This window comes from Hemiscyllium ocellatum, chromosome 32 (assembly GCF_020745735.1).
Source record: "Hemiscyllium ocellatum isolate sHemOce1 chromosome 32, sHemOce1.pat.X.cur, whole genome shotgun sequence".
Classification (NCBI taxonomy): Eukaryota; Metazoa; Chordata; class Chondrichthyes; order Orectolobiformes; family Hemiscylliidae; genus Hemiscyllium; species Hemiscyllium ocellatum.
The window spans coordinates 49739897-49800844 of record NC_083432.1 but is presented as its reverse complement, the minus strand read 5'-3'; the positions used below and the strand labels follow the sequence as shown (position 1 = coordinate 49800844).

At 44.3% G+C, this 60948-nt stretch overlaps 1 protein-coding gene across 2 annotated transcripts; it reads right to left on the bottom strand.

Moving 5' to 3' along the window:
- Positions 1 to 20613: 20613 nt before the first annotated feature.
- krt222 (keratin 222) lies at positions 20614 to 56685 on the bottom strand. 2 transcript variants are annotated; one of them, XM_060848492.1, is made up of 6 exons: positions 56589 to 56685; positions 56278 to 56406; positions 48887 to 49107; positions 36892 to 36968; positions 31439 to 31547; positions 20614 to 21184 (listed from the first exon to the last, which is right to left on the bottom strand). In XM_060848492.1, the coding sequence occupies exons 1-6, from the start codon at positions 56616 to 56618 to the stop codon at positions 20971 to 20973; spliced, it is 780 nt and encodes a 259-aa protein (XP_060704475.1). In that variant the 5' UTR covers positions 56619 to 56685; the 3' UTR covers positions 20614 to 20970. The 2 variants fall into 2 exon arrangements, with proteins under 2 accessions (XP_060704475.1, XP_060704476.1); XM_060848493.1 differs by having other exon boundaries at positions 48887 to 49104.
- Positions 56686 to 60948: the final 4263 nt, after the last annotated feature.

Here is a 60948-nt window from a genome sequence, read left to right as displayed (position 1 = left end):
ATCCTGAGATAATAATCATTGACATCCACTTTGTTAGTTTTATGCTTAAGGTTCCCGGAAGTTTTCAAACAATACCTCCTGCTTACTGCTCCATAAGATCTTAGTTCCAACACAGGTCACAAACATAGATCACAGCTACTGTAACCCCCCCCTCCTCCCCCTCCAATACTCATAAGACCAGAAGATATAGGAGTAGAAATCAGTCATTCGGCCCATCAAATCTGCTCCATTGTTTGATCATAGCTGACCGTTTGACAATCACCTGATGAAGGAGCGATGCTCTGAAAGCTAGTTGTGTGAAGAATGTGAAAACCTGTTGGACTATAACCTGGTGTTGTGTGATTTTTAACTTTGTACACCCCAGTCCAACACCGGCATCTTCAAATCATGATCATAGCTGATATGTTTCTCAATCCCATTCTTCTGTCTTCTCCTCATAACCCTTAAACTCCTCACAAATCAAGACTTTAACTATCTCTCTTAAATACGCTGAATGACTTGGCCTCCACCGTCTTCTATGCATTGAGTTTCACAGATTAACCACCCACTGGCTGAAGAAATTCCCCGACATTTCAGTTCTAAAGCGTTGCCCCCTCATTCTGAGGATGTGTCCTTGGATCCTAGCAAGTGGAAACGTGTTTTCCATGTCCACTCTATCCAGGCCTGTCAGTATTCTACAATTTTCAATCAGATACCCCCCTCATCTAAACTCCATTGAGTACTGACCCGTAGTCCTCAACTGCTGCCCATATGACAAGCCTTTCATTCCTGACATCATTCTTGTAAATCTCCTCTGAACTCTTTCCAAGGCCAGCACTTATTTAGATACAGGGCCCTGGACTGCTCACAGTGTTGCAAATGCAGTCTGCACACACTATTAGGAGAAAATGAGGATTGCAGATTCTGGAGATCAGAGTTGAGAGTGTAGTGCTGGAAAAGCACGGCAGGTCAGGGTTGATGAAGGGCTTATGCCCAAAACGCCGATTCTCCTGGTTCTTGGACGCTGCCTGACCTGCTGTGCTGTTCCAGCACCACACTCTTGCCCATAATACTATTCAGTCTCAACAGTAGATCCCTGCTGTTATATTCTGGTTCTATCAAAATGAATTCTAGCATTGCATTTGTCTTCCTAACTGCCATCTAAAACAGTATGTTAACCTTAAGAGAATCCTGAACTCAGACTCTTAAGTCCCTTTGAGGTACAGATTTCCAAAGGGTTTCCCATTAAAAATAAGTCTTCTATTCTTCCTACAAAAGTGCATAACCTCACACTTACATACACCATATTCTTTGCTTCCTAGCCTACTCTCCTAACTTATCCAAGTCTTTCTGCAGCCTTCCCTTTTCCTCAGGATTACCTCAACCTATCTTTGTGTCATCTGTAAATTTGACAACAATGCCCTCAGTTCCTTTATCCAGATCATTAATGTATAACAAGGGTAGTTGTGTGCCTAACACTGACCATGTGGAACTCCACTGGTCAGCAGCTGCCATCCTGAAAATGATGCCTTTATCCCCACTCTCTACCTTCTGCCAGTCAGCCAGTCCCCTATCCATACCAGTACCTTGCCCCTAACACCATGGAATCTTATCTTATTTAGCAGGCTTCTGTGTGGCATATTTCTAAGGTCTTCTGAAAATCCAATTAAATCACATGCACTGACTCTGCTTTATCAAACTTGTTTGTTACCTCTTCAAAAATTCTGACTGATTTGCAAGACATGTGTTCCCCTTGATGAAGTTGTGCTGACTCAGCCCTATTTTACCACGCACTTCCTCCAAGTACTCCGCAGTCTCATCCTTAATAATGGACTCTAAAATTGTACCAATGACTGAGGTCAATATAATCAGCCTGTAGTTTCATGTCTTCTGCTTCCCTCCCTTCTTAAATAGAAGTGTTACTTTAGCCATTTTCCGGTGCCCTGGCATCCTTCCTGACTACAGTGATTCCTGAAAACTCACCACCAATGCCTCCACAATCTCCTCGCTTATTTCCTTCAGAACTTTGGGGTGTAGTCCATTTGGTCCAGGTGTTCTAACCGCCTTCAGACTTTTCAGCTTCCCCAGCATCTTCTCCTTCATGTTGGCCACTACACTCTGCCCCAACTCTCTTGAAGTTCTGATATGTTGCTGGTGTTTGCCATTGTGAAAACTAATACAAAGTACCTATTCAGTTCCTCTGCCATTTCTTTGTTCCCCATTACTACTTCCCCAGCCTCATTTTCCAGTGGTCCTATACGCGTTGCCTCTCCCTTACCTTTAACATATCTAAAAAAAACTCTTGTAATTGTCTTTTATATTACAAGCTAACTTACCCTCATATTTCATCTTCTCCCCCTTATTGCCTTTTGTAGTTACCCTGTGGTGGTTTTTAAAGGCTTCCCATTATTCTTCACCACATTTGTGTTTGTTTTCTTTTGCTTTTATGCTGTCCTGACTTCTCCTGTCAGTCATGTTGCCTCATTTTCCCATTCTTTCTTGGGATAACTTTCTGCTGTGCCTCCCAAATTACCCCCAGAAAGTTTTGCCATTGCTGCTTCATCATCCTCCCTGCTAGGCTTCATTTCCAATCAGCTCAGGCCAGCTCTTCCCACATGTTTTTGTCGTGACCTTTACTCAATCGTAATGCTGTTACATCTGATTCCAGGTTCTCCCTCTTAAACTGCAGTGTGAATTCAGTCATATTATGCTCATTGCCCCCTGGGGCATTAACTTGTTGGGTTGGATGGCCTGTTTTGTGCTCCAAATTCTCCTGACTCCAGCTGGGAATAAGCTGTCATTAATGGCTTGGAACCTCAGAGGGCCAGTCTATCTAAAAAAGATTCCAAGGGTAGATTGGATTTTGGCAGGCTTACACTGATAAATTACTGACAATTAAAGTCTGCCTCATAATTATACAAGACTTTTGTTCGATTGTTTTGCAGATGTTAAATCTGTTGTGAAAGAATCATTGGCGCATATATTCATTATGTTACCAAAGCCTCTTTAATAATAGTTTTTAAAATTGCCATTTATTAATTTACTGTGTTGCTGCCGTGGCAATTTAGTTTGAAGTCGTTTTCTGTGTCTACAGTTCCTATCATATGTACCTCTGTGGGGTCACAGCAATCATGTCATTTTACGTTGAATAAAAACCAAAAGAATTGCGGACACTGGAAATTAGAAAATAAAAACAGAAATTGCTCAACATGTGTGACAGCACCTGAGAAGTGAAATCAGAGTTAACGTTTCATTTCCAATGACTCTTCCTCAGAACAATTGTTGATGTAGTTTGAATAAATCAACTTTCTCCAGTCTTCTCTTACAAAATAACTCTCTGAGCAGTAATACTCTCTGTTATACTGATAACTGGGGAGTTGATTCGGGATTTGCTGAAGAAGGCAAATTTAAGAAGTTTCCAGATTTGAGCAGCAGCTATCAGCACTACGTTACTGAACTCATCTGGAAAAAAAGGTGAAGTGAGAAGGACTGCCTTTGACATCAGACTGCTGCATCAAGGAGTAAAGGAGCCCTAGCAAAACTGGAGAGAATGGGAAGCAGTGTGAAAAATCTCTGCTAGTTGGACTCATAGCTGAAACAAAAGAAGATGGTTATAGTTGCTTGGGGTCAGTCATTTCAGCTCCAGAACATCTCTGTAGGCATTCATCAGGATGGTGTCCTAAGCCCAATTGCTTCATCAGTGTCCTTCCCTCCTTCATAACGTCAGAAGTAGGGGTGTTCACCGATGATTATACAATGTTCAGCACCATTTGTGACTCCTCAGATAGTGAAGCAGCCCATCTCCAACTGCACAAACATCCGAACAATATCCAGGTTTGGGCTGATAAGTAGCAAGTAACATGCCACACAAGTGCCTGACAGTAACCTTTTCCAATCAGAGAGTATGTAGCCACCTCCCCTTTAAATTCAAAGGCATTACCATTTCTGAACTCCCCACTGTCGACAGTCTGGGATTACCATTGACCAACAACTGTACTGGACTAGCCATATAAATATAGTGGTTACAAGAGCAGGTCAGAGACTGGGAATTCTATGCTAAGAAACTCACTTTAAAATCCACAACCAGTTCTATCTAGAAAAGCAAGGACAGCACATACATAGGAACACCACCATCTGCAACTTCCACTTCAAGTCACTCACCGTACTGACTCAGAAATATATCAATGTTCCTTCAGTTTCACTGGGTCAAAACCCTGGAATTTTCTTCCTGATGTTACGTGAGCATACTTAAACCACCCATGATACAGCATGTACTGGTTCAACGCAGTTCACCACCACATGCTCAAGGGCAACTAGAAATAGGGAACAAGCATTAGCCCCACCTTTGACACTCAAGTCTCGTGAACCAACAGACAGTCCTGACATCTATCATCTAGCTTGCACCTCATCCCATTCTTTCATCCATCCTGTGGTCGCACACTCTGTCCATCCATGTCATTGTCCTTCCTACCACAACAATGTCCGTGAATCCCGCACCCCCTGACATTTCTCCAGTCCAGCACATCCTTGTTTTGAGTTGTTCCGCCATTGGCAGCCATGGCTTCAGCTGCCTGGGTGCTAAGCTCTGGAATTCCTTCCCCAGGCTCTCGGGCTCTCTACTTCTTTTGCCTCCTTTAAGACACTGCTTAAAAACCTACTTCTTTCAAAAAGCCTTTGATCACCTACTAATACCTCCTTACGTGGCGCATTGGCAAATTTAGTTGGATATTGCTTCTGTGAAGTTTCCCAGGGTGGAAAGTAGTGTATAAATGTAACCTGTTGTTAGCTGCAAGATTAACAGATTGAAGCTATGCAGCAGGAAAGTTGTACAAGAATCTTCAACATGCTCAGGTTCAATGAGGACTGTTTGTCTGTATACTGAAACTAAAAATCTGATGCTTTTTTAAAGGGCATTGTTTGTGAAGAATGTGAAAAGCAATGCCTGAGCATGTTGGCAGTACAGCTCGAATTAATCGAGTTGCATTTTGCCAGATTCCACCCACGGAAACACACCTTACTTTCCCATCAGGAGTTTGATTACAGTATTGTGTTTGTCTCTCATTTCTTCACCTGCAGCATTAACACCTGCAGTGACAGACCTCACCCCAATCATCCATCTCCATAGTTAACCTGGGCACTGAGTGCAATAGGCGAGCGAACTGTGGGATCGATCACCGAATAAGCCCCCAACGCATCTCATCCATGCTTTCCAGTAGAATAGCAACAGGAACACTGAGCACGATGGGGCTAGAGCGGATAGACAATTTGACATTTCTTTTGTACAAATGTAATAGTGTTAAATTTTATCCTTTTAAATGGTGGGTCAGCATTTATTACTCCAATCTACATTCAGTACAGAAGGTCGTGGTGAGCTGCCTTCTTGAACTGCTGTAGCCATGTGCTGTAGGTACACCCACAATTCTCTTTAGGATGGAATTCCAATTTTTTGACCCAGTGATCCTGGAGGAACAGTGATATAGAACAGTACAGTTGTTTCAGCAGCAGGAAGTGTGGGTGTGTCGAGCAGGAAGTGTGGGTGTCGAGCAGGAAGTGTGGGAGTGTTGAGCAGGAGGCTGTCGAGAGACCATGAATTCACAGATTTGGGCAGTTGCTTTACCCGAAACACTACTCGGGTGGTGTCTCTCACCCATCCTCCTCCTCTAACTAAACAAAAGTTCTGTGCGTAGGTTGGTAAGTGATAAGTGTTTTCTTTCGTGTTTCATTTTTTAAGCGATCTATTTGGGAATTTAGAATAGTGAGAATATAAGTTAGGGCAGTTGAATGTGTGGGATGTAACGGTCAATTTACTGTCCCTGCTGACTTCATTTGTGGGAATTGCACCCAACTGTGTTAGGGATCTGGAGTTGGAGCTGGATGAACTTCGGATCATTCAGGAGGCAGACGGGGTTATTGAGAAGAGTTACATGGAGATAGTTACTCCACAGCCACATGAAGAAGGTAGATGGGTTACCGTTAGAGTTAGGAAAGGGAACTGGCAGACAGTGCAGGGATCTCCTGTGGTGGACCACAACTTGGTACTGCTCCCCCTGCCCCTCAAGGATCCCGAAAACACGATCACAGACATCACAAACCCTGCATCTGTAAGGCAACAAACCAATCAAGAGCGTCTCTCATTCCCACAAAACTTCCTATCTGTCCCCCTAACTATGGTGTCTCCAATGGCTAAAGCTCTGCAGAAAATACAGAGTTTTGGGATTGAACATGATTTAGTGGTTTGGGTCAGAAATTGGTGAGCTGAAAGAAGACAGCGGGTGGTGGTTGATGGGAAATGTTCATCCTGGAGTTCAGTTACTAGTGGTGTGCCACAAGGATTTGTTTTGGGGTCACTGCTGTTTGACATTTTTATAAATGATCTGGATGTGGGTGTAGAAGGATGGGTTAGTAAATTTGCGGATGAGACTAAGGTAGGCAGAATTGTGGATAGTGCCGAAGGATGTTGTAGGACATAGATAAGATGCAGAGCTGGGCTGAGAAGTGACAAATGGAGTGTAATGCAGAAAAATGTGAGGTAGTTCACTTCAAAAGAAATAACAGGAATGCAGACTACTGAGCTAATGGTAAAATTCTTGGCAGTGTAGATAAACAAAGAGATCTCTGTGTCCAGGTGCATAAATCCCTGAAAGTTGCCACCCAGGTTGATAGGTTGTTAAAAAGGCATACAGTGCGTTGGCGTTTATTGGTATGGGCATTGAGTTTAGGGGCCATCAGATCATGCTACAGCTGTACAAGTCATTGGTGAGGCCGCACCTGGAGTACTGCATGAAAATCTGGTCAACGCATTATAGGAAGGATGCAGAAGCTTTGGAAAGGGTACAGAGGAGATTTACTAGGATGTTGCCCGGTATGGAAGGAAGGTCTTACAAGAAAAGGCTGAGGGAACTAAGGCTGTTTTCGTTGGAGAGAAGAAGGTTGAGAGGTGACTTAATCAAGACATATAAGATAATCAGAGGGTTAGATAGGGCGGATAGTGAGAGCCTTTTTCCTCGGATGGTGAAGGCTAACACAAGGGGACATAGCTTTAAATTGAGGGTGATAGATTTAGGATAGATATTAGGGATAGTTTCTTCACACAGAGATTAGTAGGGTGTGGAACTGTCTGCCTGCAACCGTAGTAGACTCGCCGACATTAAGGGCATTTAATTGGGCATTGGACATACATATGGATAACAATGGAACGGTGTAGGTTAGATGGGCATCAGACTATTTTCACAGATCGGTGCAACATCGAGGGCTGAAGGGCCTGTACTGTGCTGTAACATGCTATCTTCTATGTTCTATCTCTCTTCAGCTATTGAGGGGTCTATAGAAAACACTGCACATATTTCCATGTATCTGCTCCATTGTCCTGCATGGCAGAGGCCGTGGGTTTGGAAAATGCTGTTAGAGGACCCTTACTTTCCCCTCAAAGCCACGTTCCATTCTACTTGGAAGTATATTGCCATTCCTTCAGTGTGTGGGGTCAAAATCCTGAGCATGTTGTGCGTCAACCCACAGCAGGTGGACTGCAGCAGTTCAAGAAGGCAGGTCACCACTTTAGAGATGGGCAATAAATCTGACCAGCCAGTAACATTCACATCCACAAATGAGTTGGTTCAGTGCATTAGTAGATGGTAAATGATGTAAATGTAAATGATAGCCATTGTATCATTGGCAAACGGAATGAAGATGGTAGACGGGACATCAGTCAAATGGCTGCTTTGTCCTGGGTGGTGTCAAGCTTCTCAAGTGTCGTTGAAACTGCATTCATCTGGGCAAGTGGGGAGTATTCCATCACACTCCTGACTATGCCTTGGAGGTGATGGATAGGCTTTAAGGAGTCCAGAGGTGAGTTACTTGCTGCACGATTCCTAGCCTCCGATCTCCTCTTGTGACCTAGTATTTATATGGCTAGTCCAGTTCCGTTTCTGCTCAATAGTAACCCCAGGATGAGTGGGGATTTAGTGATGGTAATGCCATTGAATGCGATTTTTGGAATCTGTCTTGTTGGAGAATGTCATTGCGTGGTGCTTAAGTGGTGTGAATGGTTTGGGAAAGGCTATGGCCACTGTCTTAGATCTTAGTTACAATCGGTATGTTAACTGTCTAGAGCTGAACCACCCTCTTTGTAAATAGGCTCATCTTTGACTCGGAGCTGAGATTGCAATCAGTTATCAACACGAACACTAAGATTGACCATCTAGGCATCAGGCTCATGAATGGCCTCAGGCTGCATCTGTGGGCTGCCCCATTGCTCTCTTCACACTCATTCACTCAGAGTCTGCCTAGCTGCTCACAGCATCCCTGCCTTGCCTTGCCTTGCTTTACTATACTTTGCCTTGTCTTTTAGTTTAGTCTTTGTCCCCTCAGCCATGCTTTAAAGGTCATGGTACTTCTGTCTTGCCTTTCCGGGGTTGTTGTAATGCTGCACCGTACTATGTCAGTCTCATATCCATAGTGTGTGCCAGCAAACACACTGCTTGTGCTTCAATCAAATGGCCATATCTCAAATCTGATGGGGATTAGCTCTCTGGGAGTGGAGGGGTGTTGTTGTCAGTCAGGGGCCTGGTACAATCAGCCAGGAGCAGTGAATGATCTCAGTCCAGGGACTTGAGCATAATCAGTCACTGCTGGGGCACTCAGGATCAGGGTTCAGTCTCACTACGATCCAGGGAGTGCGCCATAGTTAGGCCTGCAGCTCCAGTAAAAACAGTCAGAGATTCACAGTTCATCAATTAGGGATCTTCACAGAGAGTGGTTGGGTATCTGGTCAGTCATCACATGGGGCTGTCATCCATGTTGTTCATGGTTGGGGGTGAGGAGGGATTAGAGAATGGACAGTTCTGGGGATTAGCAGCATGACTACCATTGCAGGCTATCAGGAGACACTGCTGACTGTGATCTAATAAAACTAGTAAATGGTTCTTTATAATTTTTGAGTCATTTTTAGTGATTTTAAATCAGGTTTGCCTCTGGTGATGGATCGGGCCAGTCATAATAATGATGTTTCTGTGATAAGCTCATTTTCTGCTGTATTTTTAATTTGGATATTGGTGTCGCTGGCTAACTAGTATTCATTGCTCCATCCTTAAATATTCTTTTACACAAAGAATTAAAAACATGTATTACATTGCCCTAGCATTCATGAAGATTTTACACTGTTTGCAAATGAATTATATCAGAGAGTTCAACAATAAACTAACCAGCACAATATCAAACAAAGTTATGCAACTTATGCAGCTGTCTTGATTACATTCATTGTGGTAGTACTGTGCCCCTATGTCTCAGTTCTCTTGCTCGCTCTCAATTTCCCTCCAGGGAAACCAGTGTGAGAGAGTTAGCAAAAACACATTATTTCTTGGCTCTGACACTTAAACAAATGTAGTCACTAAACAAGTTCTAACCAAGACTGAGGCAAATGATGACTTTTAAAAGTTCAATGGCAATTGTCAATGCGAAAGCAGCTGTTTAAACTACTTCAGAGAGAGTGTTTTGTAAGGAAGGCTGGCATACTTAAATTAGGGAAACAAACAAAGTACTTCAATGTTTAGAATAAATGCTTAACATTAGCTTCAGATTCAAGATTAGAAAATTCAAAAACATAAAGCTATGTTAAAACTGAGGTGTAAATTTCATGTTAGTCACAATATCCTCCTGACCTGTGAACCATACGGCTATGACCATGTAATCTAGTTTGTCTTAATTTCCAGTAGAAGTAAACATTCCTGTGATGAAAGAAAAACTAGGGAGTTCTTCCCAGTGGCCTGACCAAACCTTATTCTTCAACCAGCAACACTTTAGGAACATCTCAATCTGGACATGATCTCGCTTCTGCTCGGAATTATGCTCAAACTTTCCTGTGTGTTTTCCATGCCTTTGAAAAGTAACAATGCTTCAAAAACATTTAAAGCCCTCTTAAAAACTTTATCCCCTAATGCAGCTTGTGAGAAAAGCAAATCCAATTCCACATGTGATTAATTTGATCACGGATATAATTCCCCAAGCAATAGCAATTTCCTGACCGTTCTTTGTGCCCACACCAGGTGTTGAGATGCTAATTCATAAAACATATTCTTCAAGCTTTGCCCCTTTGTCAATGGCTTTGGCACCTCCTTAGCTCCTTAAATGAACATAGCTGTCTATCACAAGATCTTGCAAGAGATTAATGTGACTCATAATAAAATGATATTTCATCCTGACTGTAATAACTGGAAAATCAGATTTCAAACAATGTTTTTCTGGAAGTCAATGTCATGGCTATCATGAGACTGTTTATTCTAAAGCTGCTGGACCTGCTGTGCTTTTCCAGCACCACTCTAATCTTGACTCTAATCTCCAGCATCTGCAGTACCCACTTCTACCTATTCTGTAAAGTTGACCATATGGAGCCTTTCTTTGCTGCAGGTGAATGCCTTCCATGAGATGTGACCAAGGCTAAAGAGGCACTTCCACCATTTACAGCAGGAGAGTGGGGAAGGAGCACCTAAACCTATCAGACTGAAGCTTAACCCCCACCCTGGATACCCCGATGGTGCCATCCTGCATTCATATGCAGCTGCTTGCTTTGCGCTCACAAGCTGTCTGAGCTCAGGGTTCAGACAGGGTTATGTTGGGATTGCCACCTCTGGCTCAGTGCTTACTCTGTCTGAACCAGGTAGCCATCCACATCAATGTTTATTTTCAAAACTATGTTCAAGTCTGCACTTGCCAGACTGACTGAAATGGAGTTTGAACCTTTCGCTTCCAGTCTAAGGCGTGAGAGCACCAGAACTGAGCCCAATCCTCAATTCAGGCATCGTGTTCAAAGAGTTTTGAGAAGATTTGTAGCTCAGGTTGAGGTTCTGGATGTAGGTTTGCTCGCTGAGCTGGAAGATTCATTTCCAGATGCTTCATCACCATACTGGGTAACATCAAAGGTGAGCCTCTGGATGAAACACTGGTGGTATGGCCCGTTATTTATTTATTTACACATAAATAAAAAGTGGGCCATACCACCAGTGCTTCATCCGGAGGCTCACTGAAGATGTTACCAAATATGGTGATGAAGCATCTGGAAATGAACTTTCTATCTCAGCAAGCAAACCTACATCCAGGACTGTCCTTAATTCCCACTGGAGGAGGATAAGAATCAGAAAAATGAGAGGAATGTTCACAGCCAATATTGTTCAATATTGTTGAATTGTCACAAGAAACCATAGAAACAATATAACTTTTATTTTGTAATTCAACATTATATTAATAAATATAGATTCCACATCTCAACAACTGTATTTCATTTCCATTGCAATAACAATAAGACATTACAATTGAACAATACAATAGAATTCAGATTTGCATTACATTATACCCATTGCAAGCAGGTGTGCAAGAAAAGCAAGGTGAGAATCTGGATGTCCGTTCCACCAGATGGACAATAATAGCACCCCAAAGATCGATCCTGGAGCTTCCAGTCACAGCCTTTCAGGATCTGTTCCCAGTGAGAGCACTCTGAGATTCACCCTGTGCTGATTGGGACCATGGGAAACAGGGTTTCAGTCCTGTTCATGACTCATTGAGAAATATTCACTTTTGTATTAGGAAGCACCTCTGAGTTTTCTCCAAAATGCACATTGATTGGCTGAGTCTGGCTCCTAAAGTAAAAATCTGGTTGTGTTTTATTCATCTCCATCTGGTGTTCGTTACAGTAAATTAAGCCACAAATGTCATCCTAGGACCATGTCAAATGCTCAGATTAGTTTGGCTTCACAGTAAATTTCTATATGATTCACCCTCAGACACGGCAAGGACAGGGATAGCAAAGAGTTAGATACAAAATGAAGGTCCCTCTGCAGTGTCCCCATCAAACATTCCCAAAACAGAGACAGCACAGGTTAGATACAGAGTAAAGCTCCCTCTACACTGTCCCCATCAAACACTCCCATGAAAGGGACAGCATGGGGTTTGATACAGAGTAAAGCTCCCTCTACACTGTCCCCATCAAACACTCCCATGAAAGGGACAGCATGGGGTTTGATACAGAGTAAAGCTCTCTGCACTGTCCCCATCAAACACTCCCAGGGACAGGGACAGCATGGATTGATACAGAGTAAAGCTCTGTCTATGCTATCCTATTAATCTTTTCTCTGTTTCATTTCCATTTACCCTGAACTTGTGATCCAGGCATGACACTGGACAGCTATTCTTACCTCAGTCCCTTGGACACAGAGAACAGAAAACAAAAAGGAAAATGTTAATTATAGACATGTTTTGCAATTGTTTCAACTGGGAAATGATTCTGACAATGATTAAATCTTGTTATATAATGAAATAAACTACAGCTAACAGTCTAACACAGTTTACTTACCCACATGCATAGTCCACACTAAAAACAAAAAAGGCTGGAGATCACAGCAGGTCAGGCAGCATTCACAGAGAGAGAGAGCAAGCTAATGTTTCGAGTCTAGATGACTCTTCACCAGAGCTCTGAAGAGTCATCTAGACTTGAAACGTTAAGCTTCCTTTCTCTCCGTGGATGCTGCCTGACCTGCTGTGACCCTCCAGCATTTTTTGTTTTGGGTACAGATTCCAACATCTGCAGTAATTTGCTCCTGCATAGTCCACGTCTTGGATTTGCATCAATTATCTCAATTCCTGAGTGACAACATGTGACAGGGAATGCTAACAGTCTGTGGAATCAAAAGCTTCACAGATCAAAATTCATCCTCTCGGTGCATCTGATTTACCAGCCAATTCTTATTCGTGTTTAAAACTCCCTCATGTTGGAAATGATGATTTGTGGCAATACCTCACTGGAGCCTGCTTTTACTTGGTCCTGAACCACAAAGCGATTTGTGTATTTGCCTTGCAGCCATGTTACTGTGTATACACTCCATTGTGTAGTCACTAACTTACACTAGGTAAAAATCAGGCTATTGCGATCTGCACAGAGCCTGGACACTGTCACAGAGCAATCATTTTTATTGTTCAATGGGAGATAAAATCTGGAAATCCCACGTTCAAAAAACTATTAAGTCTGGATATCAATCGGAAGTTTCAATAGAAGAGAGATTTGTAGGTATTTTAGGGGTAATAAATATTGTGGAACATAAGTGTGTGGATGAAATTAGGATTCACACCAGCCATGATCTGATTGGTTCATGAAAAGGGCTGAGTAGCCTCCTACTGTTGCTAGGAGAATTCAGTGAAGATGATTTAGCTCCAGACTTAGGTTCTCAGTTCTAATTGCTGCCAAGTGCTCTCCCTTCTAGAATTCTGCAGGTTTGAACAACAGAGGAAGGACAGTGCCAAGGATGCAATAGCTCTCATTGCCAAGTAGTCTGTTATTCTTCAATGTCCAGACTCTTGCAGGAACGACTGTCTTCTGCTGTAAACAGCAGGCAGTTGCAGTCTCCAATGGAGTTATGCCTAGGGAGGACCATGCATACTGCCATGGAGAGCTAATCAGCCTCTGATAGAGTCATAGAGTCCTACAGCGCAGAGACAGGCCCTTTGGCCCAAACCAGTCTATGCCAACCACAATGTCCATCCACACTAACCCCATTTCCCTGCACTTAGCCCCTTTCCTTCTAAAACTTTCCTGTCCATGTATTTGTCCAAATGTCTTTTAAATGTTGTTAATGTACCACTTCCGCTGGCTACTTATTCCAGATCCGTACCACCCACTGAGTAAAAACGTTGCCCCTTAGGTTCCCTTTTATTTTTTGCCCTCTAACCTTAAACTGATGCCCTCAAATCGACTATTCCCTGACCCTGGGAAAAAAGACTGAGTGCATTCACCATATCCATGCCTCTCATGATGTTAAACACTTCTATAAGATCCCCCTCTTAGTCTCCTGCTTGTCCAACCTCTCCTTATAATTCAGTCCCTTGAGCCCTGGCAACATGCTTATAAATTTCTTCTGCACCCTTTCCAGTTTAATAACATCCTTCCAATAGCAGCGTGACCAAAACAGAACACAGTACTCCAAGTGCAGCCTCACCAACGTCCTGTGCAGTTGCAACATAACTTCTCAACTTCTATGATCAATGCCCTGACTGATGAAGGCCAGTGTGCCAAAGCCTTCTTCACTGCCCTAATGTTATAATGAAAAAGAATTCACACTGACTGTCCATCTTGCACATAGAAACATGCCCTTACTGCTCAGTCCTATCCCCATACCACTACAACCACACTCATCACCCCACCCTCCCACCCACTCATTAGCACCCCTCCACCCCAACCCCCACAACCCCACCACTCCCTGAATTTAATTACCCCATGGTTTCATTATCTGCTGTCTGGAAGCAAAGGGTTTTGGGAGAAAGCAGCAACAGGGGACTGAGTTGGATGACCACCCATGATCGTATTGAATGGCAGGGTGAGCTCAAAGAGCCAACTGGCCTACTTCACCTATTTCTATGCTTCTGTAGTGGAACAAAGATTAGTCTGTGTATCAGGGAGAAGCAGCCAGGTCGGCAGTAAACAAATATCTTAGGGATGGGCAGGAAATTTGAACCAGTGTTGTCCACACCCCATGATCACTTTTATTTTTAAATCAGGTGATTTAAAGCTGTGGTGGTTTTGCAGCTATTTAATTAGCTGGAACGATTTCATTTTTGCCCACACTATGTAATTTCTCAGAAAAACCTTAAAATCTCTCACAGGCAGTGAATGTTGTTCTGAGGAACATATGGCAGCTGTTTAGTACACAGCAAGATCCCATATTCAGTACCAGATGAATAACCAGTTGATGTGCCTTTGGCAGTGATGGAGGCTGGAGCACCAGAAAATTTGGACTGTTCTTGAAATTGCATCAGATTAGTACAACAGGCTGTTAGGTTGCTCTGATGACTGTGCCCCAACGGAGCTAGACCCCGGCGCTCCCTTCTGCTGATGGTGATGTGCCGAGCTCATACAAAAGTATAAAATAATATTGGGAAACGAGTCAATCCAAAATGTGGGAATAGCTTACTTGGCCATCTACTCGGTTGAAAATGCAAGGAAGAGAAGAGAAGATGATGAATTAGAAATGAGTGAACCAGCAGGCAGCATGGTGGCTCAGTGGTTAGCACTGCTGCCTCACAGCACCAGAGACCGGGGTTCAATTCCTGCCTCGGGCAACTGTCAGTGTGGAGTTTGCACATTCTCTGCGTGGATTTTGTCCAGATGCTCTGGTTTCCTCCCACAATCCAAAGATGTTCAGGTCAGGTGGATTGGCCATGCTAAATTGTCCATAGTGTTAGGTGGAGGGGAATGGGTCTGGGTGGATTGCTGTTCAGAGGGTTGGTGTGGACTTGTTGGGCCGAAGGGCCTGTTTCCTCACTGTAAGTAATCTGGGAAGTCAAATAACAAGTGTTGCCCAAAATGTAAAGAATTTCTCCAGCAAACATAAGGTTTGTTTATAATAGTCCTTGTTGAATTGTTCTATATACTGATCTATGTAGGCAACCAATCCTCATTTTAGATGAATGAGGGAGATCTCATAGAGATCCATGAAATTCTAACAGGATGAGCCAAGATAATTGCAGGAAGGATGTTCCTGATGACCAGGGAGTACTGAGCCAGGGGTCACAGTCTAAGGATATGGGATAGGTCATTTAGCATTGAGGTGAGGTAAAATGTCTTTATCAAGAGAGTGATGAGCCTGTGAAATTCTATGCCACAGAAAGCAGTTGAGGCCAAAACATTGATTAAAGGTTTCAAATGATATGGGCAGAAAATGGGAATAGGCTATTGAGTTGGATGATCAACCACAATCATATTGAATGGTGGAGCAAGTTCGAAGGGCCGAATGGTCTACTTCAATTTTCTACGTCTCTAAGTTTCACTCAGTTCAGCAAGTAGTATCAATACTAATTCCCAACTCCCACTCATTGCAGAACCAAGAAGAGAGCAAGTCTCAAATTTGAACAACTTTGACAGGTACATGTTGCTGATCTCAGACCAAGGAGACCCTGTGCCAATTTGAAAATGGCAGTAGACACAAGTCAACTTGGTTTGGCATCAAAACTGCCAGAAAAGGCTCTATGATGCTGAAAATGAACCTGTCTGTACTTTGATAGTTTACTAAATTACAGGTTGAGACTCAGTGAGTAGTACACATGCCTCTGACTGAGCACTACATGTACCTCTGATTGAGTAGCTTGTGGGTGCAAGTCCTATTGGACAGTCCCTGTGCAGTATGAGGGAGTGCTGTTCTTTTTTTTGGATGTAACATTAAACTGAAGCTTGTCTGCTGTCAGTTGGACCTGAAAGATCCCATGGCTACTATTCCAATAAGGACAGGAGAATTCTTTCTCATGTTCTAGGTAATATTTAGCTGTACTTAACCACTTCCAGTAGAAAAGGTTATCTAGTCAGCATGGTATTGTACATAAAGTAGTTGTTTTGTATCTTACAGTAACCACATTTTGGAAGTACTTTCTGAGCAATAAAATGCTTCAAAGCATCTTGAAACATAAAGGTGGCAGTTAAAGTAATTCTTTCTTAGATTTGCAAACCTGAGTGATTTGGACACCATATCGGCTGATCATCACCATCTGTAGAAGACTCAAATCTCAAAACTGAAAATATATTTCTCTCAATGGTGCATTTTCCAATAATGAAATGACAAAGTTATTACAAACCTTTAAAATGGCAGGAACCCATAAACTGTCAGTAGCAGCAGACCAGTGTTTTATTGGTTTACTGTCTTCTGCAACTATAGATAGACAAAATCCTGATTATTATAATTTGATTCATTTTCTGCTGGAATAGGATTGAAGCAAAGTCCGTAAACATCCCCTGGGCTGATCAATATCATAAACAGAATCTCCAGGTAAAAATATTGATTCCACAGAAAATAAATCATTTGATATTTGATTCTATCAGTTTGCTATAGCCCTCCCTCCACCAGCCATTGCTAAGATGTAGAAACTCTGAACTGTTTTTAGTTTTAGTGCTTTAATGTGTAGGTAATTCCCATTTAAAGAAGGCTGACCAAAATCTGTGCAGATGCATTAATTATGATGTGGAGGTGCTGGTGTTGGACTGGGGTGGACAAAGTCTGAAATCACACAACACCAGGTAATAGTCCAACAGATTTATTTGAAATCACAAGCTTTCAGACCATGACACTTTACTCACACTGTATACTGCAAAATGGAGCACATCGCCCAACATGGGGCTCAAGGGTCACAAACTCTCCCGCCTAAGCTAGCCGTACTCACACTGTCTAAGAGCCTTAGTCATCTGCAGAGATTTATTCTTCAACACTCCACTCACAATTTGTACGATGTTTTGATCTCTCTGCTGATAAGTTCTGTGTTCTGTGGACTTCCCCCTCACTTCGCCTGAGGAAGGAAGGGGCTACACTCTAAAAGCTTGTGATTTCAAATAAACCTGTTGGACTATAACCTGGTGTCGGGTGACTTCTGAATTAATTATTGATCACTTTAGCTCTTTAAATACTACAATGGCTCTAACCACTTTAAAAAGCTTTACAGAAAAAGACATCTTTTTTGATTTCTGATTATTTTATGATCTATTGTGGGGTGTGGTTTTGGTGATGGATCACAGACTGTGCTGTACAAGCCTGGACAGGCTGTGGAACTGAATTAAATGCATCCTGTAGTTGTGTGCCAGAAAACACGACCGCAATAGCTGTAGTACAAACGGCCTACCCTGTTTCCTGATGTTCTTGGGAAAGGTATCTGCTGCCTTTATCAGACTGGTTTAAACCAACCCTTGCCTGCATGTGTTGCACTGCCTGAATCTTCAGTCATTGTTTTTACCTTAGGAAACTATACAACCAAGTTTCGCAGTGCAGCTGGGCTTGTCTTTAGCCCTGGTCTTGCTCTTCTGTTGAGAACAAGGTGTTGTTAAGGGGGCTAAGAAAAGCATGTTCCATTTGGTGCAACTGTTTTGACCATGGGGGACTATGTAACCCACCATGAGTGTGGAACATAAACTCTAATATGGGCCAGTTGGGTGAATGGCCTCCTACAGAGCTGCATTTAGTGTAATTCCATAAATCCCACATTACTGAAATCTATCTACTTCCTTCTTCCCATGAAGATTTCTCAATACAAATCTAGTGCATTTATTTTTATATTTTATAACAGTTTACACATTATAAATTTAATGAGCGATTTCTTTATATCCAAACTGTGAGGGGTTGGCAATGTTAGATGATCTACTTCAAGATGTTAAATTAAACCATAGAACTTTTAGCTGTAACTAACTGCAAAACCTTGTTGAAATATTTTGTTCTCTTTCTCTGTGCGTTAGCTTTATCTGGTGATGAGGTAACGGACAATTAGAAAGACACATTCAGAGGAATTACAGCTACATTGAGACCAACAATCTATCAATAACAACAACTTACATTTATATGGCACCTTGAACACAATAAAACGTACTGAAATACCTCCAGCTGCATCATCAAACAAAATTACATGACCAAATGTTTGAGTAAAGGGGTAGGTTTTAAGGAGCATCTAAAATGAAGGTGCAGAAGTTTAAGGAGGGATTCCCAGAGTCGTCACAGCTGGAAGCAGGGCTGACGATGGTGAAGTGATTTAACTCTGAAGTTAGACAAGAGGCTGGAATTAAAAGAATGCAGATATCTCAGAGGGTTGTGGGGCTGCAGGAGAGTAGAGAGATTGGGAGAGGATAAGGCCATGCAGAGGTATGAAAGCAAGGATGGGAATTTTAAAATTGAGGCGTTGCCAGACAGGGAGGCAGTGTGGGTCAGTGCAAACGCTGGAGGCGGGGGAGGGAGGTGGGTTGTGTGATGATGAACCAGGTTGGCTGGTGCTTTGATGTAGTTGGGCAACAATGTAATTAAACAGAACATTCTGGAATTGTGAGTTCATGTGCAGCTGAAAGAAAACAACAACACATGTTTTCCATCAAAATATTTTGTCATAATATAACCTCGCCCTGAATGTGCAGGAGAATTCTCTCAAATGTTCCACATTCTGCATATTTGCAGCAGTTTATGTTTTTTTCAAAATTTCTGATCTCTAGAATTGGCAGATTTGAAATATATTGACACAAAGATCTAGTTAACTCTGGTCTGCCTGACCTCCTACTGAAAGGAGAAAGTGAGAACGGCAGATGCGGGAGATCAGAGTCAAAAACTGTGGCGCTGGAAAAGCACAGCCGGTCAGGCAGCATCCGAGGAGCAGGAGAGTCGACGTTTTGAACATAAGCCCTTCATCATTCCCGATGAAGAGCTTACGCTCGAAACATCGACTCACCCCTTTCTCGGATGCTGCCTGACCGGCTGTGTTTTTCCAGCACCAGTTTTTGACTCTGATTTTCTACTGAATACAGTCATAGACTTTACAGGAACCAGAGCCTTTTGAGTGTTGTTATCAAGTTGTTGAAAATATTCAAATTGATACTTCTGATTAAGAGGTGACAGTGTGATATGGCAAGAGCTTCTCCCCAACATTCGGGCACGCTCCAGGGCTGACTTGGCTTTTGATTCCCCACGCTCAGAGAACACAACCTGATCACTTCTGATTACATTCAAAGAAATTGCTACTTGTATGGCTAACTTGCCTAATTTGAAAAGAGTTCCTCATCCTCTTTCTCAGTCTTTTTAGTTTATCTTTCATTACCTCATTGTTTCCATTTGCCTGCTTTTCATCCCTTTTAATTCCTTGCTATTGTTTCAGCCGGTAATGAGTGTAGGTACTGATGGTTTGGAAGCACTGCAGCAAATGGCTACAGACACAAACCAGGCTGAACAACCCAATCGGAATTATCCTGTAACTGAGGCAGACCGTAAACAACCTCTCAGCATCATCTTCTAGTTCTGTAAACCTGACAGGGTGCTCAAAACCATCTCTATATAAAACAATCTGTACAGTCCCATTCTCAGTTTGGCTTCAGACTTCTAATTTCTGTTTCTGTGTGTCTTTAAATGTTAAATGGTACATTCCACAGGTAAGGTGTTAACTTACCTGAGTACATTCACCATAGATCTGTGAGTATTATATCAAACTATCATTAAAACATTAAGCTATTTAAGGCTTTGCATATTGGTGTTGAATATATTACACATGTTGTTTTATTGTTCTTATCTCTCTTTTTCCCTTCAGTCAAGGTGGTGCTGATCATTGCTGCAGTTCCTGCTTACCAGCCCACACCCTGTCATCAACAGTACCATAATAAACTGTTGTGTTTTGCCTGGACGGTTACACACATGCAGTTATACAGGCATGGTCAGTGGATAAAGCTCATGAGCAGGGACCACAGCTGGTTATTAGCTCTCTCTCACAAATAAGGTGCCGTGGAAGTGTCCTCCTCCTGAAAATGAAGTTAACTTCGATAATAACTAGGATTGAACCTGGTGTCAGCTTGACTGAGTCACTCTTGGAGAAACCTCAGGTGACACTTGTCCTTAAACCCAATGTTCATTAAAAAGTCAACTCAATACCAAGTAATTTGTTGAGTATCACAACGAAATGAGTTGGATGCAGTAAAATTCAAATTTTCTTAATGCATCTTAATTGGAAATAAAGTAATTTAAGAGTCCCACTACCCACAGGGATAAAAACAACTTCATGAGAAACAATCAATTGAATAACAATTTGCTATTAAAAAATAATAAAAGTAAAATAAACTCTGAAAAAATTCAGCAAAATTGGCAGTTTCTGTGGAGACAGAAACAGAGTTAACATTTCAACTTGACAACCAGTTTTCAAAAAGTTCACTGGACTCAAAACATTGCTCTCTCCACAGATGCTGACAGACCTGCTGAGTTTCTCCAGCAATTTTTGTTTAAATTTCCAGTTATTGGCATCTACAGGATTCTGCTTTGGAGTAAGATACACTTTGATTAATGAACTGATGGTTTTTCATGCACCCTAGTTCATTTAGAAATTTAATAAATATTTAAAGAACACTCCTACCCTCCCCAATTCCCATCTATACACGAATAAATATAATGCAACAGCTGCAAGTAGAGATTGACATTGGTGTGTGCTGTATATCACACTGGTTATGCTGTGCTTTGCTGAGCGTTATGATTTCAGAGATGGAATGCTGCTTGACTTTCTCATTACCAGCCTGAGTTCAATATCAGGAAGGCTGCCTTGTTTGGTCTGTGAACAGCTTTCATCTGTTGCTGCTAGGTGCAGATCAAACCGGAGGGATGTCGATTTCTTCCGAAGGTGTGGATTATCCTTGAAAAAGGAGCATTCCCATTCCTTGATAACCTCATCCACTTTCTCCGACCTGAAACATTCACAAATATTGAGCAGACTTACTGATCAACTGATACTGTTTCTGAACATTTTAGAAGAGCACTGATTACTTACTTCATAGAATCGTATATTTCCCAGAAAGTGATCATTCAGCCCAGTGCGTGGACCAACTGATTGAAAGAGCTATTCAATTTATTTCTGCTCTCCCCTACCCTTTCTGCATACTCTGTTAGTTTTTGTCCTTCAGCTTTCTATCCAATTCATTTTCAAACCAGTTTAAATTTATCTTCAATGCTTTTCCAAGCAGCATGATCCAAATCACAATAAGTCACTATGTAAAAATACCTTAAACAGAACATTGTTTGCAGCAAACTGCTCGGCTTTCAGGACAACACCATACAACCCTGTCCTGGAGGACGCTGTAAGACTGTCACAAAGTCGACACGGATACCACCATTACGCATGGAGACACCTCCCACCATGTTCATGGCAGTTACTCGTGTGACTTGGTCAATGTTGTCTATCTCATACGCTGCAGGCAAGGATTTCCCGAGGCGTGGTACTTTGGTGAGATCAAGCAGACACTACGACAACAGATGGATGGACACCGCACAACAGTCACTAGGCAGGAGTGTTTCCTCCCAGTCGGGGAACACTCAGGGACATTCGGCTTTGGATCTTCTGGTGACCATCCTCCAAGGCGGACTTTGGGATACACAACAACGCAAAGTGGCCGAGCAGAGGCTGAGAGCCAAGTTCGGTACCCATGAGGATGGCCTCAACTGGGACCTTTGGTTCATATCACACTACAGGTGACCTCACTGCACTAAACATTCACTCACACACACACACACACACACACACACAGTCACACCCATTCACATCTCACAGGCTTATACTCCATCACACTCACACTGTCTCTCTCATGCACACACACACACACACTTTCTCGTACGTACTCACATGCACAGTCTCACATACACACACACACACATTTAAGTCTATGGGATGAAATTGTATTTGCATACATTCTATTTTTCTCAAAAAGCGCACAATCTGCAGGCAGTTAATGCAGGCAGTCAATCCATGTAATATTTTATAAATTCCACTTTGGAAATAGAACCAACTTGACTCGTCATGTTGCTGCTGTACAGAACTTTGGTAGACCACTTTTGGAATATTGCGTACAATTCTGGTCTCCTTCTTACCAGAAGGATGTTGTGAAACATGGGTTCAGAAAAGATTTACAAGGATGTTACCAGGGTTGGAGGATTTGAGTTATAGGGAGAGGTTGAATAGGCTGGGGCTGTTTTCCCTGGAGTGTCGGAGGCTGAGGGGTGACCTTATAGAGGTTTATAAAATTATGAGGGGCATGGATAGGGTAAATAGACAGGATCTTCTCCCTAGGGTGGGGGAATCCAGAACTAAAGGGCATAGGTTTAGGGTGAGGGGAAAATATATAGAAGGGACTTAAGGGGCAATTTTTTCACAGAGAGGGCAGTGCGTGTGTGGACCGAACTGCCAGAGGATGTGGTGGAGGCTGGTACAATTATAGCATTTAAAAGGCGTCTGGATAGGTATATGAATAGGAAGAGTTTAGAGGGATATGGGTCAAGTGCTGGCAAATGGGACTAGATTAGGTTAGGATACCTGGTGAGTATGGATGAGTTGGACCAAAAGGTCTGTTTCCATGCTGTACATCTCTATGACTCTGACTCTAACCTCACACCTTTAATGCATTGTCTGAGTTGAATGCCACCCTTTTATATAAAACCTTAAGTTATCTTGAGAATGTGACTTAAAAGGAGTTCTGGATTTATATATTAATGAACTGAACCCTGCAACCCATTCTGAAGATGAAAGACTTAACAGCTATCTAGGTTTGTTCAACATATCATTTCAGTTGTATGATGCTGTAATGTATTGCTATAAATTGTGTGTGTTACAATTGTGTCCTTCACATCCGCCTGATGAAGGAGCAGCGCTCCGAGAGCTAGCACTTCCAAATAAACCTGTTGGACTCACACCTGGTGTTGTGTGATTTTTACCTTTATCCACCCCAGTCCAACACCGGCTCCTCTAAGTCATTCCTAGACTTAGAAAATTAAGTGCCTTGGTTATCTCTTGCATTATATTCATGGATATATTTTCCCTTTCCAGAAAAGTCATTTAGGTTTTCAATAAACAAAGGAGAAAGTGAGAACTGCAGATGCTGGAGATAAGAGTCGAGAGTGTGGTGCTGGAAAAGCACAGCCAATCAGGCAGCATCCGAGGAGCAGGAGAATCGACGTTTTGGGCAAAAGACATTCCTGATGAAGGGCTTATGCCTGAAACATTGATTCTTCTGCTCCACAGATGCTGCCTGACGTGCTGTGCTTTTCCAGCACCACAGTCTTGACTTTCAATAAACAGAGTACCATTCATGTTAAATGTCTTATCAGCCTTCATCTCAGCAAGTCCCTGCACTTGGATTTGTTTCTGGATTTCAAACCTGACAGAAACCCCACATTCTGCTACGATCATGGACCAGGCTGTCAAATCCTCTCCCCACCTTACTCCATTCAAACTTCCAGCACAGCGCCATACTTATGACCTGTCCCACCTGTCCATCTTCCTTCCCACCAATCAGCTCCATCCTCTTGTCCGACTATCACCTTCCTCCATCCACCTATTGCACTCCCAGCTTCGTTCTCCTCAGCCCCACCCCATCCCATTTATCTCTCCACCCCTGACGCTTCCAGCCTCATTCCTGATGAAGGGCTCCTGCCCGAAATGTCAATTTTCCTGCTCCTCGGATGCTGCCTGACCTGCTGTGTTTTTCCAGCACCACTCTAACCTTGACCCTTGTCAAATTTATGTTTCAATCTTGCTAGGAACTAGTCACTTATTTTGTAAAGTACACGACATCTGAGATCCAGAGGACCTATTAGTAGAGTAAAGCCACAAGATTCCACAGTTTTCAACAAGCAACAATAAACTTAACCATTCAGTATTGAAAGAGTGATACAATCTACAGTATATGTGCAATTTATCCCTAACACCCAGGATTAACCTTCGGTAAACATGGGGAATAGTCTGTGATCAAACAGTCCACAGAACACAGCAAAGGCAATCAAGACAGACCCCATGATTTCTCAGCAATTCATCCAGACCTTAATGATACAGTGGATCAGCAAATTACATTAAACTTCACAATGGATCACAAATTCACAACAGCCTTCCGATAGCAAGGAGACCAGAATTGCACGCAACATTCCAAAGTGGCCTAATCAATGTCCTGTACAGCTGTAACGTGACCTTCCAACTCCTATCCTCAACGCACTAACCAATAAAGGAAGGCATTCCAAGTGCCTTCTTCACTATCCTATCTACCTGCGACTCTGCTTTCGTGAGTACAAGGAGCAGTACTGTACAGCACAGTACAGGCCCTTCGGCCCATAATGTTGTGCCAAGCATTTATCTCAGTCTAAGATCAACCTAACCTAAACACCCCTCAATTTACTGCTGTCCATGTGCTTCTCCAGCTGTTGCTTAAATGTCCCTAATGTCTCTGACACTACTACCACCGCTGGCAGTGCATTCCACACACCCACCGCTCTCTGCGAAAAGAACCCACCTCTGACATCTCCCCTATTCCTTCCTCCAATCAGCTTAAAATTATGACCCCTCATGACAGCCATTTCTGCCCTGGGGAAATGTCTCTGGCTATCTACTCTATCCAAGCCTATCATTACCTTGTACACCTCTATCAAGTCACCTCTCTTCCTTCTGCTGTCCACTGTGAAAAGCCCTAGCTCCCTCAACCTCTCTTCATAAGACATGTCCTCCAGTCCAGGCAGCATCCTGGTAAATCTCCTCTGCACCCTCTCTAAAGCATCTACATCCTTTCCATAATGAGGCAACCAGAACTGGACACAATATTCCAAGTGTGGTCTAACCAGGGTTTTATAGAGCTGCAGCAAAACCTCACAGCTCTTAACCTCAATCCCCCGTTAATGAAAGCCAAAGCACCATACTTCTTCTTAACAACCCTATCAACTTAAGTGGCAACTTTGAGGGATCTATGTATGTGGACCCCAAGATCCCGCTGTTCCTCCACACCACCAAGAATCCTGTTTTTAACCCTGTATTCAGCATTCAAATTCAAGCTTCCAAAATGAATCACACAGTATTTATCCAAGTTGAACTCCATCTGCCACATCTCAGCCCAGCTCTGCATCCTGTCAATGTCTTGTATCTTGCAACAGTCCTCAACACTATCTACAACACTACTGATCTTTGAGTCATCGGCAGACTTACTAACCCAACCTTCCACTTCTTTATCCAAGTCATTTATAAAAACTATAAAGAGCAGAGGCCAAAGAACACATCCCTGCAGGACACCACTGGTCACCGAGCTCCAGGCAGAATAAGTTCCATCCACTACCACTCGCTGTCTTCTTTCAGCCAGCCAATTCTGTATCCAGACAGCCAAATCTCCCTGTATCCCATACCTTCTAACTTTCTGAATGAGCCTACCAAGGGGAACCTTATCAAGTACCTTACTGAATCCATATACACCACATCCACTGTTTGACCTTCGTCAACTTGTCTCATCACGTCCTCAAAGAACTCAATAAGGCTTATGAGGCATGACCTGCCCCTCACAAAGCCATGCTATCTTTAATCAAACCATGTTTTCTAAATAGTTATAGACCCTGTCTCTCAGAATCTTTTCCAGTACCTTGCTTACCACAGATGTAAGACTGACTGGTCTGTAATTCCCAGGGATTTCCCTATTCCCTTTCTTGAACAAAGGAACAACATTTGCCTCCCTTCAATCATCCGGTACTACTCCCGTGGAGAGTGAGGATGCAAAAATCATCGCCAGAGGCTCAGCAATCTCATTCCTCACTTCCCGTAGTAATCTTGGGTATATCTGGTCTGGCCCTGGGGATTTATCTATCTTGATGCTTCCCAAAATTTCCAGCACATCCACTTTCTTAATAATAAAAATCACACAACACCAGGTTGTGTGATTTTTCAATGTATAATTTCAGTTACATCACACTGCAAATTTTGCTATAAATTCTGTGTTACGATCGAGCCCTCCACAACCACCTGATGAAGGAGCGTCGCTCCGAAAGCCAGTGCTTCCAATTAAACCTGTTGGACTATAACCTGGTGTTGTGTGATTTTTAACTTTGTACACCCCAGTCCAACACCGGCATCTCCAAATCATTTCTTAATATCAATCTGTTCAAACCTATTGACCTGGTCCACTGTGTTCTCACTATGAACAAGGTCCCTCTCTCTAGTGAATACTGAAGCAAAAAACTCATTTAGAGCCTCCCTTATCTCTTCAGACTCCAGGCACAAGTTCCCTCCACTATCCCTGATTGACCTTACCCTCTCTCTGATCATTCTCTTGTTCCTCACTTAAGTGTGGAACACCTTTGGGTTTTTCATAATCCTTCCTGCCAAGGTATTCTCATGATCCTCCCAGCTCTCCTCAGTCCATTCTTGAGTTCTTTCCTAGCTACCCTGTAATCCTGTAAAGCTGTGCCAGATCCTTGCTTCCTCAATCTTAAATCAGCTTCCTTCTTCCTCTTGACGAGGTGCTTCTATTGTCATCCAAGGTTCCTTCACCTTACCATTCCTTGCCTGTCTCAGTAGGACAATGTTATCCAACACTCGCAATAAGTGCTCCTTAAATCTGAGCATAAAACTAATTCTAATTTTAATTAGCCTGTCCCTGTGGCGCAATGGGTCAGCGTGTACGGCTGTTAACCGAAAGGTTGGTGGTTCGAACCACCCAGGTGCGTTGTGTTCGCTGCTCTTCCTCGGCTTCGATGCTGTGTGCTTTGTGGGCAGCACGGTGGCACAGTGGTTAGCACTGCTGCCTCACAGCGCCTGAGACCCGGGTTCAATTCCCGACTCAGGCAACTGACTGTGTGGAGTTTGCACGTTCTCCCCTTGTCTGTGTGGGTTTCCTCCGGGTGCTCCAGTTTCCTCCCACAGTCCAAAGATGTGCGGGTTAGGTGAATTGGCCATGCTAAATTGCCCGTAGTGTTAGGTAAGGGGTAAATGTAGGGGTATGGGTGGGTTGCGCTTCGGCGGGTCGGTGTGGACTTGTTGGGCCGAAGGGCCTGTTTCCACACTGTAAGTAATCTAATCTAGTCACCTTGGCTTTGAAAACTACACTCCAATATTTATTCACAGCCTTACTCCAGCTTTTCTCTATCAGCTGGCTTCACCAGGTTTTCCCTTGAGCTCTAATTTCGCTCAGGTGCAGCAAGCAACTACTGCTGACAGTCTTCCATCCCAACCACCAGCTGGACTGAACTGGGAGTGGCACTCAGCTTCTTCTGAACCTTTATAACTTCCAACACTTTTCCTCAGCCCTGACTCCAACACTTAGCCCTGACTCCAACACTTAGCCCTGACTCCAACACTTAGCCCTGACTCCAACACTCAGCCCTGACTCCAACACTCAGCCCTGACTCCAACACTCAGCCCTGACTCCAACACTTAGCCCTGACTCCAACACTTAGCCCTGACTCCAACACTCAGCCCTGACTCCAACACTTAGCCCTGACTCCAACACTCAGCCCTGACTCCAACACTTAGCCCTGACTCCAACACTTAGCCCTGACTCCAACACTTAGCCACTTTCTGTCACTGGAAACTTACTCCTAAACTCTAACACTATAAAGACAGCAAACTGCTCTTGACTTTTGACTGAGTCTCCCACACAGAAGCAATGGACTGTATACAGTTGCTTAGACAAAAGTGAGGACTACAGATGCTGGAGATTGGAGTCAAGATTAGAGTGGAGCTGGAAAAGCACAGCAGGTCAGGCAGCATCCAAGGAGCAGGAAAATCGATGGAATTCCTCATGAAGGGCTTTTGCCTGAAACGTTGATTTTCCTGCTCCTCGGATGCTGCCTGACCTGCTGTGCTTTTCCAGCACCACTCTAATCTTGACTCTGTATACAATTGCTTCCCAGAAGTACGGCATAGAAGAAAAAGATCCTAATACACAGTTTATTATCCTTTTCCTTTTGCAACTGTTTATCATTTGAACACATCTTCAGTGACCCACTAACTGTCTGAGTGACCTATCGAAACCTTTACATTAAACCCCTCCACTATTTCTGGGTAGAATTGAGTGTAGTCACCCTCCAGCTCTTAGAACAGTGTAATCTGCACATTACAGTTCACAGATTGCTGGCGTCTGTGCTTACAAAAAGAAGGATTCATCTCATTTTAGTTTGCTGTTAATTCAATCAGTCCATATTCAGTTATATAGCAGGATAAGCTTAAATTAGACCAAAGACATGCACTCCCAGGCCCAGACATACAAGCATCTTGTCTTTGACCAATGCCCTTCCATATTTCTAGCTGTAGCTCAGTGGGTAGCACTCTCACAGTCTGAACTACAAATATCCACCTCACACGCAGAGCTATGAGCAGATATTGCAGCCTGACACTCCACATTCTGTGCTGAGTGGGAGATCTTCTGAATAGTCATTCAAATCACAATATCACCTGCTTTCTGACCTGAACAAGGGTCCTGTGACACAGTTTTGAAAAAAGCAAGGGGTGTATAGCTGGTGTCCTGGAAAATATTTATCCCTTAACCAATATCACAAAAATAGACGATCTGGTTATTATTGATGATGTGGGGGTGCTGGTGTTGGACTGAGGTGGACAAGGTTATAGTCTAACAGGTCTATTCGAAATCACAAGTTTTCAGATCGCTGCTCCTTTGTCAGGTGAAGTGAGGGGCAGTGCTCAGAAAGCTTGTGATTTAAAATAAATCTGTTGGACTACAACGTGACTTTGTGTGACTTCTGATCTGGGTATTATTGCATGATTGTTTATGGAATATTGCTGAGCATAAATTAGGTACCAATTTCATATCAGCATTCAAAATATAATTACCAGTCTGTGAAGTGCTTACGGGCATCATTGTGTTGCAAAAAACCCTATTGCAAAACTTTCTTTTCATCTTTTTAATTACTCATCTCAAACTGGAAGCTGCCTCCACGCACAGTTACTGTCTGCAGGTTTCTCAGATGGTCAGGTACATTATATCTGTCCAGTGGTGAAACTGCATTGACAGTCCTGGGGAGAGGGAGAGGGGTCGGTGGTGGTGGTGTATGGAACCCTTTGAGAAAATAAAACTTTGGAAGAAGGTATTTTGGAGGGGCTCGCGTTGTGTTACGAACAGTGATTAACCTTTGGGGAAGTGAACGCTGAATCTGTTTGAATCAGTGGGGTAGCATGTGAACATAATCTGTTCGAAGTTTGGGAGAAGATTTGTAGCTCGGGTGCTCGTTGTTGTGGTTCTGTTCGCCGAGCTGGGAGTTTTTGTTGCAAACGTTTCGTCCCCTTTCTAGGTGACATCCTCAGTGCTTGGGAGCCTCCTGTGAAGCGCTTCTGTGCTGATTCCTCCGGCATTTATACTGGTTTGAATCTGCCGCTTCCGGTTGTCAGTTGCTGTCCGCTGCAGTGGCCGGTATATAGGGTCTAGGTCGATGTGTCTGTTGATAGACATTCATCCACAAATTCTATCGACAGACACATCGACCTAGACCCTATATACCGGCCACTGCAGCGGACAGCAACTGACAACCGGAAGTGGCAGATTCAAACCAGTATAAATGCCGGAGGAATCAGCACAGAAGCGCTTCACAGGAGGCTCCCAAGCACTGAAGATGTCACCTAGAAAGGGGATGAAATGTTTGCAACAAAAACTCCCAGCTCGGCGAACAGAACCACAACAACATAATCTGTATAACATCTAAAACTTGGTAATAGTTTGCAACCAAATCATTTCTGGCAAGTCTCAAAGTCTGGTCTATAATCACAGTAACCCAGTGATGTTAGAACTTGATATTTACCCATTAGTACTTACAGTTTGTCTACGAAATGTATTAACTGTTGCTGATTACATCGATTCAACAGTCCTCCAACACTGAACCCTCATGGCTTAGTAAAACACTGGATCCACTTCTGAGTTAAAAAGATTGTGGGCTCAAGTCCCACTCCAGACAGGTAGGTACAAAGGCTAGGTTGAAACTCGAGAACGGTACTGAGGGAATGCTACACTGTCAGATGTGTGAATATTTGAATGAATCTTTAAACTGAGGATCCCCCATCCCCCCAACCCCCACCACCAACACCACCACCAAAAGAAAGGAGAACTGATGAAATTCTCCCCAATGTCTTGGCCAATGTTTACTCTTCAATCATCATCACTAAAAAGTACATAATCTGCTCACATTGCTACTTATGGCAACTTACTGTAGTCAAATTTGCTGACACATTTTCTACCTAACAATATCACCACACTACACCAGTTGTCGGTGGCTGTAAAGGTCAGAAGTGCAGAAGTGTGCTATACAAATGCAATGTGTCACTGTGGGCTCTTTATGCAATGTGTCACTGTGGGCTGTGTTGAATTCAATACAAATGATCAGGTCCCCTCACTGTGTTCTACATTCACAATCCCTTTAACTCATTGATGTTAGTCTGCTACCCAAGAAACCTAACCTCGATATGATCAGACACATTGTTTTGAAATGGAAGCCAGCAGCATCTCTCAGGATACAGTTCTTAGGGAGGTCATTTTGCTGAGAGTGTGCAGTTCAAATGTCTGAATTTAGTTTAAAAAGATCTGGAAATAAAAATTTGCCACCAGTGAATGTTGTAAAACCCAATCCCGGTTCACTCACATTGCTCAGGGAAGAAGACATCTTACCCAGTCTGGCTGATGTGACAGCAGAACAATAGCAATGTGGCTGTCTGAGGAATTACTCAAGCCTTTGTGAACTTGAACCAATTCTACCATCATTTAAAACAGGTGACGGTGGGAAATCTGCCCCCATTCCCAATGCTGGCTATTTCTTCTCAGGACAGGATAAGGATGTGAGTTGCTAACCCATACTCCTGACCTGGCTGACTCCAAAGTAAAGGTAGGCAACTCCTCACCCTTTGCGTCTGAGGTTAATGAGCTGGACTTGACTCCCCCCACACCGCTGTACCTCCAGGTGAAGACTAGCTAACACATCCCTTTAACCCGACTCGAGGTACAGGCCTTGGTAGAAAATGTTGAACCCTCAGCGTTTATCCAGTACATGTGGTAACTCAGTAGGAAAGCACCAAGCATCACATACTCACAATAATGAGAAACGAAGTGCTGACCTCATCCTGATAATGAATAAAAACAATTCAGTAGCAATTTTCTTTTGATTGCTCAATGCTCTGTAAGGAATGAAACAAATGTTTCTGTACTTACTGAATTTTGCCATGAGCCTTTGAACTCCCAGCCACTGCATTTTGACCTTGAATTTCCTGAGTCGTCACCATCTGGATTCTCTGCTCCAGGTGGCTAGCGATGGCTGCAGCTGCAGGAGAAACCATTGGATTAAATGCCAAGGATCAGGTCGATCAAAAGAACTCAGCAGATCCTTCGTCCATCACTGTACGGCATTGTGGAGTGGGGCCTGCTCAGGTCAACAATGGAGGAGCACTCTGAATCCTCTCGCAATGATGAGTTTGGGTGTAAAGAACGACTGCCTTGAGACATGGAAGTGGGTAGGGCTGTAGGCGGGTTGGGATTGGGGCTAGATATTGGGGGCTAGATATTTGGGGATAGATATTTGGGGATAAACATTGGGGGATAGATATTGGTTTGGGATTGGGTCTGAATCAATTTCTTAAGCTTTCACTCTCACTTCCCTCTATAGGAAGATAATGAGACCAAAACCGCACACAATATTCCAGGTGTTATCTCACTAGGACCCAGAATAACTGCAGCAAGATGTCCTTGTTCCTGTAGACGAATCCTGTAATCCTTCAACTGAGGCTATCAAAAGTACATTGAATGATTAGTTAAACAGAAACAATTTGCAAAAGCACAGGGAAAAGGCAGGAGAGAGCACCAAGTCATGATGCTCATTTTGGAGAACTAGTGGAGATATGGTGAGCCAAATAGGATGGATTGGTGGGCAAGAAGGCATATGGTGTGCTTGCCTGCATTGGACGGGGATTGACCATAAGGGCTAGCAGGTCATGTTAAAATTGTACAAGACATTAGTTCGGCCGCATTTAGAATACTGTGTACAGTTCTGGGTGCCACATTACCAAAAGGATGTGGATGCTTTGGGGAGGGTGCAGAGAAGGTTAACAAGGATGTTGCCTGGGATGGAAGGTGCTAGCTATGAAGAGAGGTTGAGTAGGTTAGGATTGTTTTCATTAGAAAAAAGGAGATTGAGAGGGGACCTGATTGAGGTTTACAAAATCATGAAGGGTATAGACAGGGTGGATAGAGACAAGCTTTTTCCCAGGATGAGGGATTCAATAACAAGGGGTCATGCTTTCAAGGTGAGAGGTGAAAAGTTAAAGGAGGATATATGGGCAAGTACTTCACACAGAGGGTGGCAGGTGCCTGGAGTGCGTTGCCAGCAGAGGTGGTAGAGGCAGGCACGGTATATTCATTTAAGATGCGTCTGAACAAATACATGAGTAGGTGGGGAGCAGAGGGAGACAGAGGCTTAGGAATTGGGCGACAGGTTTAGATTTGGATTGGCTCAGGCTTGGAGGGCCGAAGGGCCTGTTCCTGGGCTGTAAATTTTCTTTGGTCTTTAAATAGCCTGCTTGTGGGCAGTAAAGGGTAAAGCTGCCATAATTCTACTCTCCCTTTAGAGAGAGAGAGGATTGGTGGTGGCTTAACCTGAGGGTCACAATGTCTCAGGCATGAGTTTGAGAAGTAGACTGGTAACAGTCACGGAAATTAAACCCACATTGTTGGTATTACACTGCATTGTAAACCAGCTGTCCGGCAACTGAGCTAACTGACCCTATGACTGATATGCAGAGCTGCTGCTTTAGAACGTGTGGGCAGATGGTATAATGGATACCAAGTTTCTTCATACATCAATGAATTAGTTTGCTGTGTTTTGTGATAATGACTGTGGCCCTTTTGATTATTTACTGGTATCATCTCAAAAATAGCTAGGTTTATGAATTTATTTTGCAACTTATGAGGGTGGAACTTGGAACAATAGACTATTCCTCAGGGCAACTAGGGATGAGCAATCAATAAGGGCTGGCCAACAACACCCACACATTAGCAATAAATAAAAACGATCATTCTGAAGCTAGGTGCTGTGAGCTGTTGGAATGTGGTTCTGCAAGACTGTGTTGCTGAAATTCCTCTCCCTCCCAAACAGCAGCTTTGCCAATGGGAGTAGCCACTGCCCATTGGCATGAGAAATCATCAGGAACCACTTTACCACCCATTAGGAAGAAATGTCCTCTGTACTCCCCACTCAAGATCACTGTGAGCACAGGGTGTAAAGCAAAGACAGATCCAGATGAAGAAATTAACACCACAAAAGTAGATAGGAAAACAATTTAGATTAGATTAGAGTCCCTACAGTGTGGAAACAGGCCCGACGGCCCAATAAGTCCACACCGACCCTCCGAAGAGCAACCCATCCCCCTCTGATTAATGCACCTTACACTATGGGCAATTTAGTGTGGCCAATTTACCTGAATTTATGAGGAGGATTCAAAGACTCTGCAAACGGATTTAGATGGATTCAAAATCTGACAGATGGTCTAGGATACTGGAAAATGTGTGGGTGTTGTCCACTTTGATCGGAAGAATAGAAAACAGAATACTTATTTAAATGGTGAGAGAGTGCAGAATGCTGCAGTACAGATGGATGTGTGTGTTATGGTGCATGAATCTCAAGAAGTCTGTGCGCACATACAGCAAGTAATTAGGAAAGTAAATGCAGGTTATTGCAAGGAGGCTGGTATGTAAGACAGAAAGTCTTGCTCCAACTCTACAGGACATCAATGAAATTGCTGCTGGAGTAATGTGCTGAAAATGTGTTGCTGGTTAAAGCACAGCAGGTTAGGCAGCATCCAAGGAATAGGAAATTCGATGTTTCGGGCATATGCCCGAAACGTCGAATTTCCTGTTCCTTGGATGCTGCCTAACCTGCTGTGCTTTAACCAGCAACACATTTTCAGCACATTACTCCAGCATCTGCAGACCTCATTTTTTAGCTGGAGTAATGTGCCCAGGTTTGGCCTACATACTCAAGGTGGGATGGACTTGTTTTGTAACCAGCTCAGAGAAAGCCCTTGAGGTTGATTCCTGGGAAGAATTTTCTTATCAGGAAATGTTGAGCAGTTAGACCGATAATCATTAGAGTTTTAAAAAATGGAGGTGGCATGTCTCTTATATAAGACTTTGAGAGGTTTGGCAGGATGGATGTTGACAGGATTTTCCCCTGATTGGGAGCACCTAGAACAAGGGATTTCCATTTCAAAACAAGGGGCACTTAAAGATGAAGATGAGAACAGCAATCACTTCATGGTGTGCAGCTGTGTGAGCACCAAGGAGCTCTGCCCGTGCCAACCAGCGCCACTCAGGAAGCTACTGCTACACACAGACCCCAGACCCTAGAGAGAGAGTCTTCTTCTCTCAGTGGGTCATTAATCTGTGGAATTCTTTATCCCAGAGAGTGGTAGCGGCTAGCCTGTTAAATATATGTAAAGTTGAGTCAGAATGTTTTGATTGCCAAAGAAGTCAAAAGTGAGGCAGGCAGGAAGGGAATGAACAAAGACAAACACAGAACAACATAGCACAGGAACAGGCTCTTGGGCCCTCCAAGGCTGCGCCGACACATTTTGCCCTACCAGACTAAAACTGTCTTCACTTATAGGATCCGTACCCCTCTACTCCCTTCCTATTCATGTGTTCATCCAGCTGCTTCTTGAATGCTGCTGTTGTGTCTGTTTCTAGCACCTTGTCCCAGGCACTCACCAGCCTTTGTGTGGAAAACCTGCCTCGCACGTCTCTTTTAAACTTGCCCCCTCCCCCTACACCTTGAACCTGTGTCCCCAAGTAATTGACCCTTCCCCCTACCCAGCTAGAAAAATGCCTCATACTTCCCACTCTATCCTCTCTATTCACAATCTTATAAACTTCAATCAGGCCACCCCTCAACCTCCTGCATTCCAGTGAGAACAAACCTTTCTTCATAGCTAAAATTCCCCAGACCAGGCAACATCCTGGTAAACCTTTTCTGTACCCTCCCAAAGCATCCACATCCTTCTAGTATGTGGTGACCAGAACTGTATGTAATATTCTAAGTGTGGCCTAACTGAAGTTCTGTAAAGCTGCAGTATAACGTGTCTATCCTTATACTCAACGCCCCTTCCAATGAAGGAAAGCTTGCCACATGCCTTTGTTACTCCCTTATCTACCTGCACTGCCACCTTCAGTGATCTCTGGACCTGCACACCCAGATCCCTCTGCATGTCAATACTCCTAAGGGTTCTGCCATTCACTGTATAATTTCCACCTGGACTTGACCTTCCAAAATGTATCACCTCACATTTGTCCAGTTTAAACTCCATCTGCCATTTTTCTGCCCATGCCTCCCACTGATCTATATTCTGCTGTATCCCTGTATCCCTGTATCCTCTGACAATCTCCTCATTATCTGCAACTCCACCGATCTTTGTATTGTCTGCAAACTTACTAATTAGACTAGCTACGTTTTCCTTCAAATAATTTATGTGGGTGATAAGCAGCCAAGGTCCCAGCACGGATCCCTGTGGAATACCACAGGTCTCAAACCTCCGTTCCGAAAAGGATCCTTCCACCACTACCCTCTGTCTCCTATAACTGAGCCACGTCAACAACATCAACTACTTTTCTCTCATCAATCATCTTTGTCAGCTCTTCAAAAAACTCAATCAAGCCAGTGAGGCATGACAGCCCCCTCTCCCCAACACCACCCCGGACCAAACCATGCTGTCTATCACTAATAGGTCCATTTGCTTCTAAATGCATATGGAACTTGCCCCTGAAAATCTTTTCCAATAATTTCCCTCCCACCAATGCAAGGTTCACAAGCCCATCATTTCCTGGATTATCCCTGTTACCCTCCTTAAACAACAGGACAACATTGGCCATTCTCCAGTTCTCAGGGACCTCACCTGTGGCCAAAGAGGATACAAAGATTTCTGTTAATGCTCCAGCAATTCGTTTTCTTGCCTCCCTCAATATTCTGGGATAGATCCCTTCAGGACCTGAGGATGTATCTATCTTAATACTTTTTGAGACACACAACACCTGTTCTGTTGGCTTATAAATTTGACAGTCCCTTTCCTGAGATCATCAATTCAATCCTCCTTTTCCTGGATTAATTCAATAATCAGCTGAATGGTACAACAGGCTCAAGGAGCCATTTGGCCTATTCCTGCTCCTCGTTCCTGTGATCTTACATTAAGGTGAACTCTGCTCCCCTGTGATCTTACATTCCCGCTCCCTGTTCCTGTGAACTTACATTGAGGTGAACTCTGCTCCCCTGTGATCTTACATTCCTGCTCCCCGTTCCCGTGACCTTACATTGAGGTGAACTCTGCTCCCCTGTGATCTTACATTCCTGCTCCCCGTTCCTGTGACCTTACATTGAGGTGAACTCTGGAAGGTGTAAGAATCACCCTCTGTGTCTGAAGGCATTTTTCACCCTGATGTCTCACAAACATAAATGATCACATGGATTAAATAAAAAATCAAGATCCCTCTACACTGTCCCTGAGATAAGAAGGTCTTACTGTACGATAATTTCTGGAGCTCAGAATCAAGGAAGCTTAACGTAGATGTTGGATTGTGTTTAGACAAGACTCAATAGACAAGAAGGTGATTTGGGTCAAACTTACCCGAAGGGAGGGCCATGTCTTTTTGACTTAAACTGCTGAGGGATGACTGACAGCCACTAGAGGTAGCCCCAGAGAGTCTAAAAGGAAGAAAACATATAAGAATTGTAGAATTATCTGTTTGGCATCAAAAATTTGCTCCTGACCATTGCTTGGTTCGCACAGCAGTTTTGGTTGTGGAAAGTTTCTTATCCCAGGTATGACTTCATGCTTAGTTCAGGAACATTACTGATGCTGACACAAGTCCAGAATTTTAACTAAATAACTGCTGTATATCAGCCATTCTGAATGACTGTTCTTCAAGTCACTGGATCCCTGTAGTGTAATGGTGGAGGTCTTGGTGTGATGAATATGTCACTGGACTAGAAACCCAGAGCCCTGGGCTAATGTGTTGGAGACATGGGGTTGAGCCCCATATGACAGATGATGAAATTTGAGTTCTATAAAAGTCTGCAATTTTTAAAAACTGGTCTAAATGGCGACCATGAAACCACTGCTCAATTGTTGGAAGAACTCATCTGGTTCATGAACATTCTTTGGGAAGGAAACTGTCATCTTCACCCAGTCTGACTAACATGTGACTCCAGATCCACAGCAATGTGGTTAACTCTTAAATTGCCCTCTGGCTAACTGGGGATGGGCAATAAATGTTGGCCTATCCAATAATGCCTACAGAGCTGAGAATATGTTGCTGGTTAAAGCACAGCAGGTTAGGCAGCATCCTAGGAACAGGAAATTCGACGTTTCGGGCCAGAGCCCTTCATCAGGAATGAGGAGAATGTGCCAGGCAGGCTAAGATAAAAGGTAGGGAGGAGGGACTTGGGGGAGGGGCGATGGAGATGTGATAGGTGGAAGGAGGTCAAGGTGAGGGTGATAGGCTGGAGTGGGGTGGGGGCGGAGAGGTCAGGAAGAAGATTGCAGGTTAGGAGGGCAGTGCTGAGTTGAGGGAACCGACTGAGACAAGGTGGGGGGAGGGGAAATAAGGAAACTGGAGAAATCTGAGTTCATTCCTTGTGGTTGGAGGGTTCCCAGGCGGAAAATGAGGCGCTCCTCCTCCAACCGTCGTGTTGTTATGTTCTGCCGATGGAGGAGTCCAAGGACCTGCATGTCCTCGGTGGAGTGGGAGGGAGAGTTAAAGTGTTGAGCCACGGGGTGGTTGGGTTGGTTGGTCCGGGCGTCCCAGAGGTGTTCCCTGAAGCGTTCCGCAAGTAGGCGGCCCGTCTCCCCAATATAGAGGAGGCCACATCGGGTGCAGCGGATGCAATAGATGATGTGTGTGGAGGTGCAGGTGAACTTGTGGCGGATATGGAATGATCCCTTGGGGCCTTGGAGGGAAGTGAGGGAGGAGGTGTGGGCGCAAGTTTTACATTTCCTGCGGTTGCAGGGGAAGGTGCCGGGAGTGGAGGTTGGGTTGGTGGGGGGGGGTGGACCTGACAAGGGAGTCACGAAGGGAGTGGTCTTTGCGGAACGCTGATAGGGGAGGGGAGGGAAATATATCCCTGGTGGTGGGGTCCGTTTGGAGGTGGCGGAAATGACGGCGGATGATACGCTGTATGCGGAGATTGGTGGGGTGGTAGGTGAGAACCAGTGGGGTTCTGTCTTGGTGGCGGTTGGAGGAGCGGGGCTCAAGGGCGGAAGAGCGGGAAGTGGAGGAGATGCGGTGGAGGGCATTGTCGGTCATGTCTAGGGGTCTTCTTCCTGACCTCTCTGCCCCCACCCCACTCTGGCCTATCACCCTCACCTTGACCTCCTTCCACCTATCACATCTCCATCGCCCCTCCCCCAAGTCCCTCCTCCCTACCTTTTATCTTAGCCTGCCTGGCACATTCTCCTCATTCCTGATGAAGGGCTCTGGCCCGAAACGTCGAATTCCCTGTTCCTAGGATGCTGCCTAACCTGCTGTGCTTTAACCAGCAACACATTTTCAGCTCTGATCTCCAGCATCTGCAGACCTCACTTTTTACTCAACAATGCCTACATCCTATGAACGAATAAACAAAGCATGTCTATAAGTCAGTGTGGCAGTATACTGCAGTAGGTGTGATCTGAGTGTATACAAGGTCTCAGACTCCATCTTGTGCTGAGTCACATGATGCAATGAAGCATGACACCCTACAGAAGTGTGCAGCTTTGTTATAAGCTATGAGCTTAACATCTATGTGTCTCTGAGTATAATGTTCATACATTATGGGCAGCACGGTGGCACAGTGGTTAGCACTGCTGCCTCACAGCACCTGAGACCCGGGTTCAATTCCCGACTCAGGCGACTGACTGTGTGGAGTTTGCACATTCTCCTTGTGTCTGTGTGGGTTTCCTCCTGGTGCTCCAGTTTCCTCCCACAGTCCAAAGATGTGCGGGTCAGGTGAATTGGCCATGCTAAATTGCCCGTAGTGTTAGGTAAATGTCTGTTGAATTCTTCAATATTACAATATCCACATCCAGTTTCTTACGTTACAGAAGTTAAGTTAAACATTGCCACATCAGGGAAAAGCAAGCTCACACCAATATAACAACAACTTATATTTATATAGCACCCTTCAGGAAATGAATTATTCCAAGGCACTTCACGGGGCCTTTTAAAAATATAGTTTGACCCTGAAACAGGTCAGAAGATATTAGGGCTGAAGGGCAAAGGTTCAGTCAAAGATGTTGGTTTTCAGGAGTGTTTTGAAGAAGGACTGAGTGGCCAAGGGGTTTAGGGAGGGAAGCCCAGAGCTGATGGCACTGGGGAGCAATTAAAATTGGGGTTGTTCAAGTGATCAGAATTTGATGAATGGACAGATCTTAGAGGGATGTGGGGGTCTGAGAAAAAACATTGCTGTTAAAAGACCTTTATCAGGCCAGCCCACAGAGGAAAGAAAGTAAAAAAAAATGTAGTTTCTTAATTGCTCGATCCTCCCAAATTGGGACATTGTTGACCCAGTGAAAATTCAGTGCAGAATGCACAGTCTGCTTTGCAACTGAGAGCCACAAAGAACATTTCTTGTCCTCTACTTTGTTTAAACACATCTAAGCGACAATATCTTGACCCTCAATTGGTCAGTTCCTTATTTTAAAACATTTTTTCCTGAGTCCCAATCCCTCCCATGACCTAATCTTAACCTCTATCTGTAACCTCGTCTCCACCCCACAACCCTCTGAGTTGTCTGTGTTCTTTGAATTCCTGCCTCAAACTGCTCCTGATGTTAATCACTCCGAGCTGCCTGTGAACTCAGCTGCTGGAGTCTGGAATATCCTGCTGAAAGGTCTCAGCCTCGACCTCACTTCCTTCCTTGCTTTTGATGCTCCTTGAAACCTCAATTTCTCACCAAGCTTTTTGTCACCACCTCCAGCAGGTCTCAGTGTTGAATTTTATTTGATGATTGTTCCTGTGAAGTTTATTTTGATGTTTTACTGCAGTAAAGATGCTATATAAATGCAAGCTGTTGCTTTTATATGGTCAACCATACCCCCCAGGACTGGAGGTAAGATCAGAGCTGAAAATGTGTTGTTGGAAAAGTGCAGCAGGTCAGGCAGCATCCAAGGAGCAGGAGATTCGACATTTCGGGCATAAGCCCTTCTTCAGGAAACAGGGCTTATGCCGGAAACGTCGAATTTCCTGTTCCTTGGATGCTGCCTGACCTGCTGCGCTTTTCCAGCAACACATTTCCAGCTCTGATCTCCAGCATCTGCAGTCGTCACTTCCTCCTGGAGGTAAGATAAGCCAGACATGGTCCATCTGCAGTTACTATCCTGTGGCCAGGATATTGCAGTGAACCTTGTGAGAATTGCTACATTGAAATCTGAGGTGGAGACCTGAGATGCAGTGTAAGGGAATGAACTGCTGGGTTCAAATCTTTGTGCCATGAAAATGTATTAGCTGCCACCGCCCTTGTTTATGAATGATGTGCTTTGTGTGCATTAGAGCAAGTCAGTTATTTCAGGAAAAAGCTTTTGTTGCTAAATTATATCTGGTGCCTTGTGCCAGTTTAAAGTCAACGTCCTTCACCAAGGCTCCGAAAGCAAGTTCCCCTCTCAGCCACTCAGCTACCCACCATCCTATACCGCTGTTCATTCACTGTCACTGGGTCAAAATCTTAGAATTCCCACCCTAAGGGCATTGTGGGTCTACCTACAGCACATGGACTGCAGTGGTTCAAGAAGGCAGCTCACCCCCACCTTCTCAAGGGGCAACTAGGGACAGGCAATAAATGCTGGTCTCACCCGCGACCTCCACATCCCATGAACAAATAAATTAAGAATATGTGTTTTATGTCTATTGGTTTGATGAAGAGGCTCATCAAGTCTGCAACGACATGATTCCCACTAAAGGCGCGCGAATCCCAATTTCCAGCACCTGTCCCATACCCTTGATATTTGAAGTGCTCATTCAAATATTCTTTTTAAGGTTGTAAGGTTTCCAGCCTCCAGTACCTTCCCAGGGGACGGTGTTTAAAGTCAATGTCCTTCACCAAGGCTCCTAAGGCAAGTTCCACTCCCATTCCAATTCCCACCACCCACTCAGTGAAAATATCTTTTCCCAACTCCCCTCTGAATCTCCTGCTCCTTACCCTAAAACCAAGCGCCCTCGTGACTGACTTTTCAAAAAAGGGAATAGCTGCTTTTTATCCACCCTGTCCATGCCCCTCATAATCTTATACACCTTAATCATGTCACCACTCAGTCTTCTCTGCTCCAAAGAAGATAATCCAGTCTCTCCTATAGCTCAATTTCTCCATCTCAGGCAACATCCTGGTGAACCTCCTCTGTACCGCCTCTAATGCTATCACATCCTTCCTGCAGTCAGGTGACCAGAACTGCACTCGATACTCCAGCTGTGACCTGACCAACACACTGTACAAACTCCAACATTACCTCCTTGCTCTTACACTCTATGGCATGGCTGATGAAAGCAAGTGTCGTATGTGCCTTAACTACACTATTCATGTGCTCAGCCAACTTCAGGGATCTGTGAATAATTATCCCAAGATCCTGCTGTTCCTCTAAGCTACCCAGTGTCCTAACATTCATTAAATATTCCCTCATCTCGCTTCTTCTTCCAAAGTGCATCACTAACAGTTATCACACTAAATCCCATCTACCACTGGTTTGTCCATCTGACCAACCCACCTATATCTTCCTGTAACCTACAACCATCTTCTTCGCTATTAACCACTCTACCAATCTTGGTGTTGTCTGCAAATTTGCTTCACCTTCCCCCCAGATTTTCATCTCCATCATTTATGCATATAGCAAAGAATGTGTCCCAGTACTAATCCTTGTGGTACACCACTGGACACTGGCCTACGGTCACTCATATAGCCTTCTACCACTACCTTTTGTGTCCTATTGCTAAGCCAGTTTCTGATCCATCTCACCAAGTTTCTCTCAATTCCATGAACTTTAACCTTCTCAATCAGTCTCCCATGTTGGACCTTGTCAAAAACTTTGCTAAAATCCATATCAACTGCATCAACTGAACTTCCCTCATCCACACACTTGCTTACACTTTCACAACATTTGAACAAATTTGTTAAGCATGACCTCCTTCTGACAAAGACATTGCTGACAATCCCTAATTATCCCATGCCTTTCCAAGTGGATATTAATTGGCTCCTTCAGAATTGTCTCCAGCACTGACGTTAGACTCAGCAGCCCGTAATTTCCTGGTTCATCTCTACCACCCTTCTTGAAAAGTGGAACCACACTAGCCGCCCTCCAGTCCTCTGGTACTCCCCCTATGGCCAGAAGGAACTAACAATATGTATCAGAGAGTCTGCAGCTGCCTCCCACAGCTGCCTGGGATGCAATTTGTCCAGGCCAGGGGATTTGCCTGTTTTAAGCCCAACAGAACCCCCAAAACATCCCAATTTCCTATGCCAAACTGTGCAAGTTCCTCAGAGTCCCTTTTCCTGAATTCTGTACTTACGTTCTCATTTTCCACAGTGGAGACTGAAGAGAAGCATTCATTTCTCCTTCCAATATCCTGCAGCTTCACACACAGGTTGTCCCCTTGGTTCCTAGTGGGTTACTATTTCCCTAGTTAACCTCTTCTCTTTAAAATATTTATAAGATATCTTAGAAATGTTCCTAATCCTGTTCCCAAGTCCCTTTTCATGCCACCTTTTTCTTCTTCTAATTGCTTTCTTCAGTTCTGTCCTACACTTCCTTTATACATCTCGGGTCAGAGCTGAAATGCTCCCTTTGGTCTTGTTCAAAGCCTTACTCTTCTTCCTTATCCAGCCCTGGACTGTCATCAACATCCAGGGTTCTCTGAACTTGTTGCTCCTACATTTCCATCTAAGGAGTATATGTTGGACCCATACTCTTCCCAGCTGCTTTTGGAATGCCCCCATTGTTCCACTGTAGATTTACCGGAAGGAGCTGTTCCCAGTCAATTGTGGCCAGCACCTGCTTTATTTTAATAAAATCGGCCTTCCCCCAATCTAAAGCTGTCGTTTGCAGGCCATCATTTTCCTCGTCCAGAACAAATTCGAACCGTATCATGATACAGTGGCTATCACTAAAATGTTCCCCCAAAGCCAAATCGAATACTTCCCCTGCTTCTCTCCCTACAATCAGATCTGGCCCTGTATAGTCCCTTGGTGGGTTACTGCTGACTGATACAAAGGATTCCCCTGGATACTGAAACAACTCCACAGAAGCCAATATCCCATCATCCAGTCCCTCTTTATTTGTACAGTAGGAACCCTGTATCCACGGGCTTCCACGGTGGCAGTTATTTCTGGTTTACTGCCGCCCAAAATATTACATGGAACATTCCAAAAATAATTCCAGGCGCTTCCAGGGAGGTGAGTTTCCCTTATAAATGATGGGGTTTGCTACTATTCGCAGTTTCGAGCTTCGCGGCCGGTCTGGGAATGTATCACCCACAGATACAGGGTGGGGGGGTGGGGGGGGGAGCGGTGGGGGGGGGGTGTAGTTGGCTCCTGTACGTGTATAATACATGACACTATTCTGGCTCCCTCAGAGCCAGCTCTCAGAGCGAACAGAACCCCTGACACTCCTGATTTTATCTGTTAGCCAGGGATCCCTGATTGGACCAGGTTAACAGCCCCAATCGGGGAACTCATATTCTATGAGGTCCACCTATCTGACTTCATGACGGTCACAAAGTCTGGGGATATAGACCTTTTCTTTATCTTGTACCTATCCTTCAGCATTTCCACATCGTGTTCAGTTCATCTGACTCAGCCTTGGATACGGGTGATGTTACTGGACCATGGCCCACCTCTTAATCCCGAGTGTCTCAGAAGAAATTCATCTTCTTCAGGCTGTAAAGGCATTGAGGCTGCAACAGCCACTGTGTCCACCTCAGTCTCTGAGGTTTCTTTGACGTTAGGTGGGTGGGGAGAACCCCTGTGTTCCAACCCACCTTGCATCGACCCTGTGCTTCTTACCCATGGAGGGCCATTTCTTTGGTTTCAACACTGAACTTCATCCTCTGAACTAAAGTCGCTGAGAGGAGTCTTGTATCCAGCATTGACATTCCTGGTGCCCTTTCACTCTCCCACCCAAGTCAGGGACGATCAGATTTAACTTGGATGGAGTCATCTCCCCGTTAGCAATTCTGCTGGAGCTATCCCTGTAGTTACATGAAGGGTGGTCTGATAAACAAATAGGAACTGGGACAGATTGGTATTGAGTGAAGCTGTACACTGTTTCTTTGACCCTGCCTTCAAAGTTTGGACTGCTCCTTCCACCAGATGGTTGCATGATGTCCTTGTATGCAGAATACCTGAAATCCCTGCTGCTAAATAATGGCCTGTTTTCTGTGACCAACACTCCCAGGAGCCCGTGTATTGCAAAAGATGCATGCAGTTTTTCTATTGTCTTCCCCATTTGACAAATGAACTCTATGCATGTTTATCCACTTTGAGTGGGCGTCCATAATGACGAAGAACATTGAGCCCAGGAAAGCACTGGCAGAGTCAATGTGTAATGGACTCCTGGGTTTAGCCAGCCATTTCCACGAATTAGGAGGAGCTGCTGGTGGTAATTATCGTACTTGTTGACCCTCTGGGTACTGCCCCACCAACACGGCTATGTCTACGTCCAATCCTGGCCACCAGACATAACTTCTTGCCAGCATCTTAATTTTGGAAACCCCTGATGTCTCCATGGAACCTTCCATGGGGTGATCTGTGAGCCAACACTACCCCATTCCGGAGGCCTGGCATGCTAGCACCAGATCTCACCTGGGATTATAGTGTGCCAATAACTTAGATGATGATACTTCTTCATTTCCCTAAAGGCTACATCTTGCCTATGAGACCATTTGCAAGACTGACCATTTTTCAATAGCAGATGTAAGGCTGAAGTGATGGAAGTCAGCTTATGTAGGAACTTTCCATAATAATTCATCAACCCAAGAAGGTACTTAGGCTATGATACAGACACAGGATAGGTCACCTGGGCTATCTGGGACACACCTGCCCTGGAGGAACTTTGTCCCGATTCTCTAAGTGCTCCTGATTGGTCACCCCTGTTATTAGCATGTCATCCAGATAAATGGCGACTTGGTATAGACCTTGTAAAATGTTCCCCATCGTCCACTGAAAAATGGCTCAGGCCAATAATACCCCAAAAGGCAGTCTCATTTATTGGTACAAAGCCTTATGAGTATTAATTATAGCATATTCCTGGGAATCCTCATTTAAATCGCAATTGCAGGTACACGTGGCACATAGCCACCTTCGTGAAGAACATCCCTCCCGCCAATAAATCCTTTCTGCAAGGAATGGATATTTATCTAGCTGTGAGAAGCAGTTTACCGTTGGTTTAAAATCCCCACCAAGGTGCACCGGTCTGCTGGATATGACCATTCGGTGTGACCGATGGTGCCCATTCCACAAACTGTAGAGGTTTGATGATTCCTTTGTGTCCCAGCCTCATGATTTGTGCTTCTTCTCATGACTCCCCATAAGGCAAATGGTACTGGGTGGGCCTTGCAAAATCGTGCAATTGTGTCCTGGCCAGCATGCAAGGTAGCCCTGGCTCCTTTGAGCATCCTTAGAGTTTCCTAAACAAACCTCCAGATATTTAATTAGGACCTCACTCAGGCAGCCATTTTCTAATGCCTCTACCAGTCATCTTAACCTCGCCAAAAATCCCGCCACAGATTCCCCTGGTTCTCGATTTGCTGGGTTAAACTAATAGTATCTCAGAATTAGAGAAAGCTTGGGGTCATAATATTCCTTAACGAAATCCATCAACTCTTGAAACATTTTAGAATTTGGTGCCTCAGGGAAAGTTAGGCTCCTAATAACTGACAAAGCTGTGGTTCCACAAACTGTCAGGAGAATTACTCGTTGCTTTTCATCTGTCATTTGCCCAGAAAAAATAATACATTCTTTCCACATACTGGGTCCAGTGTTCAACACCAGGATTGAACGAGTCAAATTTCCCAAATAGCAGCATGATGCCAGAATTGCTTACCCGCACACTCAAAGATGATTGCTGCGAGTGAGTTTCTTCAGGACTGTACTTTTTTTCTCTCTTTGTCACTGAAATAATTCCACCAAGGCCAGTATCCTATCACCAAGTTATACATGCATACACCTCACACTGGTCTGGCTTCCTCAGAGCCAGCTCTCAGAGTGAACAAGATGTCCCTTTTGCACCACCTCTTGAGCCATGTGTCCTATTTTCTTATTTCTAAACTTGCTAGCACATGGCACTGGGAGTAATCCAGGTGAACCGGATATCAGGTGAACAGTCCCAATCAGGGATCTCACATTCTATGTGGTCCACCTCACTGCATCCCTCAATTTGTAAATCAAGTTAGTCACTACAAATACAGTTCAAGAAATCTGACCTTCTCAACCCTTAACACAATGACTATCCCAATTAATATTGGGAAAGTTGAAGGGACCTAGTTTAATTACCCAATTATGACTCTCACACACCTCTGTGAACTGTCTATATATTTGCTCCTCTGTTTCCTGCTGACTCTTTCGGGGCTAAAATACACTCTCAGAAAAGTGGCTGCCCACTTAACATTCCTAGGTTTTATCCGCCAAGCCTTGTTTGAGGACCCTTCCAAAATGTCATCTCTCCTTACTGCAGTAAGTAACTCTTTAATTACCACCTTATTTACATCCTCTCAGGTGAAGATCCCATACCTTGGAATGTTGATTTGCAAGTCCAGCCCATCCCTCAAACATGTTTCTTTAATGGCAACAATATTATACTTCCATGTGTCAAACCACAACTTTGACTCATCGGTCTTACCTATTACACTCCTAACATGAAAGTAAAGGCTATCCAGTCTTGCATTACTCTCTTGACAGTCAGTGTAGCTGAACGCACTGTGCTTTGTTTCCTGTTGCATGACGTGTCCCTGTTTCATTGATACTCTGTGTCCCCTGCCCTGTCAAACTAGTTTAAACTCCTCCAAACAACGCGAACAAGAATCTTAGTCCCACTGTGGTTCAAGAGCAAACCGCCCCCTTTGTACATGTCCCACCTCCCCCAAAAACAATTCCAATGATCCAGAAATCCAAAACCCTCCCTCTTGCAAAAACTCTTGAGCCATGCATTCATCTAACCTATTTTCCTATTTCTAAACTCACGAATACATGGCACTGGGAGTAATCCAGAGATTACAACTGTTGAGGTGCTGCTTTTTAATCTCCTGCCTAGCTCTTGATGCAAGACCTTATTCCTCACTTTGCCAACATAACTGGCGCCAATATGTACCACAACCTCTAACTCATCAGCCTCCCCTTTCAGGGTGTCCTGCAGCTGTTCAGTGACATCCCTGACCCTGGTACCAGCGAGGCAATGCACTGTCCTGGAGTAGCAGATTAGCTGACCATAGAATCCCGTCACTAGTGCTCTTCCTTTCTTCTTCCTCCCCATAGTACAGTCCAGCTGCTTGTAGTCCCAGACACTTGGTTCTCACTGCATCCCTCTGAGGTACCAGCATCCTCATCAGCTTCCAAAACAGAAGTTTCTTGGCTCCATTATTCACTCTGTGCTGGGCATTTATAAATCAAGTTAGTTTAAATTTAAAATGAGAAAATATTTATCACTCAGTTGCAAGTTTTACTTCTCTGTTATTAAAACTCATTTGTGTGGATGCAAATATGACAATATTGCGCACGAAGAACTTGGTACGAATTTACTGGAAGATTTTGTGTCATTTTTAAACATGAAAGTAATTCCAAAAGTCATATGACAGTAGAATACAGCACTGATAGTTCAACACATTCTCATTTGTACAGGATTGTTATCTGCAGTGCTTGTGAAGTTTACATTTTTTGGTTGCTGCTGCCATCAAATTGCATTGACCAGGTTCAAAGGGGTGAAACTCTTTGTATAATATGAACAACCAAATTGTGTGTAACTGTCTGACAAAGCTGTGGTTGTAAAGTGTATCTCCTGAACTGTAAATACATGCATCAAGCACAAAAGCCACAAATCTTTCTAAACCAAAAGAAACATTTCCAACTCCGCAGTGACGATATTCTCAGTCCTGGGTGTTTGCAGGATGTGCAGAGGCTGGTTAAGTGTGGGTTGCTGTAATGAGAGGCCTAGCAATGGAAAGGCACAAGGACCTGTGATTTCCCATTCCTGATGAAGGGCTTTTGCCCAAAACGTCGATTTTCCTGCTCATCGGAGGCTGCCTGAACTGTTGTGCTTTTCCAGCACCACTCTGATCTAGAATCTGGTGTCCAGCATCTGCAGTCCTGACTTTTACCCTGTGATTTCTCTCCCTGTCCCTGCCTGTGACCTCAATCCCTGCTGGACAATGTGTGCACTACCATCAGATGAGGCTGAGATCAGCATTAGGTATGAAGGTCTCCACAGTTAAGGTCCATTTGCAATGGGTGAATTCTAAAGCTAAATGCGAAAAAACTGCAAAAATCAGGAAGAGAATCGAGATAAGTAAATCCCAAACAAGGATTCCAATAACAAAAAAAACCTGACATGTTTAATATAAAGATAGACAAAGGCAGGGTAAAACTCCTCGTAAATAATGGAATCAGTTTACCTGTCCTCCTCTCTGTCCAGTAGGCTACGATACATCGCGATCTCACTCTCCAATCTCATCTTTGTGTTGAGCAACAGTTCGTGTTCCCAAACCTGGTGTTCGATATCTCTCCTCACACCGTGTAACTCGCCCTCCATCTCTCGAATCACAGCCGCCAGATTCTTCAGCTGTACCTCGTACCTCTGCTCGGTCACCTGCAGGGAATTCTCCAAACCCTTCTGCTGTGAGAAGGACATCAAGTCATTGTCGACCTGTGAACATTCACCACCCAGGGAACTGGCTCCAAACGTAAAAAATATAACTGCCTTCATTTTCACAGTACACATGTTCATCATACACATCTCTCTACAAGTCCAAAACTAGAGGGCATAGATTTAGGGTGTGAGGGGAAAGGTTTATAAAAGACCTCAGGGGCAACTTTTTCACACAGAGGGTGGTATGTGTATAGAAGGAGCTGCCAGAGCATGTGGTGGAGGCTGGTACAATTGCAACATTTAAGAGGCATTTGGATGGGTATATGAATAGGAAGGGTTTGGAGGGATATGGGCCGGGTGCTGGCAGGTGGGACTAGATTGGGTTGGGATATCTGGACAGCATGGACAAATTGGACCGAAGGGTCTGTTTCCATGCTGTATATCTCTATGACTCTACTTTTGTTGCGTTCATAAAAATCTCTTGTGAGCTACAATTTTATGTTCAGGTTTGTAACAGCAGAAGAGGAAATATTTGTGAGGTTGTAGGGAAAAGACAGGACGGCGACAGGGGATTGTTGGACAAGGGCAATAGTATTGGGGGATGGGCAACAACATAGAGCTGAGGCCCCAGTCAGATCAGCCAGCATCTTAATAAATGGTGGAACAGGCTGAATGGCCTACTGTAATTTCTTATCACACCCTGAGTGGGACAGGCTGAGTAACTCTCATAGAGGGTTAGCACCAACATGACTGGCTGAAAAGCCTCCCTCTGTGCTCTACCAGTTCTACAATTCATTCTGTAGCACCCTGGTCAAGGCTGACTGAACTGAAACCTGGTTCCAATTGTAACTGTGTCTCTCTCACAAATACCGATGGACCTGCTGAATATTCCCAGCTCCTCTGTCTTTATTAAACGTCTCCGACCTCTCCAATCTTTTGGTTTATAATACACCAGGAATCAGTGTGTAAACATTTCAAATGAAGAACAGTGGAATGGGAAAACCCTGTTATATCTGAGTCAATCAGAACTCTCTTCCGTTCGGTTTTTAATTTTAATTTCCTAATCCAGATTTAAACTGAGTCAGCTCCATTCCGCTCCAACAGCTTGTACTTCAAGAGGGTGCCAGGGATTTGGAGACACTGAGAGGGTGCTTGAAGACCAGGAGCCCTATGAAAGGCTGAGGTCTGGGAGGCCTGACAGCTGGCTCAGAGTTTCACATAGACTGGGCTCTCGGAGCACAACATGCAAGATTCTATAAACATTGTTAGAGAGAGGAGTTTGTCACATAAAGAGAGATTGAGCAGTTTAGGTCTTTACCCACTGGAGTTCAGACGGGGATCTAACTGAGGTATATAAGATGGTAAAGGAGATTGACAAAGGAGACATAGAGAGAATGTTTCCTCATGGGGCGAGCTAGAATGAGAGGTCATAGCTTTAGGATAAGGGGCAGCAGACTTAAAACATGAGGAGAACTTACATCTTTCAATGGGGCATGAATATGTGGAAATCACTCTGAGAGAGTGTGGCTGATGTTGGAATATTGAGCAAATGAAGGAGGAGATGGGCGTTTTAAATTAATAATGGGTTGAAGGGTTAGGGACATCAGGCAGGAAGGTGGAGTTGAGGATGAGATGAGGTCAGCCAGGATTGTATTAAATGGTGGAGCAGGCCTGAGGGGCTGAATGGCCTCCTCCTGCTCCCAGTTCTGATGTGTCCAGGCAGACAGTAGGAGGTTTGAGGTGGTTGGGGAACACAAGGGGCTCAGAGTCCAAATGAAATTATAGACTCTAAATGTAGCAACCAGGAGAGTTGGCTTAAGATAATGGATCACAGATTGGTTCTTCCAGACTGTTTCCTGCCCCCTTTACAGTTCCTGTCTCCCTCTCAGTCAGCCTGCAGTCCTGTTTAGATTATCAGATGTACTCTACTCCACTTGATGTGTGATCAGACAAATCCCAACCTCCACATTCCAACTAAAACACAGGCTGCAACAAGCAACAACTTCTGATAAGAAACAAAAGTCCCAATGTTCGAGGCTGCAAGTCTTTATTCTGAAGTTGAGCTTCCAGCTGTACAGTTAGTTCATGGTACAATTCTGCAAGGCAAGATTTCAGAAGTGAATTTGGAACCACAATGAAACAAACAGGGAGTAGCAGTGAGCAGGGAGAGTGTTGGTACAATGGAGACACTAAATGTATGAACCACTGACTATCTTGCAGCTGACTATTTAAATGACTTCATAAAGCAAACTGCAATCCTGTTTCCTGGATTCAGGAACTGAGAATCAATCAATAATATAGCTCTGGATATTTGCATACCAGTGAAACAAACAGCTGTAACGTACAGCCACGGGTGGAAGATTCATTAATGGGATGAGGATGTCGTTGGCTACGCCAGCATTGACTCGTTCAGTCCTGCTGTCAAAGACTGGGCCCAGTGTGTGGACAGAATGTGTTATTTTTTTCTTGACAAATGACATTGGGGCAGATGAAAAGCAAAGAGTAATTCTCCTGACAGCCTAACATTCCCTGAGGCACCAGAGACTAAAACCCTTCAAGAGTTGAAGGATTTAGCAAAGGAATATTATGACCTCCTCTAATTCTGACATGATATCGATTTTACTCAGCAATTTGAGAACAAGGGAATCTGTCTCAGGATGTTTGACTAGGTTAATGATGACTGGCAGCGGTGTGTGACTTTGTCTTAACCCTTAATGAGATGCTGAGAGACCGATTGCTATGTGAGATTAATGATACAAAAACACCTACTATTTGAAGCCCAACAGAATTTCAAACAGACACTACAACTGGCTTTATCATCAGCATGTGCCATTTTTCAGCGGACGATGGAGATCTTTTACTAGGTCTACCCCAGACCGCCATTTATCTGGATGGTGTGCTAATAATGGGGGAGACCAATAAGGAGCACTTATCGAACTTGGACACAGTCCATTGACATTTCTCTCAGGCGGGTGTACACCTTGGAAAGGAAAGGTCTATGTTCCAGGCATCCCAACTGACCTACATGGGCCACAGAGTCGACAAGACCGGGTTACACTTGTTGGAAGATAAAGTGAGGGCAATCAAAGGTGCCCTGGCTCCCATGTCTGTACCACAGCTCAGATCTTTCCTTGGGCTGGTGAATTATTACAGAAAGTTCAGACATAACCTGACCTCCATCCTGGCACCTTCACACAAGTTCTTAAAAAAAGAGTCAGCTATGTCAGAAATGGTCATAGCTTTCAGGGAACTGAAGGAACATCTGTCATCCTCTTTGGTTTTGGGCACAGTATGATCCTAAAGAAGATCTGGTATTGACACATGATGCTTCTCTGTATGGCATGGGGGTGGCATTAGCTCATAGGTGACCCAATGGGGAGGAACACCCAATGAGGAGGGACATCCAATGGTGTATGCATCCAGACCTTTGACCATTACAGAGTGTAAATACATCCAAATAGAGAAGGAAGATTTGGTGATTGTATTTGGAGTCAGGAAATTCCACCAATGCCTTTATAGACATTCATTTGTAATAAGAATGGACCACAAATTCCTGTGCTGTTTACTGAACTCACAGCTTCAGGCTAAATTCAGCAGTGGGTCTAACACCGAGTCTGTATAAATACAAATGGAAATACTGTCCCGGAGGCTAAGTGGCAAATTTGGATACACTGAGCCACCTCCGCCAATGAAAGAGTCTGTAGTGGTTTTAAATTTTCTGGACACACTTCCTATCACAGCTGACAATATCAGACTTTGGACACAGAAGGGTCCGAACCTGGCAAATCTGAAACAGCTAATGGTGATGGGGGAAACCAAAGAGTCATCACAGCCAGAACTGAAACCTTCCTGGACCCGGAGAGACCCAATCACAGGAGGGGACGGCATATTATTTTGGGGAGCGAGAGCGATTGTCCTGAGCAAAGGTCACTGTCGAATACTGGCTGAAATCCTCCAGGATCATCCAGGGGGTCTCCAAAATGAAGATGTTGGTGAGAGACTGGGTCGGGTGGCCAGGATTGGGCACAGATATCATCGTGTGGGTGGGTCAGTGCCCAGTGTGCCACCAGGGACAAACATTACCACCAGCAGCTCCTGCACATTCGTGGGAAGGGTCAGGTAAACCCTGGACTCAGTTACACCTTGACTGTGTTGGTCCTTTCATGGCCTCGCTGTTCTCAGTCATTGTGGACACCAACTCAAAGTGGCTGGAGATGATCAGAGTTCATTTGTCAAACACGGGGATGATGATAGAAAAGCCGTACGCATCTTTTGCAATCCACGGGCTCCCGGAAGTGTTTGTTCCAGATAACGGCCATCATTTACCAGCAGGGAATTTGAGTATTTCCTAAAGTCAAATGGCATTTGACATACACAGACAGTTCCAAGCCATCCATCATCCAATGATCTGGCAGAAAGAACACTCCAAACTTTGAAGGCAGGCTTAAAGAAACATTCTACAGCTTCACTCGATTCCAAACTGTCCCAGTTCCTGTTCGATTACAGGACCAGCTGCCATGTAACTACAGGGACAGCGCCGGTAGAGTTGCTGATGGGGAGAAGACTCTTCACCAGGTTAAATCTGATCTTCCTGGACCTGGGGTTAGGGTGAAAGGGCATCAGGAACGTCAAGGCTGGACACAAGACTCCAGGAAACAAGAGAGACAGTTTACATCAGGGGACAAAGTTGGTGTAGGAGCCTCAGGAATGGCCCTGCATGGGTAAGAGGCATGGTCAACATGAGGTCGGGTCCAGTGACGTATCGATATCAGGGAGGTGTGACCGTCCTGAACAAACACGTGCTCCATACAAAAGCTGCAAACTCATAAACGGTGTGGGAACAAAACCTGCCCAGCTCCTCGACAGCCTTTCCAACTGATCCTGAAGCCGTGGGTTCTCCCCTCTCTGTCACAAGTTGACGAGACCTCGGAATCTGCGATGGGCACGGTGGATGTCACTGCCTTGTGTCTTTGCCGCCTGAAGAGAATGAAATTCTTCCGAGATTCTCCGGGATGCCAAGTGAGCTACTGCGTGGGCCGCGCTGGCTGGATCAGAGGCAGCGTTGAGAGAAACCTGACCCGGTGCTGAAACACCCCAAGAGGAGCTACAAAAAAAACCTCACACTCAGAGGGAAAGGGATGTAGTGACTGTAACAGCATCAGCCAGGTGGACCTCATAGAATCTGAGTTCCTGATTGGGGCTGTTAATCTGGGCCAATCAGGGAGCCCTGGCTGACCGACAAGTACAAGAGCGTCAGACATTCTGTTCACTATGAGGGAGCTGGATCAGTATCAAATCCTATGCACGTATAAGTAAAGGGTAACTTGCTGGCAGAACACCAGCTTCTGTGGAGTTATGTCAGTGCAGAGTTTAAACACATTTGCTGTACACTGTGTGTTTGTACAAATGCATTTATACATTGAACACTTGTGACTGTCATAGTCATGTGACCTCTGCAGTAACTTGCTTTCATTTTGGAATAGTAGCCATTAGAGCACATTACCTGAAACACACGTAGGATCTGGGTTTCACTGGCTGGGCCTGGCATTGATTGCCCATCCCTAGTTGCTCCTGGGAATGCAGTGGGCATGAGCTGCCTTCCTGAATTGCTGCAGTCCATGTGCTGTAGGTAGACCCACAATGCCCTTAGGGAGGGAATTCCAGGATTTTGAGTGACACTGACGGAATGGCAATATTTTTCCAAGTCAGGATGGTGAATGGCTAGGAGGGGAACTTGCAGGTGGTGGTGTTCCCTCTATCTGCTGCCCTTGTCCATCTAGATGGAAGTGGTCATAGGTTTGGAAGGTATTGACTAAGGAGCTTTGGTGAATTTCTGCATCTTGTAGACAGTACACAGAGCTGCAGTGGAGCATCAGTGGTGGGGGGAGTGGATGTTTGGGGATGTTGTGCCAAACATGTGGGCTGCTTTGTCCTGGATGGTGTCAAGTTTCTTGAGTATTGTTGGAGCTGCCCCCATCCAAGCAAGTGGGCAGGATCTGTACTGATGCTTCAGCAGTGCCACTCACTCATGTAGAGTCTCAGTCACATGTAGTCTGTCTTGCCATTAAATACTTGCACAGTTAGGGGCTGAAGGCTGACCAGCCTGGCCATCAAGGAAGCCACAATGACTGAAACTAGCCACGTAGGTCCAGGCAAGAGGGGCAGGATTTAAAGGAGGGATTAACAAAAAGGTTCAAAGTGCAGAGTGGGAGCACGCTCTGATATGCTGAGATAAGGAGGACCCTTTTGAACAGGGACAACAGGGTTAGGCCAAATGGCCTGTTTCCATTGTCTGCCACTATAACTGGGGAAATGCTGACATTGGGAAGATCTCATCAAATGTCTGCAGTAATCAGATAATAACCGTCAGGGTGGAGCGGATCATGGAATCTGATGAAGGGGTCACCTGACCTGTTACCTGACTGCGCGGTTCAGGTGCTGGGGGTCACCTTGATGTATTTAAAATCCTGGCTGTTTTGTTGAACTTAATCTGTTGGCACTTCCAGACAGTATGCCTAGTGTCTACAATCTACCTGTCCAGGAGGCCAGGCTGGTTGGTCATCTGTCTGTATCCAGTGGTGCTGGACACTATCTCTATAAACAACAGGCAGCCATCTGTATCCCCACTACTCCGAGACAAGAAGATGCCTTTCCTGTTCAGGCCAACCCCTGACCTCTCCATTCCAACATCTCTAGCTGAGGGCTGAGACTCTCCCAGAGGGTGCTGCTTTGTAATTACTTGAGTGGAAAGTGAGCATTAACTGTACAAGTGGCTATAGTCTGAGCACATGCCTGTCCTCTGACCCCACAGACTGATAATCAGGGATGGGAACAGTGTAGAGTAACAATCAATTAGTCTTTCTGGCCTGGGCTGTGATGGGGGAAATGAGGAATATGCAAGCGGTGTCCCTCCTGAGACTGACCGGCAAATGAGCAACTAAGGGATTGGGTGAAATAAACTGTATGATGCACACTGTAGTGGAATTGCCGCAGACACTTTCTGTCAAAGCTCACACAGTGTACACAAAGCTCCACACTGTAAGTCTAATCTAATATCTCACCCTTGAAGAATGGATTTCTGAGTGAGATAGGAGGCACTCATCAGTGAACATAGAAACCAGGAGTCAAGGCAGTAAATTAGGGAGCAACAATTTTTAAAACAATAGTTCCAAACAAACATCTCACAGTTACTCTTACCAATGCATGAAGAGATTCAATTTCCAGCTGGAGGGTTTGCCATTGACGTCGGGCATTGTTTAGCTCTGCCCGGGCTGCCTGCAGAGAATCCTCGTTCTTATTCATCTCTGCATCACTGACTTCCAGTAACTACCGAAAGAGATCATGAAAAATAATGAAGGACGCAGTGTTAGCATTTCCCATCTCATGTTTGTAATACTGCTGTTATATTCCAGACACTTTAATGGCAATCAAAGCCCAGTCTTTCAATGAGGTCAGCATTCTCTGCAGCCTTTCTCACTGAGACAGAGGCCTTTTTCACAAAAATATACCTGAGTGTTGAGACAAGCGTCTAATTCCATCTGATTCCTGTGTATAATCTTTTCATAATGCTTCTTAATATCTGTAAGGAGCTGAGACAATCCCAGTTCTTTGCGGCCCCCATCTTCCATAGCCTAACTGGGTATTAACAGACTGGCACCGTCTGCAGAGCATAGACCTGCAGTGGGACACAGACAGCATCATTAGCATAAAGCAATACTGCCCTCAAAATGACTGAACAAAAAATACACTGACACTCAGCTCAGTTAATGCATCCAGCATCAACCTAGATAAACTCAGAGACAAGCAGCATCCTTAAAGCTCAGTCATGCACAGACGGAGATGTGTGACTCATTTAATGTTGTGCAGTTTAAAATCATTTTGCCTTTCAGAACGATTGGAATTCCACTTGTTGCTGCATTTCAGCTTGTGCGGCTTTGTCTGTTCAACACAGATACACATATAGAACAGACAATCGCGCACACTCATCGCACGCACACACGCTCAGATCACACACATGCTCAGATACATACACACACGCGCACACACATGCACGCATGTTCAGATCACGTGCATGCTCAGATACACACACACACTAGTGCGCGCCCACACACACGCACATGCGCATGCACGGACATACATGCATACACACACGCACATGCATACACACACAGCACGCACACACATGCATTCACACAGACAAACACACATGCACACGCAGACACATGCATTCACACAGACACACAGAGCACGCACGCACATGCATTCACACAGACACACACAGCACGCACACACATGCATTCACACAGACACACACACATGCACACGCAGACACATTCTCTCTTTCTCTAAGGAAAAACATTGGTTTCCTCTGCAGCATTTCACTTTAGAAAAATACACTTATCTGGCCAATAATTGTTAAGTCTTGCAGGGAAAAAAGAAAAAACTAGGAAATATTCTGGAAGGATTTGGGTTTTACTTTATGGTGCATGATTTGTCATGTGGCATTTGCAATTCTCTCTGGTTTCTTTACAGGTATAATCTTTCACAAATTATCATCACAAAGTTTTCCAATTGCTTTTTAATATAACAGCAGCATCAGGGATCTGTTTCTGACACTGGAATCACAATAACAGTTCCTCAGAAACAGGAGGCAACGGAATAAAGTGGGAAACTCCTTTCTCACACCTGTCTGAAACTCTAAAGGAATCCAAATACTGTCCAAGCGAGCACCCCCTGAGAGCCAGCAGCCCCAGGCAGCTGGATATAGCTTGCAGTGTGACTCACAGAATATAGAATATAGAACAGTCCAGGACCACGGCCAACAGTCTCTTTAACATAAAATCCTCAAAACTAAAGAAAAAACATAGAAGCACATCGTAACAGTGGTGAAAGCACGGTTTGGGGAAGGGGATGAAAGACTGTTTCAATATTGGGCAAGATTTATTGCCTGTCCACAGTTGCCTTTGAGAAGGTGGTGATGGGCTGTCTTCCTGAACCGCTGCAGTCCATGTGCTGTGGGTTGACCCACAAGGCCATTAAAGAGGGGATTCCAAGGTTTTGACCCAGTGACACCTGAAGGGATGTGTCATATATTTCCAAGTCAGGATGGTAAGTGCCTTGGATGGAAACTTGCAAGAGTGTCCCAATGTATCTGCTGCCCTAGACCTCCTAGTTGGTAGGAGCCATGGGTTTGGAAGTTGCTCTGGGTTACAATTTGCTGCAGCTACTTATTTCAATTGCTGTTACTGCAGGATCGGGGTGTACAATAGCTAATGTTTCCACTCATCAATGTTGTTGCATGGGTCATAGACGTAATCAAATCTGAAAGGTTTAAATGTTGATTCTTACTGATCTCAATGTAGCTGCAGTGATGGTGAAGGAATTTCTTGTACTTTAGTTACAGCATGATAATTAGAATCATAGGGATGTAAAGCACGGAAACAGACCCTTCGGTCCAACCCGTCCAGATAGCCCAACCCAATCTAGTCCCACCTGCCAGCACATGGCTCATATCCCTCCAAACCCTTCCTATTCATATACCCATCCAGATGCCTCTTGAATGTTGCAATTGTACCAGCCTCCACCACTTCCTCTGGCAGCTCATTCCATACACGTACCACCCTCTGTGTGAAAAAGTTGTTTCTTAGGTCTCTTTTATATCTATACCCTCTCACCCTAAACCTATGCCCTCTAGTTCTGGACTCCCCCACAGGGAAAAGACTTTGTCTATTTATCCTATCCATGCCCCTCATGATTTTATAAACCTCTATAAGGTCACCCCTCAGCCTCCGACGCTCCAGGGAAAACAGCCCCAGCCTATTCAGCCTCTCCCTATAGCTCAAATCCTCCAACCCTGGCACCATCCTTGTAAATCTTTTCTGAACCGTTTCAAATTTTGCAACATCTTTCCGATAGGAAGGAGACCAGAATTGCACGCAATATTCTAACAGTGGCCTAACCAATGTCCTGTACAGCCGCAACATGACCTCCCTACTCCTGTACTCAATCCTCTGACCAATAAAGGAAAGCATACCATACACCACCTTCACTATCCTATCTACCTGCAACTCTACTTTCAAGGAACTGTGAACCTGCACTCCAAGGTCTCTTTGTTCAGTAACACTCCCTGGGACCTGTTGAGGACATTGGATCCAACCACTGAGGCTGAGTAATTTCAATACATTTGATTCAATAAATCTTGAAGAAACTGTTACTCTACATAATGGTGACTATGAAACTGTCAGATCTATGGAAAAGCTACATCTCAGTCACTAATGCCCTGGGACGCCTTCAAAAATACGACAGCAAGAGTGCAGAGACAGTATATTCCTGTTAGGGTGAAGGATAAGGCTGAATGACTAGAGAAATTGAGGTTCTAGTTAAGAAAAAGAAGAAAGTTTATGTCAGATACAGACAGCAGAGATCGAGTGAATCCGAAGCAGAGTATAAGGCAGTAGGTGTATACTTAAGAGGGAAGTTAGGAGGGGGGAATAGGGGACATGAGATAGCTTTGACAAATAGGACGAAGGAGAATCCAGAGGGATTTTACAAATACATTAAGGACAAAAGGGTAACTAGGGAGAGAATAGGGACCCTTAGCGATCACTGAGGCCGTCTATGTGTGGAACCGCAAGAGATTGGTGAGATACTAAACGAGTATTTTGCATCAGTGTTGACTGAGGGGAAGGACATGGAAGCTCGAGAACTGGGGGCAATAAATAATGATATGGTGAAAGGTGTCCACATTACAGAGGAGAAGGTGCTGCATGCCTTAAAATGTATGAAGGTGGATAAATCCCCGGGACCTGATCAGGTGTATCCTCAAACTCTGGGAAGCGAGGGAAATGTTTGCTGTGCCCCTTGCTCAGAGATTTGTATTATCAATAGCCACAGGTGAGGTGCTGGAAGACTGGAGGTTGGCTAATGTGGTGCCACTGTTTAGGAACGGTGCTACAAAACAGCCAGGCAGGAGCTTGGACCGTGGTCTGTCGGGAGCAGTGAGACACGGATTTGAGCTTGAGTGTTTGACATCAGAGAGTAGAGTTTCTGGGAAAGGAGAGTTTTTTATTCCCCCTCAGCTATGCAAGTGAGTGTTTTCTAAACCCGAGACCCGACCTTTGTAGGTCCTCCCACCCATCCACCTCCTCTAACTTACACACCAGGGACACACCAGGGAAGCTTCTCTTCTTCTTTACTTCCTGATAATGGGACGAGCGGGAATGGCGGTGCAGGGAGAAGAATGTTCCTCCTGCATGATGTTTGAGGTGAGGGACGCCATTAGTGTCTCATCCAAATACATTTTTTGAAGAAGTAACAAAGAGGATTGATGAGGGCAGGACGTTAGATGTGATCTATATGGACTTCAGTAAGGCATTCGACAAGGTTCCCCATGGGAGATTGGTTAGCAAGGTTAGATCTCAGGGAGAACTAACCATTTGGATACAGAACTAGCTCAAAGGTAGAAGACAGAGGGTGGTGGGGGAGGGTTGTTTTTCGGACTGGAGGCCTGTGTGAGGTTTACAAAATTATGAGGGGCATGGATAGGATAAATAGGCAAAGTCTTTTCCTTGGGGTGGGGGAGTCCAAAATTAGAGGGCATAGGTTTAGGGAGAGAGGGGAAAGATATAAAAGGGACCTAAGGGGCAACGTTTTCACACAGAGCGTGGTACGTGTATGGAATGAGCTGCCAGAGGAAGTGGTGGAGGCTGGTGCAATTGCAACATTTAAGAGGCATTTGGATGGGTATATGAATAGGAAGGGTTTGGAGGGATATGGGCTGTGTGCTGGCAGGTGGGACTAGATTGGGTTGGGATATCTGGTCGGCATGGACGGGTTGGACCAAAGGGTCTGTTTCCATGCTGTACATCT

What these genes read in the sequence shown, in the direction of transcription:
- krt222 (XM_060848492.1), bottom strand. Translation starts at nt 56,618, where the DNA reads ATGGAATTAGACGCTTGTCTCAACACTCAG. An exon ending in ACGCTTGTCTCAACACTCAG is followed by an intron (nt 56,407 to 56,588) that starts GTATATTTTTGT and finishes CTCTTTCGGTAG; the next exon opens with TTACTGGAAGTCAGTGATGC. An exon ending in TTGAATCTCTTCATGCATTG is followed by an intron (nt 49,108 to 56,277) that starts GTAAGAGTAACT and finishes TCCTTCTCACAG; the next exon opens with CAGAAGGGTTTGGAGAATTC.